This window comes from Triplophysa dalaica, chromosome 5 (assembly GCF_015846415.1).
Source record: "Triplophysa dalaica isolate WHDGS20190420 chromosome 5, ASM1584641v1, whole genome shotgun sequence".
Classification (NCBI taxonomy): domain Eukaryota; kingdom Metazoa; phylum Chordata; class Actinopteri; order Cypriniformes; family Nemacheilidae; genus Triplophysa; species Triplophysa dalaica.
Window position 1 is genome coordinate 25,237,037 of NC_079546.1, and position 72,089 is coordinate 25,309,125.

General features: G+C 37.1%; 3 protein-coding genes and 2 long non-coding RNA genes across 6 annotated transcripts; 2 read left to right on the forward strand and 3 right to left on the reverse strand.

The window, feature by feature from the left end:
* Positions 1 to 13,142: 13,142 nt before the first annotated feature.
* On the reverse strand, positions 13,143 to 15,946 carry LOC130420686 (E3 ubiquitin-protein ligase RBBP6-like). The gene is made up of 10 exons (XM_056748176.1): positions 15,562 to 15,946; positions 15,105 to 15,204; positions 14,991 to 15,021; positions 14,574 to 14,615; positions 14,394 to 14,482; positions 14,224 to 14,320; positions 14,002 to 14,141; positions 13,748 to 13,923; positions 13,570 to 13,673; positions 13,143 to 13,480 (listed from the first exon to the last, which is right to left on the reverse strand). The coding sequence occupies exons 1-10, from the start codon at positions 15,719 to 15,721 to the stop codon at positions 13,232 to 13,234; spliced, it is 1,188 nt and encodes a 395-aa protein (XP_056604154.1). The 5' UTR covers positions 15,722 to 15,946; the 3' UTR covers positions 13,143 to 13,231.
* A 680-nt stretch (positions 15,947 to 16,626) lies between these two features.
* On the forward strand, positions 16,627 to 22,430 carry LOC130420676 (uncharacterized). Of its 2 annotated transcripts, XM_056748160.1 has the most exons (7): positions 16,627 to 16,861; positions 17,381 to 17,808; positions 17,958 to 18,063; positions 20,538 to 20,755; positions 20,987 to 21,118; positions 21,316 to 21,483; positions 21,576 to 22,430. In XM_056748160.1, the coding sequence occupies exons 2-7, from the start codon at positions 17,383 to 17,385 to the stop codon at positions 21,807 to 21,809; spliced, it is 1,284 nt and encodes a 427-aa protein (XP_056604138.1). In that variant the 5' UTR covers positions 16,627 to 16,861; positions 17,381 to 17,382; the 3' UTR covers positions 21,810 to 22,430. The 2 variants fall into 2 exon arrangements, with proteins under 2 accessions (XP_056604138.1, XP_056604140.1); XM_056748162.1 differs by lacking the exon at positions 20,987 to 21,118.
* Positions 22,431 to 23,768: 1,338 nt separating this feature from the next.
* On the reverse strand, positions 23,769 to 25,033 carry LOC130420842 (uncharacterized). The gene is made up of 3 exons (XR_008906717.1): positions 24,523 to 25,033; positions 24,185 to 24,265; positions 23,769 to 23,856 (listed from the first exon to the last, which is right to left on the reverse strand). It is a non-coding gene; the product is annotated as an uncharacterized LOC130420842 (long non-coding RNA).
* An 11,573-nt stretch (positions 25,034 to 36,606) lies between these two features.
* Positions 36,607 to 37,278, reverse strand: LOC130420832 (uncharacterized). The gene is made up of 3 exons (XR_008906705.1): positions 37,198 to 37,278; positions 36,826 to 36,931; positions 36,607 to 36,694 (listed from the first exon to the last, which is right to left on the reverse strand). It is a non-coding gene; the product is annotated as an uncharacterized LOC130420832 (long non-coding RNA).
* Positions 37,279 to 37,349: 71 nt separating this feature from the next.
* LOC130420449 (uncharacterized) lies at positions 37,350 to 38,408 on the forward strand (the record flags this gene model as incomplete). Its single annotated transcript, XM_056747736.1, has 4 exons — positions 37,350 to 37,377; positions 37,512 to 37,817; positions 37,940 to 38,245; positions 38,395 to 38,408. Coding segments are annotated over exons 1-4 (654 nt in total), but the record flags the coding sequence as incomplete, so codon positions are not given.
* Positions 38,409 to 72,089: the final 33,681 nt, after the last annotated feature.

A 72,089-nucleotide genomic window follows, 5' to 3' on the forward strand; every position in this document is an offset into this window, starting at 1 on the left:
CCACATGATGATAACTTTGCAAAACAAAAAGTAATCTACACGCTTCAAAAATTACAAAATTAGTTTGCCGTGCCGCGTGTTCTGTGAAGTAGCAGTGCTGCTGCTACGATCGATGCTGTCAAACTTGACGTTCTTAACATGAATAAAATGCCCCAGAAAAAAATTATATAAAATTTAATAAAACGTGTCTGTAGTAACCATTGGCCATACGGAGTTTACAAAATAGATATTTACATTTTTCATAATAAGAAAACTAAGTTCAAGTTCATTTTATTTGTGTAGCACATTTACAACAGCCATCAGGCTGACCAAAGTGCTTTACAGGAGAAAACATTTATTATACATATACAAAAACAGACCATGCACAAATTAAACACAACCCCATTGGCTATATCATTGTAGTCAACAGCTTAAAACAACCTGAATTAAAAACTTTAAATGGCCAAATCCCAGTAGTCAATACACTAAGGAAAATAGATATGTTTTTAGCCGAGACTTAAAAACAGACAGAGAAGGGGCCGTTCTAATCTCTAGAGGAGGGCATTCCAGAGTCGAGGCCCTGCCACTGCAAAAGCACGTTCACCTCGACGTTTAAGCCTAACTCGCGGGACTACCAACAATGTCCGGTCACAGGATCGTAGGCTTCTGGATGGGATGTTTAGATGAAGAAGTTCAGAGAGGTAGACAGGGGCTATGTTGTGTAGGGATTTGAGAACTGGGTTAATGTGTTCATGTTTACGACACTTTAAAAGGAGTCTGGCCGCAGCATTTTGAACTAACTGAAGACGTGCAATTTGACGCTTAGATATACCGCAGTATATTGAATTGCAGTAATCTAAACGAGACGCAACAAAAGCGTGGACAGCCATTTCTAGAGTTTTAGGTGTGAGAAAATGTTTGATTTTGGACAGCAAGCGGAGCTGATAGAAACTGAATAGGCCAATACAAATAATATGGTGTGTGTGTGCGTGCGTGCGTGCGTGCGTGTGTGTGTGACTTATACAGATGCAGAGTCAGCTTTATTGTCTGCACCTCGTCCTCCTACCCAGTCCTCTCAGTGTCAGGTAAGGTGAACAGGGTCAGCTACCAAGGTAGTAAAAAACTAATCATGTTTTGGATTGTCAAAATTTTTTCTTGTGTTGTATAGTTATATGTTTCATATAATATTGCAATTGAGATAATAAATGTCCTCCCTTTTATGTAAACAAGTACATATTTCTATATTTTTTTCTTGTTTTTGTAGGCTTTGTACTCATCTTTAGACATTTTAACTATGCAATGTGCTAAGTATCTTTTTTTCAAGTATACAGGGCATGTTTATTGGGTTACATTTTATCTGTAAAAAATGTAGGGGGCCCAGAAATTTTGGTTTCCATAGGGCCCAGAATTTCTGGCGGCACCCCTGTATGTATGTACCATTTTTACAGTATTACAACTTCATGTTCATTTTTGTCATTTTCATTAGTTTTTTTCTAATCATATCTGTTGAATAAAAACAGGCTATATATTTGAAAATTATTTAGATTTTCTAAACTGACCAACTGATCTATGGTAGGGCTCTTTTTTATTATTAATCATTAATTTTATTACGAAAAATGTTGGGCCTACAATGCCCATTCATTCTCTTTACTTTTAATGCCCATTTATTATCTGTCTAATGTATTTGTTAATACCACCTGTAAACGGCGCCATGGCCTATTTCACATTTCCGGGTTTCTCAGCAGCTGAAGTTAGTGAATGGACTACAACAATTCATTTATTTTTTGTGTGAAATTTGATGCAAATGTAGTATAACATTATTTTATACATACACGTAAAAAAATAAAATTTATAAAAAATATTTGGAGGATTGACTACGTTGACGGGGGGCACGGTGGCTTAGTGGTTAGCACGTTCGCCTCACACCTCCAGGGTTGGGGGTTCGATTCCCGCTTCCGACTTGTGTGTGTGGAGTTTGCATGTTCTCCCCGTGCCTCAGGGGTTTTCCTCCGGGTACTCCGGTTTCCTCCCCTGGTCCAAAGACATGCATGGTAGGTTGATTGGCATCTCTGGAAAAATTGTCCGTAGGGTCACGAGTGAGTGAGTGAGTGAGTGAGTGAGTGAGTGAGTGAGTGAGTGAGTGAGTGAGTGACTTGGCACTCCATCCAGGGTGTATCCTACCTTGAGGCCCGATGACTCCTGAGATAGGCGCAAGCTCCACGTGACCCGAGGTAGTTCGGATAAGCGGTAGAAAATGGAATGGAATGGACTACGTTGACCGTTTTAACGTACGTCATCACGTCTTGCGTAGAGGCCAGTGTTTGCTATGCGGTCGAAGCATTGGAGAAGGTTGTCGCTTTTTATCAGGTGAGTGTAGACATCTCATGAAATAAAAAAATACATTATTTTGGGTAACTTTGAAAACCTAGAAGATTGTGTTTTGATGAAATATATGACTTGGCGATATATTAGAATCTGGTGAATTGAAATATCCCGCAAGAAGTACCGTGAAGATTTCTGAGGTAATATTAACAATTTAATGTTTAAAAGTTAATGTTAGATCCATTCAGCGTGTAACGTTGAGTTAACGATTTAGAAATGTCAGTGAGTAATGTTAGTTTTGCAATTATTGTTCGGATAAAATAAAAATGCCCTCATTTGAATCTCTTTACCGATGCTATGCGACAAAGCGAAACATACCCATAATTATAATTCATAATTTGATACACACTGATGAAGTGTTCTAAAATGTCCTGGTAGAAGGTCCACTGTGTCAAGCAGGACCTGCCCACACTACTAAAGGTACCAAAAGCTGGTTCAATGACCATTTGTGTTACTGTGCTCAAAGGAAAAATGTTTTTTATTTGTGTACATATACGTTGTAATATCTGAACTTTCTATTATTAAATGTACATCGGCTATTAATACATTTCTAAATATATGAATGAGAGTTAAATCTTTCTATTTTAACCATTTATTTCTCTTTAAACTAGTTCTTTAAAATTGTTCTGGTCTGGTATTGTTCAAAAATCTTAACAATCATTGAATACTGATGTGGTTGTCTTTTTTTTTCAAAATTCTTACAAACAGATTGATGTCAACAATGAATATGGATGGCTCAGGGCTGAAGAAGGCCTTTGGAAAGACACTGCTTTGCCATGTTATAATAGGTACTACATTACTTTTCTTGTATGATTAGAGGATGTAGTATCTATCCAGTGTTACCCATTGTGTGTCAAGCGTTTAGCCTTCACAGATGCACAGTGGCAATTAGGGGTGGGAGGATACAATTCGCGATACAGGGCTTACGATACCGATGATGTCACGGTGTTGCGATACTACGATAATCAACGTTTTGTTTGTCCATTCTACAACGATATATCACAATATCTGCCCAACTATGAAAAAGAAATGTGTAACATATGCTACATTTCAAGTAAATTAAACATGTAATGCTTCAATTAAAATCTTATTTTAGTAAACTGACACATTTAAAACATTTAACAACTCTTAAATATTTAATAATGGCACATTTCTAAATTTAACAGACACTTATTTAAACTTGGGAACGTCTTAGTGTTAACCAACTTAAATAAAAAAAACATTTAAGAGCAGCAACTTGCTTAACTTCTATGAACAGGTGATGGTTGCTGAAACATGTTAGGTATATTTTTATGTCTTGAAAGGAGTTCTAATTGTGGTTTCATCTTCATTTAGGTCCACTAAAGCAGTCCAAACCTTCAGCATCAGAGGGTGAAATAAAAAAATACAGCTAAAAAATCACCGGTCTGCTCCCGATAGATGTGGGGTTATGGGACGACAAAAGGGGAAATCGGCGATTGATGTGTGTTCAGATTCTGAATAAGTAGGCCTTTAGCCAATTGTTTATCCAAATTGTTTCTGTTCATTTGGGATATGATCTGGGAAAACCCATCACATGGTGAAATAAAAAATACTGGTTTTAGTATCATATGAAAGCTACTAAGCCCTTTCCAAAACTGTTTTTATTTAATTTACACATTGTTTTTAACAAATGGAAAGGGCTTGAGAGCTTTCACATGATATCAAACCTGTAATATGTACAATTTTGTCATGTGATGGGTTTTTCAAGATCGCTTCACATTTCTATATTAATTTAAATGTTAATATTTAATTTAAATGTAATTCAAGGAGGTTTTTATATTTATTAGTGGTTTAAGAACATTTTAAAATTCTGGAATTGTAGCTGATTGTATTTTATAAAACATGTCTTACATTAAGTACTGTTGTTTCATTATTTATTGGTCTACAATAGGACATCACTGTGTTAAAAAATGTAAAAGAAAATGCTAATCAAATTAACGTCAAAACTTGACGTCAATTTGATGTCAAGTTTTGACATCGATTTGATTTGCATTTTTGACCAATTCTTTGATGCCGATGTTTGACGTCAATTTGATGTCTATTTAACATCAATTGCCCGCTGGGAAGCCAACAAAAAGTTTGTTCTCAAACTTTCTATCTAGTTATTATTATTTTTATGAGATTAATCGACTAACTCCTGAAAAAAGTTTCAAATGCAATAGCAAATTGGGCTGAGATCTAACGAATGGTCTGTCTTGCATTGCTATATTTTTTTTAACTGGTAGAACTTGGATAAAGATCATTTAGATCAAACTCCAAAAATTTCATGATGACCATAATTCTTAAATTATGTCCACAAGTCTCTTTCAATCTACTTCATCCACTCTCTGTACAGTTAAAGTAACAAATAATCTATAATGTAATATTTACTGCCATGAATATGTCGTAGCTGTATGTCTGAGAACAAACATCACACATAAGGAACATCAATGAATCTGCACAGTTGGGAGCCTGCATGCAGATGTGTATGTAAATTTATAAAACTCAAAATTTAATCTGTAAAAACTTTTATTTTATTCTCACAACATCACATGTATCCAAACGAAATGTGACCTGAAATGTTTTAGAAATTTGAGAGTCAATTTATCACAAATAACTTTCTTTCAAAATCAACAATTTTATAGTGCAAGTTTATGAACATTGCTGAACTTAATACAGCATTCTGTAATGATGATTGAGAACATTCTTTAAGGAAAAAATAGTTCCCCTTCAAAAACATTTGAAGGGGTGGATTCCTTGGCTCCAACTAGATAGCTTCAATTACATCCTTTTGTGTAGTAATTATAAATAAATAAATTAATGATCAGTTATATTCCAATAATAAATAATTCAATCAATATTGTTCTGCCCAATAATTATTGTGATCTGAGTAAATTATATGTTCAGTATGCATGTATGTATGTACAGTGAGGGAAATAATTATTTGATCCCCACACTGATTTTGTAAGTTTGCCTGCTTACAAATAAATGCAGGATCTATTATGTTTATGGTAGGTTTATTTTAACGGATAGAACCTGAAAATCAACCAAAATATCAGTGAAAAAAAATATATAAAGGTTATAAATTGAGTTGCATTTCAGTGAGTGAAATAAATATTTGATCCCCTACCAACAAGCAAGAATTCTGGCCCCAAAGATTGGTTATGTGCCTACATGGCCCACAGATTCGTCCTGTCACTTTAAGACAGTACTCCTAAATCATCTTGTTATGTATATAAAAGATGCCTGCCAACAGAATCTGTATCTCCCATTTCAACCTCTCCATCACTATGGTCAACCATAGAGTGGCTTAAGGAGATGCACATTAAATGTCCTAGCCAGTCTCTAGACCCTAGTCCTATAGAAAATCTGTGAAGGAGGCTAAAACTACAATTTACTGAGCGACAGCCAAGAAACCTTAAAGATTGACAGAGGAGTGGACTCAAATATATCCTGACACATGTGCAAACCTGGTGACCAACTATCAGAAATGTCTGACCTCTGTGCTGGCCAACAAGGGTTTCTCCACCAAGTACAAAGTTATGTTTTGCTTGGGGATCAAATTCTTATTTCACTGACTGAAATGCAAATCAATTTATAACCTTTATATAACATTTCCCCCTGATTTTTTGTTGTTGATATTCTGTCTCTATCTGTCAGTCTATCACCATGAAAATGATGGACCCTTCATTTCTTTGTAAGCAGGCAAACTTAAATCAGCAGGGGATCAAATAATTATTTCCCTCACTGTATGTATGATTAACAATAGTTTTGGCATTATCTTTTGTTGAGATCTCAGTTTAGGCATTTAGTCTTTGTTTCCAGTATAAATTAAGAGCTTTATCTGGTTGTGAGAATGTATATATCACCATGTTTTGGAAATGTTTGAGATAATGCTTGAGGGAGCAGTGTGTGTGTGTGTGTTTGGTGGTGGAATGACTATCTGTAGGTGACCAGATTTATAGATATGCTAACCGTGTTGTGCCTAAACTTCGGCTTCTGTTGTCATACAGTATTGAAGATATGCTGTGAATTGGACATCCATGTGTACTGTAGATAATATCCAAATTATCTTTGGCTTAGTTGTATCAGTAGCTATTGTATGATTGCTCCTGTTTGACATATCGCTTATTATTGCTCCCTGAACTCTCTGAAAGTCTCTTTCGATAAAAGCATTTGCTAAATGACTAAATGTTAATGTAAATATATAGATCTATCATTTTGGTTTTGTAGCAATTTCTGAATAAGCTCATGCAGACCGAATAAGAAACCCCTTGATAAAGCAGAGTTATATACACTGCCTGTTCAAAAACAGTCAACAACTGCATGGATTCAACTAAGCAAATAGGTAAGAGTCTCCCATTGGATTTGAGGTTTAGGTTCAGCAACGTTATGTGCTCAGAGAATGAGGTCAGTTGACTGAATGACTCAAAGTTATGCCATCAATGGGTTCTTTCCTCCCTGATGGCACGGGCATATTTCAACATGACAATGCCAGGATTCATCGGGCTCAAATTGTGAAAGAGCGGTTCAGGAAACATATACATCATTTTCACTCATTGGCCACCACAGAGCCCACACCTTGACCCTATTGAGAATTTTTTGTATGTGCTGAAGAAGACTTTGCGCAGCGGGTAGACTCTCCCATCATCAATACAATATTAGTTTTATCGTTTAGATTTTGCAACAATTTCTGAATAAACTCATGCAGCAGAATGAAAAACCCATAAATAAAGCAGATTCGTTTTTGTTGAGAAAAAACAGCACATCTAAATTTTCAGGTGAAAGTCGAGTCTGTAAAGTACCCTAGGTGTCGACAGAGACACTTACATACAGATGTCACGGTTTGTGAAGCAAACACTCAAGACAAGCAGATACTCCAAACATGTATAATTTAATCCACAGAGACATAGGAAAAAGCACAACACCATAAACACATTCAACACCGGACAAATAACAAAACCAAAGGAATAATTTAAATAAGACAGATAACAAGGGGTAGACAGGTGATGGGAATAGTGTCCAGGGCCCGGTTTTTCAAAAGTAATCCAGTAGGATTTTGGATAACGGATTGGATCAAATCTTGGAAATGAGTTTTTCAAAAGAAAAAACGGATTACATAATCGGATTAGATCACGTATTCCAATCTTGGTTTTGATCCGGATCAAACCTTTAGTTTGGGTTATCAGAACTTTTTTGTAGGATTTGGATCACTTTGATCCAAAAAATCTGGATTAAACTGATCCCATCAGAAGGGTGGATTCAGCGTGGATTTCATGCCCAAAATGTAATGAAAACTTTAAAAATGTATAAAATAATACTATATTTGGATCATGCAGTATCTTACAAGTTATCCAATTTATTCATAAGTTTTTAATTTTATTTGTTCATCCGTCAGGCTACAGTGATTAGGTAGGCTTTAATGTATTCAGCCTTTCAGTATAGTCCTAACAAAGTAGAAAGAGTTTGGCCTCATAAAATAATCCTCCAAACAGCTGTCAAAATTGACCAAAACCAATACATTTTATTCTGTCACTATTTGATATATATATATTCATCACAATCGAAAATATTTTTGTTTTTAGAATATGTATTAGTGATGCATGCAATGATTACAGAATAATCAAAAAAATGCAAAGAATGGCAATCACGGATTTTTGAAATCCAAAAAATTCCAGATGAGAAATAGTGTCTTACTATTTCATCCCTTGTTGCACGTCCTGTTTGCTCGTTCTGCCAGAATGCAGGAGGTTGGTTAGGGTCTCCAAGGGGCTCAGGTGCATCATTGTCAGCACAGAGAGGGACATTGCGCTTAGTAGCGATGTGTGCAGGACAATACAGGCAAGGGTTATGTTGCATGCTTTCTGTGGTTCCGCTCTCAGAACTCCATTTAAACGCTCAATTGCTCAATTGTTTGTGTTGTAGGTCTCAGATGAGCAGACTGCTGGAAGAGGATGGGGTGGGGTTTCTCTTGTTTTGAGATTTTTTTTAAATGTGTGTGTTTTCATTTCAAATAAAAATAAACTTATATTGACCCCAAACTGGCTATTCTACTTGTTGCTCTTTACATATCTATAGTTCTACATTGTGATTTCCTATCCTGTTTGAGCACTGGTTATCCAGCACTGGTTATCCAGATTTGGTAATCCTGAAAAGTTCCTATCCGGAACAGATTGATCCAATCCGATGTTGCTTTAAAAAACTGGCTTCAAAAGTAAACTGGATTACGTGATCACGGATCGCAAAAAAAGGATTACTAAATCCGGATCAATTTTATCCGGATTTAACCTTTTGAAAATCCGGGCCCAGATGATGGCGGTCAGGTGAGACGGGTGAAAAGGATTATGGGGAGTGTTGTCAGGTGATGGAAGCAGGCAGACTTTTAGCCTCAGACAAAGTTATTCTCCTATTTTTTTAATTATTGAGGAACATAAATTGCTCGCTTGTTTTTATAGCCACTTTACTTGTCATCACTATACAGACCCCTTATGCCATTGTTCCTGCCTTTTGTTCACACAAGGCGCTTTCTGATGCAGGGAACTTTATTAATACTTCTACTACAACTACAACAAATAGGTACCCTTCTAGATCAATCCCACTGACAGCAGCACTCTCATGGAATTATACAGCAATTTTCTGGGATCAACGTCTGTGAAAGGGGTGTTAGATGTCGAAGTAATAGCATACAGCACACTGCATGGCTTGCAATGTCTTAAATGTCGTACAGTACAACACAAATTTCTGCCTTAATATCACGACTAGTTGACAATAAGCATTGGTTCGCGTTGCGACAATAAACTAAAAAACGAACAACTAGAGGGGAATTCTTCTGCCGGGCAGAATTAAGGCCGTACAGAATGACACGATTTGACCAATTGGGTGAAAGGAGCGTTACAGCGCCGCCCACAAGTCTAAATGCCATATTGAGTCCAAATTCCGTTTATTAAACGAAAAAAAAAAAAAATCAGGCCGAAAACTGATTTTTGGTTTAGTAATCTAAACGAAAAAAACAAAAAACTAATCATTTTTCAGTTTCCTTTAATTTATTTCAAATAGGATATCAAATGAATAAAACGTACACGGACCCCCTAAACAGAGAATCTTCTCACACTTATTTCACAACATCGCTGGATACTGACGGACATCAGCTGTCCTGCGCATCCAAAAATTGGACTAAGGGATTCGGTTGAACAAAGATTGAAGTTTATTAATTAGAAAATCAGCACTGGGCAGTTTACAGAGAGTCTGCTGCTCCGCCTCAGTGGTTTACAACATTTTTATATGTGTATGTGTGGGTGTGTCTTCAAGCTTGCTTCGGACCGTGGCCAACCCCTGAGCGCCTCCACATTTGCTGCTTTCTTTGTGTCCAATGGAGTGATGCCTCATCTGATATTTTCGTAGACTACGCCCTTCTTCTTTTACTATCTGCAAAATAACACACTTCCCCCACCCAGTTTCCACATAAACTTGTTTCTTAGACCCCACGCTATATGGGTATGTGAGTTGCATGTGCATCATGCTTTCCTGTTCTCCTTTCCTGATGCTGCACACACACACACTCAACCCCCACATCCTGTTGAAAAAAACATTTTGCACTCTAATATTCTCCCTTAATCTTTCAACCCTTTAAGCACACACTTTATTCGTAATTATTCACACTAATACACACATTCTACTATTGATTATATGTTCTATGAATTCTTATTGTTGATGTTTCTTCAGTGATTGTGTTTGTTAACAGCAGGTGTTCATCATTAATGATCAATCATCACTTCCTTAATCACTTCATTATCTCATTATCTTCAACACTGTTTCAGTGTTACTTTAACACCATATAGTGTTGACACATATAGACACTCAGCAGTATTCATTTATCACCGGCCAATTTGCTGTGTAAATGAATATTCTTGTTCTGTAATTCTTTTTCTCTTCTGAATCTACAGAATCTCTTCTGTGGCATCACTCATTTCCCATATGAAAGTTCGCAATTTGCATAAAACCAGGCTGGAAACCAGTCTATTGTTATAATTATTGAAATTATAACCCCGAAAACTGTGCCGCTTCAAAAATGGGGAAAGAATGAACAGTATACCCACTTCTCCAGACACCACTACACCACTGATGGTGTTATTTTACTGTATATGTCATGGATGTAAATTTAAAGCTTACACATATTTTCCTTCTTGTTGGTAGTTTGAATTGAAAAGAACCAGTAAAGTCAGTGAAGTCACAAGACTGCTTTCTGGAGTTCTCTTTGTTTGTATCTGTAAACTCTTTTCTTAAGTAACGCACTGGTGACAACACAATAATCACAGTGACACAGTAATGCTGCGGTCAGACTAGACTTGAGCACGTCTAATTCCTTCAGACGGTGTGAAAATGTGTCAGTTATTCCTCCATCATTCACATTTCAGTACAGAGAGGTCACACTGTGACATTTTGATCTTATATTGGTCTCACACACTCACGTGACACAAATTCACAGGTCAGAGTTCACCAAACTTAAACACTGAAACACAGCGAATTGCAAAATATCTTCTAACAAATTTGCATGCGTATGTATGGAAGTCAATGGAATGAAAGGTCAAGTCTGACCGTGTCTTCAGCCAATAACAAACATGTTTGAGTGAGTCTGAAAAACTCTACTATCTGTGTGTCAGCTCATTGTGTTGTGTAGGACACACTTTCAACACAAATAGTTGAATACTCACAGACTGTAAGATGGTCTCCATCACTGCAGGATCATTGACATTCTGACCAGATTTCAGCTCAAATCTCACAATCTGTTTCTTGGTCTGTGCTGGAAGTATAAAAGCTGTATTAATTTTGCAGTGAACCATTTGCCTCACAATAAGATGCGTTTGTCTGGCCCTGAAGTCATTCAGCAAAATATTTATCACCTTCCCTGGCCACAGCAGACCCCTCAACATCAAGGAGGAGTTTTACAAGATTGCAGGTAACCTCAATTTCAATGTGCAACCATCAGTTTCTCATTTGCTCTGTCACAGTGTGATACTCACTTTGTTTTGTTACAGCTTTCCCTATCATCATTGGTGCAGTGGATTGCACACACATAAGAATCAAATGCCCATCAGGAGAACATGATGGAGATTACGTTATACAGCATCAATGTTCAGTTAAGAGTGATTTGTGGTTATTATGACCTACATAAATTAATTCTGTGGATTTAATGACCTTAATGAATAGGTTACAATTTAACATTTCAGATGAACTGTGATGTTGACTGCCTTGTCAGCAATTTAGAGGCAAAGTGGTCTGGCTCAGTGCATGACTCCAGAGTCTTTCAGGCTTGTCCAATTTACGAGAGACTTTCACAAGGTAAGCCACACATTTTATGTGTACTCTACGCACCTTGGACATCATGAGTGTTTAACTCTGCCGTGTTGTTTGAGTTGCTTGGATCCTGGAAAAAAGAGAGCAAAAGCAACAAAGATTAAAACACTGTGTTGCAGTTACTGTGTGCACTGAAATACTCACTTCTCTTTGTAGTTTCTGGATTTCCCGGTCCAGTTTCTGGAGTGTCTGGCATTAAATCTCAAGATCCAGCTCCATTTCTTGTAGCTTTCTCTTTTTGAGTGTGATTTTATCGTCTGCCATCTCTCTCTGTCTATCCAGGTGCTTTATATACAATGTTCTGACAGTTTGTGAAGTCTGTTAAAGAAATGTGAAATAGCACAGCAGGATTTGTGCAAAATGTAGATTTACTTTTGCAAATACTCACATTGTTACAGGCTGCTTAGGAGATGTTTAATATCTGGGTCCTGTTTCACATATTTTCTATTAGCACCACATCATTGACTTCATATCCTTTGACTTCTTGCGCATTAAGTCGGTCCGCTATTGTCTGCCAGGCTTTCTTGAATTATGGCATTGCATTGCATGCAATTGGCATTGCATTTTTTCTTATGGTTTCTTTCACCTCTTCATAGAAATCTATCAGGAGCTGTCATGCAGCGGCCGTGAAGTATGAAGCTTGACATTTATCCATGTCCTAACAAAATACAGACAGAACATAGTGTAATGGCGCCCTCAGGTGGTGAACAGAGGTCCCAGCACCAGGACGTGACACTGTCTATGCTGGTGTACAAGTCTATAGTGATACTGTAGGTGTGTTTCACTTCCACTTCAAGAGAAAGTAAGAATGAGAAACTATTTACGCAAAAGTAGGAGTTGACAAAATCTTATTATCAGGTACAGTGGGTTATTTAAACAGTCCAGTCGCATTTTATAAAAATAAACTGAAATGAAACACTGCTTCTTCACTCTATGAATTAAATAAAAATCATGTTGAAGTAGTATTTTGAACAACCGCAAAGGTGTTTCACCCTGTAACATCACATTTGCTTGTTGAATAATAATAATGTTTAGTTGACAAAAAAATATAATAATGCATTTCTATATCTTTTTATATATAATAAGGGTGTGCATTACTGTCCAAACAGATTTCTTAAAAATAAGTATAATTTATTTTTATTTTTACATGTTTATATTGTGATATGATACACCAAGTATAATACGAAACATTAATGTTCATATGGCACAGTGATCACCTGTTATATGAACTTCAGATAGAGAGTATTCAGATCTCCATTTACTTTCTGTTTCTGTCTCATAAAATACAGAAGCAGTTTAGAGATTTTACTCATCAATCATCAATATATATAAGTGTGTGTGCGTGTGCGCGTGTGTGTGTGTGTGTGTGCGTGTGCGTATGCGGCTTCAAAAACACTTTTCAAACCTGAATAAAATGTAAAATTAAAAATATTTATTAATTCTATATGTCTATGATATCTACTGTAACTGTATACATAATATATACATAATGATGAATCTCCCTGGATGTTCTTCATCAGAAAGCATTCTTGGATTTCTTGAGCAGAGGTCCGGAGTCATTGTCTTCACTGCCATCATCACGCAAACCCCGTCGCCTCTTACCGGAGGATGAGTTGGTGCGGGAATCGTGGGGTTCAGAAACGACTGAGCTGGACCGATGGCTGAGACTTTGGCTTGTGGAGGAACACGCCGTATAAGAGTTCAGGGGTTTTCGAGTGTGTGAGAAACCAGACCCCTCGGCTCTGTTCTTAAAACAGTTCACTTCCTGTGTGGGCAAGAACCAAAAAACCGGTTTGAAAAGAAGACAGAGCTTGATGCTTGACAAAAGCCTGATGTACAGTTTCACAATCTTACCTGCCGTAAGAACATGTTTACATTCAAATCATCAGGAGACACATGACACTTTGTGCAGCTGGGACAAACATGTTCATCTGAATCCAGCAGACACGTTCGAATACCTGCGACCAAACAATCACATATGTTCTCAAAGGTCAAACAAAACTGAGTGATATTTGCTTGTGTAGAGACTCACACTCATCGCAGAAGCTGTTGCTGCAACAGGGCGTCATCACAGCGTCAGTCATGAGATCTTTGCAGATCTGACACAGCAGAGCATCGGGCACCGGATCTTCATCTGGGGTGGATGTGGAGGACTCACTCCTGGTTAAGAAGGGCGGATCTTCTTTCTTTTGAGTTGCATAAGCCTCACTAAACAGAACAAGCGCACAATTATCAACCGAATGCAAATGTGTGTCAGTGGTGAGGTCTCTACAGTTGTAAACTTACGCGTTGATAATGGGAATGACATGCTTTCCACTGCTGCTCAGCATCACTCCCTTCATGTTATGGTCATCCACCTCCATTAAGAAGCTGACAGGAATTCCTACGCTTCTCCGTATGCGCTTGCTCCCAATAAATGCTGGATCCTGTGACGGCACAAGCAAGGTTGCATTTACATTCACTGCAAAACGTGCACACAAATCCTGTCCACAGTTAGTTATGTGTTACCCGTGTCTTTGGGCAGTTTCTGATGTGATGCCCAGGTATGCCACATTTATAGCACACATAGTTTGGTGGAAGGCCTCCAACCAGCTTGAGTGCTTCACTGGTAAGTGATGAGAGTCATGATGGAGAGCACTTGAAAATTCAGGTCACAATGTGAACGTTATAATACTCACTTGGTAGAATAGTAACAGCGGCTGGACTGGAACATGACAGCTTTAATTTTGTCCTCCTCTGATGCCTTTGCCTCAGACAGATTCTCCGTCTGTTCATTTACAAATAAATGCTTTATACGCCTTTTTCTACACAAACATACAGTTTACATAGTTTTCATATTGTTTAGTGGATTTCAGTACCTTGAAAAGCTGCTCAAGTGACATTAAAGAACCATTCACTTGCTGTTGAAAGAAGACCAAAGAGATTTATTACCATTCAGAACCCCATCACACCCAGAGATACAAACTAAAGACACTTAACACAATGTAAACAGAAACCCACCAAATGACATTCTACAGCAATACTTTAGTAGAGAGTTTTAAACGCACGTATATTAGCTAAACCACAAACATATTTATATTGAAATAAGTTAATGACAGAAAATATAAAACAAGATGACATGAATTACTTAAATAATGAATTTTAACTTATTGAATTTTACAGTAAAAATAAACTCAGGCCTATTGTTCAAGGCTTCTTCATGGTCAACTCTGACCAGCTTAAAGAGATCCTACAGCACAATATAAACATTCAAGTCAACACTTTTGTTTACATACTGCTTTTGAAGATCCAACTTTAGACCAGTTACTGCAAATCAAAACAACAAAGACTTAATGACTGATTGATATTCATTAAAAGATTCATATTCATAACATCATCAAGTGACTTACTTTGCAGGTCTGTTATATGTGGATTTCACCCCAGTTCCAGGGATTCTTCTGACGGTCACCATAGTGTTACTGGGGATGATGTCTGCATCATCAGTGTATTCTGTGGGAAACACACACTTATTTACAGTCTGTCCACACCAACTAAAATAATGCCAGGATACTGTATACCGACCACAGTACATATCAATATATAATATAGTTATACTATTTACAACCTTAGTTTATAATAAACATACAATATAATACAATACAATACATACTAGTGAGTGTACCAAACGGAGGTGACCTGCAGCGTTTTTCTTAATGTTCATTTAATCATATATCAAAATAGTGATAAAAGGATAAAGCCTGTGACATCTACCCTCCGTGACTATTTTTCCATAATCACATTTAATACTTTATACCCGTTAAAGAGAGTAAATAAGTCAAAGTTTACATGTAAAATAGCTGAACTTACCTTCATCAGTTTGCTCGTTGGAGATGCGCAGGTCACATCGCTTCAGTTTCTCTCGTCTCATGATTTGTCGTTTCAAATCTCCGAGAGTGATGTGAAGGCCCTCAAAGATCACAGTGTCGTGTGTAAGTTTACTGACAAACTTATAATGAACACACGGCATGTTGCGTTCTGATGCCCCTGCACACAAACAGATGCAATTAATGTAATAAATTGGCAGAAATGCAATAGAAATGAACAGATAATGGTCAGCAAGTAATTAATCACAACAATAATAGATATTAATAACACAAATATGAATATAAGAAGTTAAAATCAGACGACAAGGAGGATGTAGAAAGGTGCTCTCGTGAACAGCGATCAAATAGCAACACTAAACCAAACTTTGCTTGTTACTATGGAAACCGATCAAGCGCATCAATTAAAAGCGATCTTGATGACGTCAATGTTTAAGATGCACATCAAGCACAACTAAACAAAAAAATAAAGTTTTATTGAAGTGTGTTAACATTAGTGTTTGGTGTCTATGATTACAGAGTCTAATTACTGTAATAAAATGTAACAGAGGGGATTACTCTTCATTTATTAGTCATTTGTAATGTACTTGCATTTGTTAAATTGACTTAATATTTTTATATTAATATTTCCTTTTATTCGGTTATTTTACTGAAATAAATAAGGGTTACTAATGGTCACAGTTTGTTACATGTAATGTTTAATTTATTAAAAAAAGATTTATATTGTCATTGTGGAGTAGGTTAATGATTTTTTTGTATAAAGCAGAGTGTACTTTATGTAGCCCGATGTAATTAGTAATTATTACATTTTGAGGAAACATACCCAACATTGGTAATGAATATAATTAATTTGCACTGTATCTAAAGATCAATTAAAAATGTTTTTTAATCTTTTTTATTTTACCTCAGTTATCAACAGCGGGCACGCGCAGTGTTCAATTAAACTGCGCTCTATAAGCGGCTGCTAAATGAGCGCGCGCGCCAAAATGCTCGTACAGGGGAAAATCACCCGCTTCGAATGTTATCAGTGGATTGAATGGGCGTTGTCAGTGGTTATCAGCTGATTCATATGGGCCAGATGGGGCTGCTGCGTCTACTGGTAGACTCAGAAGGCTGTTATCATACATCCAAATGGTTAACCACCATTTCAAATACAAGAGAAGACTCCAGATCCAGTCCCAGAGGAATCCAGCTCAGCTGATCGAACGTCTACAAGATAACGTGGTGACGTTACGCTTTTTCCCGCTTGATATTTTCCTCCCGCATCATATTTCACTTACTTTCAGGTAAGACCATTTAAATGATAAACTGGGGATTTAAACTGTAACTTATTTGCCAATAAGTAAATAAATGCAGAAAATGTCTTTTAATTGGCGTGACATGAGTGTTGACATGACATAACGATTTAGATTTCATAGTAGCCTGCGTTATAGTTACATGCTTTATGTTAGCATTAACGTTTACTGTCTGAAGTTTAGTTTAACGCAAAATTACTCTGTAACTGTTCTATGCTGTAAGACAGTTTATTGCATTTTATAACGTTAAGTTATCTACTCGTTAACGCTTCACTGAAGCTAACGTTATATTATACTCGTATTGCGTGAAGTATTCAAACCCAAGACGTACTTTTATAGCAAATAAAGTTATATGTGTTTAAATGTGTATGTCTATCTAATAGAGTCACCAAATACATATACCTCATCTGCATCCCATGTTCATTGATGTGTTTATGTCTTTTAGGCTGTGATGAGAAGTATGGGTTGCTGCTTGCCTTAACTAATAATTGCCAAAAATTCTGATTTTAGATATGGGAAAAGCAGTTAAGGGCGTACGCTTCAGGAGCGTTAAGATTAAGGTGCTGAGGAGGTCTATCACTGGCCCTGCAAAGGTTTCTTACCTATATCAAGGTCTCCCCGAGCCCAACTGCAAACTGACCCCCCCTTCAGACCCTCACAAGTCTATTGCACCTCAACAGGCTGAACCTGATGATGTGGTACCGAGCTGCAGCTCATGTTCTGAGACTGCGTACAGTAAGGCAAAGAAGAGAGAGCTTCATGCCTGGGATGCAGTTAAGGATGACATGCTTAAGGTGTCATTTGAAGGTTCAGCACCAATCACTGCCCAGTGTGTTGTCTGCCAAGAACATGGAGATTATAGGTGTGTCAAATGCAGCACCACTGCAGTGTTTTGTGAGGCTTGTCTGAATTCACTGCACCTTCCTGATAAGTGGAACGTAAGAATAATAGCATGCAGTCATACACACAGACAATAAACTCACAGTTATTCATTAATTTCTTCAAATTGTTTTTGAACTATGTAGCTGTTCGTGTCTCAAGTTTATTGTTTTAAAAACTTTGTTAGAGCTATAATTCTTTCTTACAGAATGCTTACTATGAGCCATCCACCCTGAGGTTATTCCTATATTTACCTGAAGGCCATGGCACCCATGCATTCTACACAAAGGACATGAAGGTCATTGTCAGCACAGGTTTGTCATTTTACAAATTTATTTAATTTTCTTAAAAGGTAAAGGAATCAAATCCGTTTAAATGTGAAGTAAGGATTTCATCAAAATTTGTCAAAATATCTAATAATTATAGTAACAATATTTATAAAATGGTCAGTTCTGGTCCTTGATTCTGATTGGCTGAGCCAAATTCTAAAACGTTATAAAGTACCCCGATTTATACAAGCTGACTGAATTACATAGCCTTAATAACACTTCGTTTACTTTATTTGATTAAAAGCAGGGGGTAACAGTGTGTTTTATAACAGCAAAGGGGGTTTTAATGACTTTGTTTAGCATCGTGCCACAACACCCTTAGCTGTTATAAAACTCACTTTAATGCACTGCTTCACAGGCTTATTGCGTTATTAAGTTATTAGTGACACACTCAAGGGATTTAGATTAGATTAGATTAGATTCAACTTTATTGTCATTACACATATACAAGTACAGTGTAACGAAATGTAGTTTAGGTCTGACCAGAAGTGCAATTAGCAAGTGCAGATATACAGTGTGAATAAATACAGAATACGATATTAGGAAAATAATTTACGATGGGCATGTACTATAAAAATATGACAATCGGTATGTTCTATGAACAATATATACAGAAGGCTATATACTGTGAACATTAATGTACAGGAGGTTATGAACAGATAACAATATAGACTATACAATAGTGCAAGTGACTTGAGTGTGCATTAGTTACAGACATTAGCTATTAAAGTTACAGTGCAGTAGATGAGTTGATGCGGTTATTAAAGGTACGGTGCAGTACATGAGTAGATGCAGATATACAGTTACAGTGCAGTAGATGAGTTAGTGCAGATATTGAAGCTATAGTGCAATAGATGAGTAGATGCAGTTAGTTATGTGATAGATGCAATGCAATAGATGAGTTAGAGTGCAGTAGGTGAGTTAGTGCAGTTATTGAAGTTACAGTGCAGTAGGTGAGTTAATGCAGTTATTAAGGTTACAGTGAAGTAGATGAGTTAATGCAGTTATTAAAGTTACAGTGCAGTAGATGAGTTAATGCAGTTATGAGAGTAGTCCATTAGTGCAAATGAGCATTCAGTGTAATATTCCTGGTGTGCAAGTGAGCAGAATAGAGTGCAAATGATGCTGAGTGTGTGTAAACAGTCCGGTTGAGCAGATACATGAAGTACTGGTGTGTACAGTTCAGTCATGCATGGCAGCCCTATAGTGCAATGTAAACATTGTAATAGCAGCATTAAGTTAAAGTTATGAGAGGTAGTGAAATCAGTGGGGAGCAGAGTTCAGTAATGAAACAGCTCTGGGAAAAAAGCTTTTTCCTAGTCTGCTGGTTCTTGCCCGGAGGCACCTGAAGCGCCTACCGGAAGGCAGGAGAGTAAACAGTCTATGAGCGGGATGAGAGGAGTCCTTGAGAATGCTGCGAGCTCGACGCAGACAGCGTTTCTTCTGGATGTCCTCAATGGAAGAGAGTGTAGTCCCTGTGATGCGCTGGGCTGTTTTCACCACCCGCTGCAGTGCCTTGCGCTCAGCAACAGAACAGTTCCCGTACCAGACTGTGACGCAGTTGGTCAGGATGCTCTCTATCGTGCAGCGATAGAAGTTCACCAGGATAGTTGAAGACAGTTGGTTCTTCTTCAGTGTCCTCAGAAAGAAGAGACGCTGGTGAGCCTTCTTGACCAGGCATGAGGTGTTGGTGGTCCAGGACAGGTCCTCCGAAATGTGGGTCCCCAGGAACTTAAAACTGGAAACACGTTCAACAGCTGTCCCGTTAAAGTGGATGGGGTCGTGTGTGCCTCCTTTCGCCTTCCTGAAGTCCACGATGATCTCCTTTGTCTTGGAGGTGTTAAGGAGCAGGTTGTTGTTTGAGCACCATGTGGCCAGGTGCAGTACCTCCTCCCTGTAAGCAGTCTCATCGTTGTTGCTGATGAGACCAATCACTGTTGTATCGTCTGCAAACTTGATTAAGGAGTTAGTTCCATTCACAGGCCTGCAGTCGAGTGTGAAAAGGGAGTAGAGAAAGGGGCTCAGTACGCAGCCCTGTGGTACACCAGTGTTGAGGGTGGTTGTGGTGGAGCAGATGTTGCCTAACCTAACAAGCTGAGGCCTGTTCTTCAGGAAATCCATAATCCAGTTGCAGGTTGAATTGTTAATGCCTAGGTTTCCAAGTTTGATGATTAGCTTGGAAGGGATGACGGTATTGAATGCAGAGCTGAAGTCTACAAACAGCATGCGTGCATAAGTGTCCTTATTGTCCAGATGTGTGAGCACGGAGTGCAGCGCCATGGACACTGCATCATCTGTGCTCCTATTGCTACGGTAGGCAAATTGGTATGGGTCCAGTGTGGATGGTAGAGAGTCTTTTAGGTGTGACAGGACCAGCCGCTCAAAGCACTTAGTCTATACTGATAAGGTCTCTATAGTAGTACTTGGTTATGTTTTTTTTTTACTTTTTTATTTTGCAGGACGGCTCTGCACCGTCACAGTCAATATGTGTACGTGTGAAACAGAAACGTGCACTCTGCTAAGGTATGGGCTCTGGCTAGCAACAGCCGACAAGCATCAGACAGCCTTCTCCATCCCTCTGCTAGAGCTTTTTGTTTGTCTGTCACTGGAGTGTCAGGTTTCTGTTGAGGGTTTTTGCAACACCCTGCGCTGGAAAAATAACCTTACACTTGCAGAGGTAAGCCAGTTTGTAGAGGTCAGTTTGAAGTCCTGTCTATAATGTGAACATTTCTGTTACTTTCATAGAATATTGATGAGTCCAAATAGACAAACCATCTTGGATTTACAGTTGCTTGCAAACATATTCTTGCTATTTTGCTATAAAATAACAACTTCTCAGTGAACCACAGTCTACAGATGTGAGTGTGGGATACAGTAATGTTTTCACTGACTCCTGCTTATACGGTAGGTTAACGCAATCTACAGAGCCCTGGTGGGAGAATCCATATCTCATTTTAGGCATCACCACTTCCGAAAAATAAGTTTGGTAGATGTTTGCCCACAATTAGGTGATGGGACCACATGTCCAGCATGTCCAAAGGTTGGTTCTAGTTCCAGCGTGGTACTTGTTTGATTAACCATAAATGCATTCTCCATTACCTTATGGCATTGAATTGATAAAAATTGAAAAATTTCTTAATTTTTGGTATAAAGAATTATAATAGAATAGTAATAGTATAAGTGTATCAACCTGTTGCATATACAAAACCAGGATTACTGTAAATGTTTGTCTTCCAGGCGGATGGAGATGTGATAGTGACATTGGATGCCAACTTTGGCCTTGTGAGAAAGCAAAGCTCAGGGACAAGTGCGGTTGAGCCATTACATGGAACCCGCATGTTTGTTAGTGAAAAGGATGTAGAGGAATACCTGCTTTCACATCTTGACAGCTCAAAGCCTCACGAGGTAAGACATAGTTGTAGAATACGCCGTGAAATATTAGATTTAAAAAAGACCATTATTCCTCCAATAAATCTCGGTTTTCCTTTAATCTTTAGGACTGCAGTAACTTCAAGGCTGGCAACGTGCTGAGGTCACCGCAACAAGCTAAGAAACTTGATGTTACAGGAGTGTTTGGAGCCTCCTGTCGTCATGAAATGCCCCTAATGTTTGTCAACATGAGCCAAGGAGAACGGCAAGTCTATGCCACAGTAGTGATAATTCTCCTGTTTTATTCTACTTATTCAAAAACATTTTTGAAAAGCTTGACCCTAGCATTAGCCATATTTTAATTTTATATGTCACCAAATATGAACCTCACAGAATGTAAATGGGGGATTCCAAAATATTACAAAATTTGAACTTTACCACCATTGTATAATCTTCACTTATCTAAGAAAAAGGGTTTGGTTAATTTTGAGTGCCCCTATTGAGTATGTAGGTATTGAATTTGATGCTGGAGATTATGTATATATAATAATGTAATACGCTCGATAAGTGTAGGGAAGAAAGGAGTCAGGGTCGGCGTGGCTGGGAAAACGATAAGTATTTTATTCAAATAATAGTTCCGGGTTTCACACATCCGGTGTTCAAAATAAAATTCCCGCTCGATCCTTCCGGATCTAAGAATCTCTCGTCTCTCTGTTTCCTCTGGATACAGCGTCTCTGTAGCTCTGGCACTCGTTTTCCCAGCCGGTCTCTCTCTCTACCTCCAGATCTGCCTTTCGCTTTTAAAGCGTCTCCTCGCCAATTACTAGAATGAGAAGCAGGTGTTTTCACTAAAACGTTGATCTGCCTACTCACCGTCTTTCTCCCGACACTCCCCCTCTTCACAGACCGTGCTGAACCACGCCCACCTCGCCACAAATAACATACAATAAATTTACATTGAGCTGATATATCAGCACTGTTAATTATTTCCCTGTTAAATAACAGGAAATTACTGGCAGCAGGGTTACCATTATTTTCCTGCTATTTGAACAGTTAATTCCTGTTAATGTTTTTTTACAGTGCACTCCCCGTAATGTTTTCTACAGGAATTTACTGTGAATCACAGAAAAAACAGGAAACAACTGGCAGCAGTGTTACCATTATTTTCCTGTTAAATCACCATTTATTTTGTTTCCATTAAATATTGTTAATTAGGGTTAGCATAGTAACGTGTACTGATTGTTATAGACATATTCTAGCTAGAGTTAATACAAAAGGCATAATCCTTCAGGTAACACTTAAGTGAAAGAAAACTAATAGTTCCGTGTTGAAATTAACTTTTTTTTATTGTAATACAAACACTGAAAGATAAATACTTACAAATGTAGGCACACATGGATCAGACCAATCACAAACATATACTGTATATCATGTTCATTGCCGACATCTGTGGTCACTGGACGGAAAATAACAACTGCGTCTGTCTTAAACTAGCAAAGACACTTGCGTTTGGCTTTGCGCTGCGTTGGTGCAAGATAGGGCCCAAAACCTCAACATTTAATGTTCCTTGAACTGCTAAAATTCATTTAAAAAGACTCAAAGGATATACACTGTGACTCCTGGTCACATAAAAATGTTACACATAGGCTCAGATTAATCACAAACAAATCTCGTTTTCTCATGTTCATGGTTTAAAAAGTAACAAATACATTTTTAAACCCAAATACATTTTTCATTATAACAAAATACTGAACTTCATATGCAGTGTTACCTAAACCACTAAAATTCAACATGTATGAATACATTCAAACCAATAGTTAACACTTAATGGAACTCTTCATCATTAAAGAGCAATAAACAATAAAAACACTGTCACTGCTTAGACCACAAACCATTTACTCAAAGCACACAATGAGGATCCTTTGCAAAGTCTTGGGTCTGTATATGACAGAGAAAGAGAGAGAGAGAGAGAGAGAGAGAGGGAGAGATATGATTTCCATAATTTCAAATTTCAATCCAAAATTACATCACATGGCTTGACCTAACAAAAGCTAATTTTAGAAACAGAGCTAAAACGGACAGAATAACATAAAATAATAGAAAGTGTGATGAGCACAATTCATTGAAAGAACAAAAAAAAGAATGGCAAAAGAGCACAGAAGAGAAGTTCAGCATTCTCACTTTGAAAGGCAGATGAGAATGAACATTAGAATGAATTTCCCCAGCCCCCTTAGTCATTGCTGTTTGAACATATGTGTAATGTATACATCCTACTCAACATTTTCAAATGAAATCCCACTGAAAGTCCATTTACTTGCGCAAGAGGCTGGTGACATGTGAATTGACAGTTCTTCTTTTTTCCCCTTTGCAGCCTTTGTCCCTTTTTCTGGGTTTATACCCACAAAGCGTCTGAAAAATTATACACTGGTTAAAAATCTAGTAATTCACACAGACTAGCAGCACAACAAATGTACATGAACTACCCTCAACATGCACTATCTTCTTGCCTCTGCAAATATTTTAAATTGCACTAAAACTTTCTAAATCAAAGTTAATTGCTAAATCCCGTCACCACACCTGTGGAAACCATGCTTGAGCCCCAGCCCTGTCACAAAGGTGGACTGGCTGTTGTCCACAAAATTGACAAGAAACCATTATGCAAGCCAATTAGATTTATTAATAGATTAGCAGTAAATTGCTAGATTAAAGCAAGTAAGAAAACGATTCAAATTTTCACCTGTTTCTGAGACATACATCCTGGGATATTATCTTGAACAGCAGTGTGATAATGGATGGTAACGTTACCCTGCATCTGCATCTGTAATGAAAAAAAATATATAAAAAAATGTAAACATTTATCTACAACTCAATGATAATCTGGATTTACCTCATTGATAGGCTAAAACCTGCACATAAAAATCACACCAGCATGTCTGGTAGCCCAAACAGCTATAATTATAACAGCTCATCTTACTTCATGTGGTGTAAGTCCGTGGCGTTTAACGTTAGTATACATCAACATCACTGATAGATGTTAAAACTGTGCATGACTTTGAAGAAACTCTGTAATCTCACCAGATTATTGATATTTTGGTCGATGAAATCACCGCGATCTTCCGACATGGATCTCCGTGTTCGATGCAGGTTCAAATGCCGCCTTCAACGTTACGCTCCTTCCCAGATAGCAAATTGACTCCGGATCCAGAACAGATAAGGATGGCGGATCCGGACCAGATCCGGGGCAGACCCGTTCAGGACCCGTTTACAAAGCAGCTGATCCGCCACGGATCTAGTCATTCTCTCTAGATACCTTCAGATCCCTCATTTAAAAGTTTTCTGGCCAAAACTAGCTAAAGAAATATTTCAAATCTTATTGACCAACATTGGATAGAATGGATTGCTCTTTCATTTTTAATATGCCTTCCTTTTTTAATAATAATAACACATGAGGAAATCATTCAAAACGCATAGTAAACTCACCCGTTTAAGCCAGTAACAATTAAAATTTAAAAATAGGTCATTACAGACTGTATTTATGTATACAATTGTATTACAGAAAATGAAATGCAACCATAAATTGTACAAATATTTTTATTTATTTAAGGAAAATAACACTTTTTTTAATGTAGCTCAAGAATCATTTAATTAAATATTTTTTTTGTGTAAACTGGGTTTTTAAAAGATTGATCAATATAAACTTAAAAAAATACTTTTTAAAGTAGTAAACTTGTCTTTATCTTAACTGGTAAACGAACACTGAACACACAAGTTAAAGTTAAACAGTAGAACACAACTGTTGGGTCCTGACACTGGGTCTGCTCCCCTGTCTGCTGCTAGGTTGAACCACCGTATCACATGTATTGTGGTCTCATCATCAGTGGCGGCACGGGAGACATGGCTCTTTCTCACAGCACCTGTAATACACAAGCAGAATTATTATTAGACCAGTTCATGAAATCACAAAGGAGCTACCATTTTTTTTTTAAAGAAAACACCACCGTTTTACATATGTCTTACCTCAAGCTAGACAAGTTGATATGTATCTGTCCCATCTCAGTGAGTGCACTTAATCGCTATGAAGTGTTTGGTGGCTTCTTAAATCATCCCTGTTTGGATCCTAATGAATGAATGGAACGAATGGTTCTAAGCTAAACGCTAACATAGTGGCACCCTGCAGCGATTAAGTGCACCCACTGAGACGGGACAGATATGTATCAACTCTTTTAGGTTGAGGTAAGAGCATAATGGCATATGTAAAAACGGTGGTGTTTTCCTGTAAGGATACACACAACCAATGTTTTTAAAACAAAAGTGTGATATCTGACACTTCTCTTTGTCTATGACGAGTCATTCAGGTACTGGGCTACTCAACAGCGGTTGACTGTCAAAAATAGTCTGAATGTAAACCCTAGGTGTATTTGATTGATTCAGGATTAGACAAAAACAAACTTCGCAAGAAGGATACATGATGTATCGTTAGATACATTTTTAACCCAAAATGTTTTGTGCTTATATTTTTAAACCAGGCAAATTTCATTACATTTACTTACACAGGAGGAACTTCCTAGACTCCATCTGATTTTAAGATTTTTTCCTACGTATAGGACAGGCTTAATTTACGTGTAAATATGTACGTCTTATGTGTGAGATCAGGCTGACTTACCAGAATATTGGCAGAATTTATAAGTTTACAGAAATTATTTGCATCTTTCATATTTTTGACCCATCGCTCATTTATTTTTTGCTTTGCAACTTTTATGGCATTGCAAGAAGAACATTTTTTGAATGTTGACCCAGGCATCCTGGAATAAACAAAAAACACACATGAAGATACATGTAAAAAGTCATTCAATGGAATGTTATATTGTAGTGGTGGCGTGGTGTTGCATTTTGGAACATGTCATATATTTGTTATAAACAGGTCAAAGTTAGTCCAAACAGTTTCAAGCTGTCATAAACTGATCTAAACTGCTTAAATAAGGAAATTAGTTGATCTAAATTAACCCGAGCCTAGACCAATGGAAGATTAACTCTTCGATTCAAACCAGTGTCAATAATCCCTGTTGAAAAAAAAAATAGCATATGCTGGGTTAGGTATGTTTTGATGCTTGTATGACCAGTCTTACCCGCTATGGACCAGCAGGTGACCATCCAAGGATCATCTTAAACCAGCACATGCGGCTAAAACCAGCATCAATCAAAACATACCACACTAGTATATGCTTGTTTCTCAGCAGGGATGTTCCAAGGTGCAGCGGTTTCAGCAGTTAGTGTGTTTTTAAGGGTAATATGTACAGGTTGATTAAATATCACCCATTTTTATAAAACAGTACATGTACTTAGTATACAATTATCCTTTCTGACTTAATCTGAGCTCCTAAAACATTTTATTAATAAAGAAAAAAGATCGGTTAGATAATGTTTAATACTGCATCATTATAGCCTACGGAATTGATGTTTGGAAAACATTAGCACATCTTGGCCGCAAAACACGTTAATACATAATTAAACTTTATAGATTTTAAAAGATCTTCTTAGTTAAATGAGAAACGACATATCAAGTGAGAACAATTACTGATCAACTAGTATAAAAATACTAAATGTACACTTTACTTGGAAGACAACATCAAGTTTTAACTAATATAAATAAGAAAAACACGGATCCTTACCTGTACCGCTACTTTTCTCAGCACGCAATGCGCGGGAGATTACGCAAAACGTCAAACACCGGAAGTGGTCCAAGCAAAGCGAAAAAACTATTTGTACCTGATAACGCAGCATGTTCAAAAATACAACCCAAACATATTATATAATATATTAAGTTTCATGCTTTGTTTCAAATATTCTTTCCATATTTTGTTTTTTATTTTATACCCGCACTCTGAAATACTTAATTGGTCAGTCTCGACATTTTGTTTCAATATTCACCCTTAGCTAAAATTAACCACTATTTTAATTCAAGTAAAAGTATTTTAGTGTTTGTGGCAATTATTTACACTAAAAAAGTCACCCTAAGCCTATGTGTATTCTCGCGTAAAATCCTATGCCCGTTCTGTACAATAGACTAACAACAAATAATAATATAAACAATATGATATAATAAACAATAAACGTACATATAGGCTAATATTACAGGTATTACATTTATTATTATGTTTTATATATAACTACGACACACACTTGTGTTTATTCAGTTTATTTTTACACCGAATACCCCTTAATACAACTCTTACAGTTTATTGGCTTGTGTCTTAAATTAACATCTTCCACCCAGTAAATGCAAAATTGTTCGTAAATTTACAGGGATTTGCAGCAATCCAACTCATGTTGCACTTTTGTCCAAAAACATTGTGAACTGGCATATACTGCATATAATTCCTTTTTTTCAAGATTTTAACGTTCACACAAAAGAACATTTACAAGTTGACTAATAAAACTTGCAGACAGCGATCCCAGAGATGGTCTAATTGGGGAAACCCTTATGGATAACATAGATCACTTAAAACATATGTAAACATGTTGAAAATCAATGGGCAGACATTCGATTCCTTACATGAATATATCTTCCCTCACAGAAGCAGTTTATTCAGTCTAGTAAAGCTTCTCTTTCATTAAAATCTATTTAAAAACAACAGCTGGTCTCCTTTCCTGCGATTGCTAAAGCAGCAGTTTTAGCATTAGCAATATTTGGCTAAAAGTTTCAGACTTTCCATCTAGTGGCTTTGGCAGTCCTGTAGTGAAGTTTTTCTTTCATTAAAATCAATTTAAAAACAACAGCTGGTCTCCTTTCCTGTAGCATTAGCCTTTTTGGCTAAAATTGCAGCCTTTCCATCCAACGTTAGCAGCTTTGGCACTCTAAATAACCTTTCAGGATAGCGGATTTCCCCCAGCATGCAATGGGACGTGACGTCGCTTCGCGTTCTTTATGCGTAATCATTTATACGTTATTAATGTGAAAATACGTAAGATCCTAACGTTGCTGAAGCCTTTATACGTGTATATTATACGTAGATGCGTCTATTTAAACGTAACGTTCATATGTATGCTAAAGACAACATTTACGTAAAAATAGATACGCATTTCTGTGAGATCACGTTGTACTATCAGGGTGACTTCTTATTGTTGATGTTTCTTCTTTGTGTTTGTTAACAGCAGGTGTTCATCATTAATGATCAATCATCGCTTGTAATGTGAACTCAATTGATTATTTAACTGCATGAATAAATTAACATTTCACACCAGAAAGACTCAAAAGGTTTTTCAAAACGTTTAATCAGGATAAAATTGATCCGGATTTAGTAATCCTTTTTTTGCGATCCATGATCACGTTATCCAGCTTACTTTTGAAGCCAGTTTTTTAAAGCAACATCGGATTGGATCAATCTGATCCGGATAGGAACTTTTCAGGATCACCAAATCTGGATAACCAGTGCTGGATAACCAGTGCTCAAACAGGATAGGAAATCACAACGTAGAACTATAGATATGTAAAGAGCAACAAGTAGAATAGCCAGTTTGGGGTCAATATAAGTTTATTTTTATTTGAAATGAAAACACACACATTTAAAAAAAAACTAAAAACAAGAGAAACCCCACCCCATCCTCTTCCAGCAGTCTGCTCATCTGAGACCTACAACACAAACAATTGAGCAATTGAGCGTTAAAATGGAGTTCTGAGAGCGGAACCACAGAAAGCATGCAACATAACCCTTGCCTGTATTGTCCTGCACACATCGCTACTAAGCGCAATGTCCCTCTCTGTGCTGACAATGATGCACCTGAGCCCCTTGGAGACCCTAACCAACCTCCTGCATTCTGCCAGAACGAGCGACAGGACGTGCAACAAGTGACGCAATAGTAAGACACTATTTCTGATTTGGATTTGTTTTGGATTTCAAAAATCCGTGATTGCCATTCTTTGCATTTTTTTGTTATTCTGTAATCATTGCATGCATCACTAATACATATTCTAAAAACAAAAATATTTTCGATTGTGATGAATATATATATATCAAATAGTGACAGAATAAAATGTATTGTTTTTGGTCAATTTTGACAGCTGTTTGGAGGATTATTTTATGAGGCCAAACTCTTTCTACTTTGCTGTAGGCCTATACTGAAAGGCTGAATACATTAAAGCCTACCTAATCACTGTAGCCTGATGGATGAACAAATGATATTAAAAACTTATGAATAAATTGGATAACTTGTAAGATACTGCATGATCCAAATATAGTATTATTTGATAATTTTTGTAAGTTTTCATTACATTTTGGTCATGAAATCCACGCTGAATCCACCCTTCTGATGGGATCAATTTAATCCAGATTTTTTGGATCAAAGTGATCCAAATCCTTCAAAAAAGTTCTGAAAAACCCAAACTAAAGGTTTGATCCGGATCAAAACCAAGATTGGATTTCGTGATCTAATCCGATTATGTAATCCGTTTTTTCTTTTGAAAAACCCATTTTCAAGATTTGATCCAATCTGTTATCCAAAATCCTTGTGGATTACTTTTGAAAAACCGGGCCCTGCATGTTTAACGTAATCTCGTGTATGTGAACGTGTTAAAAAATGCCTACTACTTATTATTTTCCAGTGTTATAACTTCATAATTAAAGCATAATTGAAGAATTTTGCATAATTATGAATAAATTGCATATTTAACCGTTGTAATTATCATGTTACCTGAATAACAAAACTGTCTTCTTTTGATCATTTGGGCAGTTACATCGTAGTACACCACTTTTTATGGTAGGACTACACCAGTGGACATCTTGATATAATTTGTGACAGAATAAGTGTGTTTATTAATGTGTGTGACTGCTGCATCATGGGTAATCTGCAGATCTGTGGTTTGAAAGAGGTGTGAAGATGCTCATGTTCTGCTTTTGTGTGTGTGTGTGGAGACAGAAGAAGAACGGAGGTGTGATCAGCTTTAATGAAGGCTGGGCGTCTGATCTGCTCGGGCAGGAAAGTCTTGTGTTGAATGAATTTGGAGAAAACCTTCATCATGTTAGTCCTGTTAAAGTCTCTGATAACAAAAGTCATAACTGAGCTCTGTGTCCAATTATTTTAAGACAACAGAAGTATTTTACAAATATCACCATTAAACTACAGAATGTGTTCTAGTCTATAATAGTGTCATGACTCAGTCGATGAGAAAAGAGGAAATGAGAAACACAGGAAGAGCATCAAATTTTCTCACAGAGAACTATAAGTAGATGATGAGAAGAGACTCAGTAAGAGAAACACAACATGACTGAGAAGAGTGATATATGTCTGCTGGGACTGATCCTTCTCTCTTCACTATTCACAGGTAAACTATACAACACATTTATTTCATCAGATTTCATTTCATTACTCTCACTGACATTCTGACAAACATGTTCAGTTTCATCTCATGTCACATTTATTATAGAGTTCATGTGTCTTCACTTATGGAACAAAAATGTATGAATATTCTCTCAAACCAATTATTTTACATCATACATTTCCATATATTGGAAGCTGGTGCTAATGTTTTTTGATATACAGCTGTAGTAGAGTAGGCGGGGCGAGACCGTGGTTCGAGTCCGGTGAGTAATTGTGAATTAGTGCCAGCTGTGCGCACACCGGGCTCGAATCACGTAGGAGATAGGGAGCATATAAAGAGAACGAGCGACCGGACCGTCGAAGAGAGAGGACCGGGCCCGGACTTGTGTTATGTTTGTATTAGTATTTATATTTATATTTTGTTCGCCGGCGGTCGTCCGTGAGGGGCCGCCGGCTGTTATATTACTTTATTAAATGTTTAAAATGTCTTCCGGTTCCCGCCTCCTTCCTTCCTTTTAATGAACTTTTCTACAACAGAAATATGTGCATTGACAATATATGGACATATATTGAGCATAAAATATATTTAGAAACGAAGACAAAAATAAAACTGAAAAAGGTTCACATGTAGATGTGATTCTTTAGTATACACATATAGGCCGGGTTTCACAGACATGGTTTAGCTTGAGCCAGGACTAAGCCTTAGTTGAATTAAGATATTTAAGTCGCTTTTAAGAAATGCCTGAGTAGAATACATTACTGGTGTGCATCTTGAGACAAAACAATGGCACTGATATATTTTAAGATATTTCTGGGCAAGTTATATTGAGTTAAGACAGGTCACACATTCATTTTAGTCTGACTAGCCTTAAGCCTTGACTGTGAAACCGGGCCATAGTGTTTAATGTTGTATTACTATGAAATGTAGAAGGGTCTCTAGTGTGTAATTGTGTGGGGTTACCGTGGTGATGAAGAGTAGAGTCTGTGGTTAGGACAACAATTGACTGAACATCATGAAGATCATATATTACTTTATTGTGCGTTATTCAGTAAAGCAATTTTCAATAAGTGCTTCAGTTTGAACAGGAGTTCTTAGGCTATTGTGAAGTGGCTATGGTTTAAAATATGAAACATGTATGTTGTAATTCTCAACAAAATACATTTTATGGCATTTTATAATACACATTCAGTCCCATATCTTATCACGTGTACATCATTATATTATAAAGTATTTTACTGGTTATAAAATTACATATATTGGAACATATAACTAAATATATTATGGTCAATATATTTTTCAATATATGAAAAGTGGCAATTCCTTATGTATTATTTAATATATCTTAATATATTTACACAATTTATTATTATCTATATTTTCAAATATACCATTATTATATATTTTACATTCATATATTAGGAAATATATTTTCTTTCCGTAAGGGTTATTCTCACATTTAAAAGTCTGATGTCAAATCACACGAGATCTTTTACTTGACCACTTCAGCTTTATACCTCACAGAGGCTATTTTTGTCTGCCATGAATGGAATTTACTGGCAAGCACACAGCGCCAGTGGTGTTTTTAAACGTGTCAAATGTTTATTTTTATTTCACAGACACGATTAGCAACACTATACCAGCGTGTTTCCAACATAGGCTACTTGTGTGTGTGTATTTACTGTAAAGTCTACGGTGTAAATACTCTTTAATTTTCCTGCTGTCCTGAGGGCTGTTGTGGTGTCTCGTACCGTCCCCACAAGACAGAAGCGACAGCCGCGCAGCTTGAAACGGAGCTCTGAATACACCGTATATATCATTTACATACAGAAACAAGATTGTATAGTGTTCTTTATAGCTGATGTCAGTAACACACTCTTTAGGGTGCAGACCAAAGAAACGACGCGCTGTCACTTTCAGCCGAACCAACACAAGTAACACAGGAAAGTTGTGGTGTCAAACGTACACCCGCTGGTGTAAATATGAGTCTTTACCTACGGGTGTACAAATTTACACTGAAACATAGTCTTTCTGGTGTGAAATGTTAATTTATTCATGAGGTTAATGAATCAATTGAGTTGACTTTACAGTGATGATTGATCTTTAGTGATGACACCTGCTGTTCATGAAGTGTTTAGATACACAGCTGATGTAAAGCAAACACAACAGATCTATGTGTGCAACTAATGTGGTCTCTTAATATCACAAAATATCAAGATGCTTTAAACAACTTTAAACAGTGTTTCTATAATCACTTATTAAAAGAAGTTTGAGTGTAAAAGATGTTCATGTAGAGTTAGAGGTGTAGCTGCAGTTTGAAATGTTTTAGATGTGACGTCATCATTAGTGTGATGATGATTCTCTTTAGTGGGGTACTTGAGGTACCTGTTTCTTTTGCTGTTGATAATGAGTTAAACAGATACACTACATGTGGTTTAAATTATTTGTTGCTTGAAGATTTGCTTGATGTCATCAGAAAATGATAAAAGTGTAATGAAATGTTTTAGTCAAGCTAGAGATGCTGATGTTTGTCAACAGTGGTGTGTAAGATAAACAGATACTGCCTTTGTCAACAATTATAAATAAGATGTTTTAAAATGTTCCACACTGACATCAAAACTCGGCATACAAATATCAATAACGGTTACAATCAATAAAATGTTAATGCTGCAGTGCATGCTGGGTAATAGAAAAGGATCAATGTGCATTTGATAATTTTCACCACCACTGTTGAGTTTTGTAGGATGACTGTTGAAGTCTTAGCATTTGTGAGAAATGTTTTACGATCCTCTGAACAAATCTTTAAAGTTGCATTTTATCACTCTAGCTGCATTTCATTATAACAAATAACTTTTTTTTTTTCATTTGACTCTTACACTAAACCTTAGTTGAGACCAATGCTTCTACTCAATAGAAAGACAAGACTGTGCACCTGCTTGCTTGAACATGATGTAAGTTTAGAACAGTTCTTTTCACAAGTAGGGAAAACTGTTAAGTTGGACTTTAGTACAAGTACCCAACCAAATAAAACACTGATCACCATAATGGTGAATTTAAATGACTTGTTCAATAAAACAACATCAGAAAAACTAAATACAACTAAAGCTCCACTAATGATATTTAAAGAAGTCAAAAGTTTCATTTAGTTACATGTAAATATGTATTATATTAGCATATGTGATTGTGTATTTATATGACATGAATCTGTGTGGCTACAGTCTTTATTTCCTGTTCTTGTTCATTTCTTCAGTGGACTCTGATCTTTAGTGATGACAGCTGCTGTTCATGATCAATCACCACTTGGAAAGTCAACTCAATTGATTCATTAACTGCATGAATAAATAAACATTTCACACCAGAAAGTGCATGATCATAGTAACTGCGGCCTACTTATGTGTTTATTTTATGTCTTTGTGACATGAATAAACAAATTATGAGTTTAAATCACTGTTAGTCGCTCTGTGGTGCGTGTGTGTGTGTCCATGTGTGTGTGATTGAAACCCACCACAGCTCAAGAACAAAAACTTTCTCTACTTATACTTTCACATATAAGATCATTAATCGTCTTAATGGTGGTTTACTTCCCACCACTGCCTTGATTTCAACATGACTGCGGCGGATACTTTCCAGTGTATCAAATCTATAACATGCTTCCTGTTATACGTGTTGTGTGAAATATCACCTCACCGGGGCTCTTTTTAAATTGCAGACTAGAGCTGGACGATTCTGGATAAATTGAGGATCCCGATTCTTTTGTTTCAAATAGAGATTGCGATTCTTTTACGATTCTGAATGATGACTAAAAGTAAAACATCATTTACAAAAAGAGGTTCTGACAAAAAAAAATGTTTATTTAGGTGCATCAATATTAAAGTAAGTAAGTAAACTCAAGTGTTTTTTCATTTTTTTTATTTAAATGCAAAAGTTTAACTTTCTAAAACGTATAAATGCATTGAAGTAACTTGTATATGAAATATTTCTCAGTAAAACAAACTCATAAGGTGACACTTTTTTTTATTTTATACATTTGCCTGATATCTTGCCTGATAGTAGTGTCTTTACAGAAAGACACTACTGATAAACATAAAAACGCATTCTTCTCACCTGTAAACTGTTTAAAATAACCTGAAAACATGAAATGATGGGCAACTTGACGAAAGCTCTGATAGCGCAGCTCCTCTATTAGCATAAATACAGTGATAAGCGGCACACTCTCTGATGACATGTTTTACCATATTGACGGATATAAACGCTCACTCGGATTTGTCCGCGCTACAAACTACAATCGTTAGTTTCGTTTCAAACATGTCCAGTTAAGATGTGAAGCATAATCAGAACAATGTATCACAATCCTGACAGACACTCATAAGAACAGTTTTGTTAGGCTATATTTACTTCATATGTTGGTCTGTTAGTTGGTGTGAGATTAGAGATTAGGAGTTTGTAAACGCGTTTTATGCGTGTGAGTTGGAGACTCTGCTTTAATCGCAGTGACGTCACTAGTGTGATCATTTGACACAGAAATAATGAAAGTGTGTGTTTTAAAAAGACTGTTTGTGACGTCGATACCTTATAATAATAATTTTAACTCCTGCGGCAGCAACAACAAATATTGAAGCGATATGATTTTAGTCCGAAGTGTAAATTTATAGACACACGAGAATCGTTGACTTTCATTAATGAGATCGTCTGTTCGAATCGAGATCTTTTAACGATTAATCGTGCTGCTCTATTGCAGACTTATTAAAATAATGGGCTGCCCAGCTAGCAGACGTTTGTTATAAGAACGTTCCTTAGGGGTTTTCCATGTTTTTGAAAACGTTTTAAAAACATTCAAAATGTCTAGTTTTTGTTATGTTTTAAGAATGTTCCCAGCTAACAAAAGTCACCATCATGATGATCAGTGTTTCTTTGAGTTGGTCTCTTGTCCCTTCATCTCTCGTACATGAGAGCATTTGATGATTTTTAACTCTGTGCAGGTCATGTACTGTAGTTATAGCAAATCAATGGGAAAGCTTATCAAATATAGCATTTACTTCCTGCAGTTCGTTCTACAGTATAGACATCAATTGTAAATGGTACTCTTGATCCTGAAAGTATATTTTACTCTTAGGGAAGTAACTGTGTTTCAAAGTCTATTAGATTTGTGTAAAAAGGGTTTTAAAAACCACAGCAACGTCTAGACAAAGACAGACTTAAAGAATCAGGATATGAATCTCATCAATGGTGACAATCAACAAACCAATTCTGATAAAAGATCTAGTGAAATGCATGCTGGGTTTCATGAACAAGTTTTGTACTAAGAATTTACCCAGCATGCATTGCACCATGAAGTTTTGTTTGGTTGGTTGTCACCATTGTTGAGATTCATACCCTGACTCTTGATGTCTGTGTTTGTCAAAGTCATTATGTAGAATAAGTTTATATTTGTTTACACATCCGGCAGACACTTGTAGACAACAAATTGCAAACAAAACACAATCTAACATTTTCTTCTATAATCAACAGCATATCAATCATTCAGATTAGATCCATTAATCTAACCACCAAATAACAGCGATTTTAATGCCCATTTACGATCTTTAGATCAGATTCTGATTGGATTGCTATGACAACAGTACATTACATGTACAGTTATATCTTCCCAATACATCTCACACATGAGGGTAAAGGGACAAGAGACCAACTCAAGGAAACACTGATCACCATGATGGTGACTTTTGTTAGCTGGGAACATTCTTAAAACATAACAAAAACTAGACATTTTGAATGTTATTAAAACGTTTTCAAAAACATGAAAAACATCTAAGGAACGTTCTTATAACAAACTTCTGCTAGCTGGGTGGAAACTATAGAGATCCATTCAGATATCCAGATGTAGAACACTTGATGTTGACATGTGTCCTGATTGTCTGAAGATCCGATCTGCTGGTTCTGATCACAGAGATCACATGTTAATGCCAAATATAAATGCACCCAATAAGAGAAGAACTAGATCACCTTCTGTTCTGTCAAATCTTCTGATTTATGTGATGTAAAAATAATAAAAGTCTATCTGTACTGACCTCACAGAATGACTTAACCTGCTATCCAGCGAGTTAAACACCTCCACACAAAGAGTCTCGTACACCAAGTTTGCAATTGAGAACTTTATCATGCTTTGGTGTGAAACTGAAATACATAAACACCAGTAAGTGCAAAGTACTTGAGTACCACAAATGCATTACAAACCCAATTCAACACGTAACTAGACTATAGAGTCATTAATTATGTATGTAGAGGAGTTAGCATACAAGGTAAGTATTATAAGTATAAGTATGAACTTCAAGGTAACAGTTGCATAGGAAATCAATAACAACTTAGCTGTCAATTAACATTATCCATATCACACTTTACACTAAATAACACCACATTCATATATTTTACTTCTTACTTACAAGGAATGCTTTCAAAGGGCTAATAAGGAGAAACCGACACCAGAATTTCCGTGCTGCTTCATCTAGCGTATCTACTTCCTGAATGTCCGCTCCGTATCAAATGGTTTCAAAATAAAAGTCTCCGGCTACACAACTAAAATCTAAGACTGGCGATGCCAGAACACTATCTGTCATTAAAGGGTTCAAATCACCGAAACAGAAACACCCCTAACCCCATCTTTTGCTTTCTTCAGCGCCCCACTAATGTCCGTCCTGTGCATTGTGATGTATTAATATGAATGATGTCATCTGCTGTTTCAGGTGTGAGTGAGCAGAAGTGACTGATGTGTTCATCAGTTCTGGTGAAAGTGTGTCTCTGTCCTGTAATGATGCTCTTCATCAATGCTCCTCAACTACATGGAACTACAGTAATTATACAACATCATCTACAGTAGAAGTGTTTGCTGGAGGAATAAATAAGAATAACACAGAGAGATCTGAGAGACTGAGTCTGACATCTGACTGCTCTCTCAACATCTATAAAACAACACAACATGATGGTGGACGTTACACCTGCAGACAATATGTGAATGGAAGTCATCATGGACCTGATTCACGTGTTAATCTACATGTTCTTCATGGTCAGTGTTTCTCTTCATTTATATGAACACATGTTTAACTTCAGATCACAGTTCTCTTTATCTCTTGTGTTTTCACTGAAACTCATGAGTACTGAGAGTGTGTTGTGTGATTTGTGTTTCAGTGTCTTCATCATCATCATCATCACAGACTGAGATAAGAGCAAACACATCTGTCACTCTCTCCTGTCAGCTGTTTACATATGACTGTGATCATGAGTTCAGTTATTATGGATTCCAGCTGGTGTGGATGAATCAGACTGATGTTGATCTACAGACAGACTCCAGATATCAGATTAGATCAGATAAACTCTGTCTCATCTCTCTGACTACAACACTCGTGAATGAAGACGACAACACAGAGTTGAGATGTGTGCTCAAACACAAGAATGACATCAAGACCTCAGTCACATATACTGTCAGATTTACAGGTAAGACATCACTCTGACAGGAGTGTCCTGAACTCAAAGTGACTTCAGTCATTAAACTCTGTACTGATGATGAAGAAATGACATAAACATGAAATATGATTGTGATGTTCTACAGTATGATGTCTCTGAACATTCATCATCTTCTACAGATTCAAACAAGATTCTAGTGACCACCACAAACCCTGAGAGATTCTCAACTCTTAAAACACCAGAAACTACACAACAACAAGGTATATTCCCACTAGAAATGCTTTGTCCCTGCTGGTGCTGAATACATTCCCAGAACAATCTGATATGGTCACGATGTGGAGTTGTTTAAAGGTTCTGGGGACCTTATTTGTGGACCTTCACAGAACGTATAGGCGACGTTTACTAAATGACATTTTCATAACATTTGCAGGACCTTCAGAGGACCAAACCAAAATGTTTCCTCCCAAAATGACAACTAGTTATGTTATTTACTTTTCCTTTTGGCAGAGAAAGATCTGTTTGCTTTATCATGGTCTGTATTAAGAGACTTCTTTAGCTAATCTTGAAGTTTATGATTTTATAAATAATGACAATTACCTTTAAAAAAGAATGATACAATAAACAAACAATTTTTACAGACACATTTAGACATTAGACAGATTTAGAAACTCATCATACAAACATCAACAATGGTGACCAACGTCAAACTAATTTAAAGCTTTCTTTTATTGATCGTCACCATTGTTGAGTTTTGTGTGATGACTGTTGATGTCTAAGTGTGACAGTAATTATTTTGTAACAGTGTTTTCCACTTTTTATAAAAGGACATTTTCATAATGCATGACCGCATGAATCTCAGTATTACTTAAAGAATCTTCACTTTACTGTTGCACATATCATATCATAAAAAGCCAATTTTGTCAACGTAATCTTTTTTTATTTTATCCTTTAAAAACACACACGTATTCTTATAGAAACACATCACATGTTTTGAACGAGGAAATTGAATTGACACAATGAAAGTCCAGAGTCAAGAGTACAACTGAAGTAAACACAGTCATTGTGGTTTGTTGAAATTTAACATTAATATTATTAACTATAATTAAAAAAAAGAATCTATTTTTAACATTGATTCTATTGTTTGTACCTGTTAGCCTGCTGCCTGTGGTCAGAGAACGTCCTGAATGTTCTGTGAAGGTCCACCAAATAACATCTCCACATAATGTAAAATATGACACATTGATACTACAGGATAGTATTGGCTACTACTTGCAGGATTTTCACAGTAAAATCAAAAGCATTACTGTGCTGCAATTTCACAGTTATTGACAGGGATGAGTAGTATTTAAAATTAATGTATTTAAAATATGTATTTGAACTACAAAATACTACTAAGTATTTTAACACTTAACATGCATTAAAAGGTTCACCCCCCAAACAAAATTCTTTCATCATCTACTCACCATCAGGTTGTTTCAAAGCTCTATAAATGTATTTGTTCTGTTAAACGCAGAGCAAGATATTTGTAAGAATGTAATCACTTTTCAGTTCTGTGACATCATCCACTACCATAGTAGGAAAAATGTTCTGTTGAACACCGAAAGAGATCGTTTGACGAATTTAGGAACACAAACAGTTCTGGGGCTCATTTTACAACCATTACATTTTTCCTACTATGGCAGTCAGTGATGTCACAGAATTGAAAATTGCTAACATTCTTACATATATCTTTCTCGGTGTTTTATGTATTATAGGGGTGAAATCACTTGATTATGATCAATTATACTTATCTGGATCAAAATTCATGATATGGGGAAATCAATTAGCATTATGAGCAGGTAGCAAGAATCGGCATGTTTAGGGACTCTGGATTATGAGTATGAACTACAAACAACGTTACATGTGAAATAAAACAGGGCTTTATTACCTAGACTAGACACATACTAATCTAACATACACACACATACAGTTTAGCATTGGACGAAGGTAAAGTTGAAGCAGAGAGATGAACAGAGCATGGATTTATGGCAGTGTATGATATTCAGAAGATCAATAGCTTGAACAAAACATCAGTTTCTTCTTGTAAAGCACTTTTGTTAAAAGGATTAATTAATAAGACTAAGTATGATACTTGCATGTATTGTCCATCAAAAGAAAGAAAGTGTCCTGATGGAGTTTGTTAAGGCTCCAATCGATATTGGTTGGGAGTGAGAACCATTTTTATGCAGAGCATCTGTATCTGGAAAGACAAGGCCGCAGCCTGGCACAAACTTCGAAGAGTTTTATAAAACTAATATGAAAAGAGTTACCAAAACACAACAAACATCAGGAAATAACAAATGTAGCTCATAGACACCAAACATGATCTAAATATCATCTTGGTTAAATGAGTTACTACAAATCTAATAATTCTAGTTGTAATACACACATTCATGGATACTTTGGATTTATGTTTAAAACAGACATAACAACGAGAACTAATAAATAAATGGAAATTTTATCAATGAATATATGAACATTTCTATAGAGATTTGTTTAGGATTGTATGTCTCTCCCCAAAGTGAGTAAAGCGAGTTCTGCTCCCTACATTCCATTCGGTCGTAAAATACTGTTATATATATATAATACATTATGTTGATGATTTTGTGTGGGTTGCTATGGTCACCAGAGATCTGGTCCTGCCTAGGATTGGGGGTAGACACCCTGGTGACTAGTTTGCTGGTTGGGTGAGGGGTGTTGTTGTTATATTTAAGAAATTTAACAAGTTATTGCATGTCTGACTGGTCCAAGGGACTACACAAGTTTGGGTCAACTAGAAAATATCAATTCAAGTAACTCTTTGATGGAAAGCAATTGAGTCAGCATAACATTTCTGTGGAATTAGTAAGTAAAGAATGATTAGTTGAGTCAACAATTTGTTTATAGTGTAATCTGTTCAAGTACTGATTTCTCCTGCTACACAGTGGGTAAGCAGGCGTATTTTGACCCTCTCGACCTGATTTTGCCAAGTGGATGATGTCCTCAGGGCAACATATTTTGTTGACCTAAGGACAACCTAGACCCACACCAAACCCTAACCATAATTTACCCCTAAAATCAGAGGGAAATGATACGTGAAAAACCATGGTCTCATCCTGATTGGAAGATTTATCTTAAAATAAACTGTAAAATTTCTGAAATCTGATTGGTTGATTTAAATGTTGTCCTAAGGATATCAACCACTTGACAGAAACAGGAGAGCTATTCGGACGCAACGTTAGCACAACACGTCTTAATCTCACAAGTAATTGTCCCTCACCCGGGTATTACTCACCTACTGTTTTGTGAATACTGCCGATCCGGACATACTATTCGATTGCCTACTGCTTTTTACCGTCTATATAGTAAGGAAGTATGCCATTTCGGATTCAGCCTAAGAGACATACATGCACTTACACAAACTCACAGAGAGGCATGGAAACCCTGTAGAGATTGGCAGATTAAGTTACCAAAATGGCAACTTGCCGAATAAAGGCATAACAATCTACACCATTTGATTAGATTCTCATTAGCATCATCATAACAAATGTACTTTATAAACACACACACAAAATAGTAAGCCAAGAGTCAAGAGCCCAACTAAAGAAAACACTGATCAGTATAATGAAGACTTTTCACCAAATCAATATTCTTTTAATTAAAATTAACTAACAACATTTTGTTTACAGGTTATGACTGAGCTGTTTTTTTTTCAGGGGCTGATCACAAACTCAAGTCATTGTTCACTTTTAGTGATGTGCATTTGTCATTTTCTGATTTGTCCTTCTCAGTGACCAGCTCTCATACAGTGACTATTGGTGTGATCGCTTCGTTACTTCTTCTACTTACTGTTGCTGTTCTTTGTGTGATTTATAGAAAAAGAAAAGGTGAGTTTATAAATCCCATTTACAGCACAAATTTAATGTTATTTAGAATATGCTGATTTCAAGAGGCCATCGAAATACAGTTTCTGACATTTTAATAATCAGAAAAAAATTCTTCTGCTCCTGTTTGTTACTGGTTTAAGCTCTCCCTAGAGGGAAAGTTCACCTAAAAATGAAAACTCTGTCATGAATTACTCACTCTCTTGTTGTTAAAAAAAATCACAAAAAACCATCGTAGGAAGTCAAAAGTGCCCCAGAACTGTTTGCTATCCTACATTTTCAAAATATCTTCTCTTTTGTTTAAAATATAAAGTCTTTTTTTCACACTATAGTAGTCAATAGGGTCCAATTACTGTTTGGTTATAATCATTCTTTCAAGTAAATGATGACATAATTTTCATTTTTGGCTGAAGTATCCCTTTAAATCAGATGCTGTTTATCTCTAATCTCAGCAGCTCTACAGCTGTGAATGACCAAAGTCCATTTAGGGAAGTATTGGTGCTTGGTGGGTCCATTTAGGGAAGTATTGGTGCTTGGTGGCCATGTATCTAACGCCTCCGGGCAGCTATTTTAGTCTCAGCGAGACCACAGTCCTATTAAGTCCTGGAATATTCCCATACATTATAGCCTATGCAGTAATAGTATTAAAGAATTTACCTTTTAAAACATACTGTCTTCATGCATTAATACATATATTAATAGAATTATGCGTGTTATAATTCAAATATCAAATATCCCCTCCCAACTCTTGCACAGTATCTACATTTCATTTAATCTGGTGCCATCTAAAGGACTTTTTATGCATAACAGGCACATTCAAAGTAACTCATGAGTACACAAAAATATTGTGTGTGCACGTCCCTTCTACATCTCCGTAGTTTATTGTAAAGAGCACATTTGTGACCCTGGACAACAAAACCAGTCCTATGGGTCAATTTTTCGAAATTGACATTTTTACATCATCTGAAAGCTGATAAATAAGGTTTCTTTTGATGTATGTGTTTTTAAGGATAGGAAAATATGTGGCGGAGAAACAGACGTTTATAACTCTGGAATCTGAGGCTGCTAAAAAATCTAAACATTGAGAAAAAAGCCTTTAAAGTTGTCCATCAGGGGTGCTGTAGCAGGCCATCCACTCACACAAGTAACGTTTTTAAGTATTTAGGGTAGGAAATTTACAAAATATCTTCATGGAATACGATCTTAACTTAATATCCTAATGATTTTCGGCATAAAAGAGAAATTGATCATTTTCACCCATACAATATATTTTTGGCTTTTACTAAAAAAGTTACCAGGCTACTTAAGACTGGTTTTGTGATCCAGGGTCACATTTGTTATATTGAGTAATGTCAAAGGAGTCTTGCATAATAATATAAACATGAACATCACAACAAGTGATAATTAAGACCCAAACACATCAAGACTCAGTGTATGAACCTCAACAATGGTAAGAATAAACTGAGACCCTCATGCTGCAATGTATGCTGGGAGTCATGAATGAGTTTTGAACTATGATGTTACCCATAATGCATTGCAGCATGTCACAGTATGAGAATGGTGTGACATCACTATGATCATCGCGTTACCTCACCTGTTAACTGTGTTGACTGACTGGCCATGTATGCCTGAAAAACATTCTGTTTCTGCTGACCTATTTAATGATTAAAATGCAACGAGAAATGTTTATTTTTTTTAGATCGGAGATTGTCTGGAGCCTCTGTGGTGAGTAAAGTAACGGCTTGATCTGTGAGATATCATCATTAGTCATGTTGGATAAAAATAATCTGATACATTGTGATGTTGTACATTTCCTTTCCTTTAGGTCGCATCTAAGAATGACAATAATGGAACATATGACACCATCAACATCGTTCCTTCTACTCCTAAGCACAAATGTTAGTAAACATTCATCTGCAATAAACTCAAAGATTCATGAGATTTGTGAATATTTACAGTCACTGTGTTAATTGTTCTTTGGTTTATATCGGCATCATTTTAATTAGTTTTATACTATCTTAACAGTCCTCTAAACATGACTTTAAAATCAATCTTTGAAGACTTTGTTCTCTGGAGTAATAAAACACAGTGATTTCAAAAGTCACAACTACATCTGTTAAATCTCACTATAGTCTGTCTAACAAACAGTGAGTGGAGAGTTTTTCAGCCTTTATATCTGTGTTGATGTTTAGGAGCAGAAAGATGATGTGGTTTATTCTGAGGTGACCGTTGTCAGTAAAAAACAACTGAAGAACAACATTGTGAGTAGAAACTACAAACATTTACATCTGCCCTCCATTCTAAACTCTCCAACTACATACATGATTTAATGCGCTGCAATATCTTCATGATATACAGTCTCATAAATATGTATTTGTATAATCTTGCTTTAATAAATCTGTGTGTTTAAACATGTGTGATGGTTTCTGTAATGTTCATTCAGGTTCAGTCTGCTGGTGATGTGACTTATGCCGTCATCAGAGGAGGAAAAACTGAACCTGAAGACGCCTGCAGAGAGCTTTAATCCTGCCTGAACAAAACCACTCGCAAATAAAACACATCATTTTACAAATAAACCCGACTCCACAACAACATAAACACAAAATATGTTTCAGTCTGTCAGTGACTTATATTTCCTTTGACAAACAAACTCAAGTGCTGATGTGATTTATGTGATACATATTGGTCGGCTTTAAAATGTTTGTCTGTTTGTTTACTATTTGAAGTTATTGTTCATATGTTATTGAATCCTAACATGTCTGAGGAATTTTCATAGGTCTTATTAATACTGTGCATGATCAAATTGGGGAAGTGTAATGGAAAATGATTTCTTAGTTTGACTTTTTCTATTTAATGAAGAACCCAAAAATACATGTTTTGTCCTGAGAATGTTCTCCAAACGTCTCTGCTGGTGTTGAATATACTTCCATAATGTTAGTTGGGCTCTTGACTCTGGGCTTTCCTTGTTAATTCAATTTCCTCTTTCAATGTGTTTCTACATTAACACTTATGTTTTCTCAAAGTATAAATGTTGAACATTGAAATGTTTGTTTTCAGTATTCGCTATTTGTGATATATCCAATATAAAGTTAAGATGATTTAATTAATACTGAGATTCGTGCTTTCATGCTTAATCCAAATTTCCTGTATTTTAACTCATTCGCCGCCAGACTCTTTAAAAAAAAGTTGCCAGCCTACGCCAGCGTTTTTTTACATTTTCACCCAAATTTAATGGCTCACAGTTAATTTTCTGTAAAGAATATATAGACAAACAATATGTCAAATGAAAGAACAGAGTCTCAGCTTTCAAACAAAAGAAACCTTATTCTTCTATCTTCATTTGTTTGTTTTTTATCGTGGGTAGGTTTCTTCAAAAATGCATCACTTTGATTAAACTGCTGAGATAATTAAAGTTTTTTGTCAAAGATTCCGTATAAAACATATACGTTCTAGGTTCTGGGATTCTGTACTTTTTCCCAAAGGTGTGTAATAGCGCCACCTGCTGTACAACAGTACAAACACTGATTGCCGTAGTAACTCGTCAATGGCAGTGAAAGAGTTAAAAGGTACTTAGGCATAAACAGTCATCACACAAAACTCGACAATTGTGAGAATCAACAAAAGAAAGATAAATGGGAAATTTACTACAGTCAGTTCCATAATTTGTCTTCTCTTATGAATCTCTGTTTACTGTCTGCTAGTGTTTGTTTTCTTTGCTGAGAGCGCTCTCATGAGGTGTTGCTTTTTGACCTGTATTGTGTATGTTAGTGCGTGTGGTTTTATGATCAGACTGGGACGCAGTGTCTGTCATGGGGTCCATTATTCCATTGAAGATCACATAAAGGCAACACGCTGATCATAATGCACATGTGAAATAATGATTTGTATTTGTACTGAGTGTTATTTTGGTGATAACTGTCTTGCTGTTCGGCTTGTTGCGTTTGAAGTCTAGAGGAGCTTTGTAAATGTGTCATGTGGTAAGTGTGATGGTTTGATGATTTATTGTCAGAAAAGCACAGTAAGGTAAATACTGGGGTCTTGGTGCGCGTGCACAGAGGGTGAATGTTCAAATATCACGGTTCGCTGCTGGATTTAACAAAGATTCTCTGCTTTTATTTTCCATATAATATCATGATTGTTTTAATAACGCCGGGCTGGTAGTCTAAAACAGGTATCAGTACTCCCGCGTTTCTTCATAATTCTGCATCGCTTTCGATTTCAACATGTTGTCTGAGTGTATTGAGCTGATCCTCGCACGTCACTGTGAGCAAGCCTGACGTGGCACTTCACGGGCCACTGAGGGGCCAACCCTGAATAATTTGCTGACTGCCAAACTTTGGACCCTGCACGGGTAGCTCTCACTTAACCTTCACTGTTGATTTTGTAATATGTTGATCACTTTTGCACTCACTATTATTTATTATACTATTAAACATTTTGAAATTACATCAAACAACCATTATTGTGATCAGTGTTTGATTTAGTTGGGCTCTTGATTCATAATGTTAAGCTTTCTTTAGCTGTCCATGTGTGTTGAAACATACAGGTGAAAGAAAAAGTATGTGAACCCTTTGGGCTTACTTGGATTTCTTCATAAATTGGTCATAAAATGTGTTCTGATCTTCATCTAAGTCACAACAATAGAGAAACACAGTCTGCTTAAACTAATACCGCACAAACATTATACGTTTTCATGTTTTTATTGAACACAACATGTAAACTTTCATAGTGTAGGATCCAAACAATCACAATTACACAGAACAGGAAATTAACATGTTTATAGAAAATGTTATGCTGATAGAATTGCAGATATGAGACTTTACAGTATTATGTTAATATTAACTGGACCGTGTTTGGTTATCTTGCAACATTTGTATGTGACTTGTACATTCAATTGTAATGAAATTGGACTTCAAACTTCCTCTGAAAATTGCAATTTTTACCTTCTCTACAAATTCATGGATTACTTAGAAAACATTCCTCCATGGCCTTTTTACATTTTTGAAAGGGAATGACCCTTCGCAATTTCTATCATATTTTAATCATCACATCATATTTTAATTGAATTCCTAATATGTGACCATGGACCACAAAACCATAAGGGTCAAATTTGATGAAATTGAGATTAATTCATCATCCGAAAGTTGAATAAATAACCTTTCTGTTAATGTTTGGTTTGATCAGACCATATTTGTCCAATATACAATTCTTTGAAAATCTGGAAACTGAGGGTTTTAAACAAATATTTTTGAGAAATCGCCTTTAAAGTTGACCAATTGTTGTCTTCAGCATATCATAATACTCACAATAATACAGTTTCGATATATTTCTGTAATACACACCCTGAACATCAAGTTCATGACTATTTGATTTGGGATAAAAAAGACATATGTCAGGTTTTGTAAGTGTTTTATATCTTATGTCACCTCATGCTTTGCATAGTGAGTGAAGGAACATAGATACCATATGTAAATGTGCCTCACCTTCTATGCAAATGTAAATCTCCACAGCAAAACTGCCATTGAGACTGACAGTCAGTGATCACAATGCACTTTCAACATATGCAAATATAACATATGGAAAATAACTAAATGTTTGGTTAATACAAATCTGCAGACGTATGCACAACTTGAGTTCAAGACTACACTGTCAAACTAGACGTCAAGCTTTTATTAAATCAAAGTCAACATTTCCCATGACATTAAGCTTATGAATATTAGGAACTGATTTCAATCACAGACATTCCCTTGCAGTAGTTTTGCTATTAGCTTTATTTATGCTATCATCTGTTCATCTTTGCTGAGCTTCATATGGAGAATGTCTCATGAGTGTGGTGTCAGTGTTTCTCTCATTGGTAGTGTGATCCTCATGTGTATACATTTAAAACAGCAAACTTGAGCTGAGACGTAAAGCTCTGACAAGATGTATTTACACTTGTCCAGTTTCATCTGGAATGCGTCCTAAACCACCTCCTGAAGTGGTTTAATTATTATCAGGATTACAACTAGTAATTGTTTAAAAATGTGGAATTAAAAGGTTTTTTTGAGCTGTGCAACCAATATCTATATTAAATTTCATTTGCATTCCTGCTTGTCAGCTTGTTTTATGTACATTGCATATAAAAATATGACATTTACAATGTATTGTGTTAACTGACATTAACAATCAAAGTCAATAATCAACAATGATGATTTTAATCTTACAGCAAGTCCCTGTTTTTGTATTTATTTTATCTGATTTTCTGCTTTAAACCACCTCGAGACAATTCTGATGCTGCCTTTCCTATGTGTAAATGAATATTATTTACATATGTGGCCTTACAGTAATCCAAAAGCAAGGGGAATACATTACCTTGATATTGTGATTCATGGATTACATTACTGAATACATTTTTGATTAAGTATTTTGCAACTGTACCGTAATACATTTTTTAAAAAAGAACCCTCCCAACCATGTGTGCTACACCAAAGGCAGGAGTACAAGATTCAAAATTTGTTCCAGTAGTTTGTGTACACTCAAAAATAAATGTGTTTTGCTTGATTAAATTTATTCCATTCCATTCCATTTTCTACCGCTTATCCGAACTACCTCGGGTCACGGGGAGCCTGCGCCTATCTCAGGAGTCATCGGGCATCAAGGCAGGATACACCCTGGATGGAGTGCCAACCCATCGCAGGGCACACACACTCACTCATTCATTCACTCACGCACTAACAGCCTACGGACAATTTTTTCCAGAGATGCCAATCAACCTACCATGCATGTCTTTGGACCAGGGGAGGAAACCGGAGTACCCGGAGGAAACCCCCGAGGCACGGGGAGAACATGCAAACTCCACACACACAAGTCGGAAGCGGGAATCGAACCCCCAACCCTGGAGGTGTGAGGCGAACATGCTAACCACTAAGCCACCGTGCCCCCCGTGATTAAATTTATGTTGGGTAAAAATATTTCTATCATAAACTTATGATCACAATAATGGTGGTTTGATGAAATTTCAATATTGAGTCAATGAAAAATCTATTTTTTTTTACTTTGACTCAATGGTTGTTTGCTATCATGGATACAGATGCCAAAGTGGTTTTGATTAAATGAACATTGATTCATTTCCAAAGATTTCACAAAACATTTCTGAAATTCACAATCAATCATTCATCACTGAACACTGATGTTACACATGTTTTCTCTCTCTGTATTACAACATATATAATAATGTATCCTAGTAAATAACACAACTGACTATTTATTCAGCTTAATCTGTGGCCTTTTGCGTGAAGACAGTTTTTTTTTTTTTAGTTTTCAGGCTCAAGAAGGTGGGATGGTTTTGTGCGGGTTTCATCACCATGGCAACTAACACAGCTACTCTGCTCCGGAGCAGGTTTTATTCTGGATTATGGTTTGTATCCACTGGCACAGAGCGAGGGGAGTTTAACACATCTTAAAACCAGTGGCGGTCCTTCCTACAGGAGCTACTGGGTAGCGGGGGTCTGTTTACTCGTCGTCTTAGTCTGCTGAGAACGCCTGGTCTCCTTCCCCTTCTCCGTTTCCGTGGCTGGGCTGTCAGACAAAGGGCTCCACTTGCGTGTTTGTAAACAGCGGTTCGGCATTGATGAATTTAAAGTCCGGTTTTCGATATGCCGATATCTAAAAGTGTTTGTCTGTCGTAGACAACAATACATTTTCAGTACAAACAAAAGAAGAGAAGTCGTCAAAATAAACCAAAAACTGCAAAGTTGGTTCTGAGCTTGAGCCGCAGCAGAAATATCAAGCGTTTTTTTTTTTTTATAGAAACATGAACATCCATTGTTCAAACACCCCCAAAACATAATTAAAGCCTCAAAAACAGCAAAAGAACGCCCACTTTAAAGTTGTACAATTGTAGTCCTTGGCATATTACTCACAAAAATACAGTTTTTATATATTTACAGTACAATCACTTATCAACAAAAAGGTTGCAAAATATCTTAATGGAACATGATCCACAGATTGCAAGCAAACATTGAATCAATGTTTGAAAGTTGGTCCCATGAAACTGGAACAGAGACTTCAGTTAGGTCTGTGTGGCTTTCCTTGAGACTACTGAACATACTGACATTGTATGTGAGGATCAAGCTTAAATGCTAACTTTGACATTGGTTTTATGTGATCTTATAGGACAGAAAGTCTTTGAAGTTTTATTTTATTTCAAGGCCACCAACCCCCACGTCCCATTTCCCTCTCTGCTTAAAACCACATGAAGTACATGATTTAAATATCCAGAAACACATGTATGTACACAGACACACACCTGGGCCAATCCTTAAATCTCACTGCAAACAAAATCCAAATGGAAATCAGTCTCAGTATCTACAAACCAAAACAGGTTTTGCATTTAGTCGAATGCACACATTTGTGTAGGACACTAAAGCTGAAATGTTGGGACTGAAAAGGCAAAGACAGTCTGATGTTCACTCCTGACTGTTATAGATGATTAAAACCAGTCACTTCACTTTGAGTCACATTTATCATGTGTCATTTCAGATTCACTTCACACTTGTGAAGTCATCAGCAATGGAAAAACCCATTCATGTGCTGCTGTTCTCAGGTCAGTGTGACACTTTTGATCTAAATGTTAAATCTTTGAATAAATGTTTGTTCAATTACAAAACTAATTGAACTTAATAAGGTTTTACTCAAATTAAAAGAAACATAATAAAATAATAAACTTTAAAACAAAAGGTTGATTGATGCCCTTTGTGCATTTTCTAACAGTTTGTCATTTAAGTCACAATTTGATGTAAGAATCCATAAACCATTTTCGCAAAAAAACTAATACAAAGTCAAATGCAGAAGTGTGTGTGTGTCCTAAACAGCATTTAAAATGACATACGCTAGTTTTTCAGACTCATTTCAGTTTTTCACATGGAAATAAATCAATTAAATGAGGCGGTTTGAAATAAATTGAGTTCAATGATCTGAATGCAGCAAGACTTATATCAGTTTATATATTGTAATTATGTTATTATATTAATTCAAGCTTTTACACCTGCTATTCATGTTGAAAAAATATTGAAATTTCATTGAATCACCTTTATTGTGATCAGAGTTTGCTTTACTTGAGCTCTTGACTCTTGTGGTTTAATGTTGAGTTTATTTCTGCTATTGTATCAGTGTGTTAAGATGAATGTGTTGTGGTTTAAACACAATGAGATCAGATGATGACGTCTAAGTGATGATGCACATTGTCTGAATGTCTATTAATGTGTAACATTTGTCCTGTGATGTCTGTGATACTACAACATGAGGCTAAAGCAGTTTAATGTCTGTGATATTTTCATAAGAATCAACACACATATTCACAAACTGTTATGCAACAACTAAATTGATTAGACACACAAAGGCTTCAGGAATTATCATATCACATTGTGTGCGGCTGTGTTTCTATCACTACACACATGATGAAACATGAGCCTCTCGAGTGGACCTTGATGATGAGATGTGATTTTGGCTTTTGTCTTAGTTTTCATCAAATAATGACAAAACACTTTTAACTTGACAATTTATTGTGTTGATTTGAGCAGTCAGGCAGATGTGGAGCTGGTTTACACCCGTGTTCTCATGATGTGAGCACCACTGACATCTGAGTCTTCCCATCACCTCTCTTGACTCAGTGGTTTACACTGTTAGCTCTTACCTGCTGTTTCTACAGTAGTATGTTGTCAACACTGTTAACAGATAGTTACTGTAGATCATACATCAGCAAAAGATCTTATTGAGGTTAAATATGTGAGTCACCATAAGTGTGATCAGTGTTTATTTTAGTTGGACTGTTGGCTCTCAAAGGACATTTTACACAAAAGTGACCATACTGTTGGACAATTGTCATGTAGTGATATAAAACAGTAATAAAAGTATAGTACTTCCAAAAGTGCTCCCACTATATTTAGTCAAAATATTAATCTAGAGATTGAGTCGAACACACAGAGAGATCAACAATCCACTTATGAATCTTAACAATGGTGACAATCAACTGAACTGCATCATGCTGCAATGCATTCTGGGTGTATAGTACAAAAGTCAACCATGATTGTTTCTCACCATTGATGAGATTTGTATGTCGTTTGTGTAAGTGTGTCTCAATTGAAAAGTCATCAATTATAACACCTGTTATCACATTAACAAACATATCTTATCAAATAATAAATGTTATCACGGCCGTAGCCAGCTATGAGGTCACTGAGGTCCGGACCTCGGTCATTTTTTTATATTCAAAAATAAAATGTCAAGCTCTCTGAATGATTATTTTGCCATTTAAACCACCCCATATCATATGAGTGTTTGCAATTCATCATGTTGCTGCGAGAAGCTAGCGCAGTGAACGGGGCTTGAGAGCGCGTTGAGTGAGAGCGCGGGTATGCCTCCATTTGTTGCCAGATGCACCTATTATACGTGTTTTTTTACTCGTTTTTCCAATTTATTGTGACACTTTGGGAGTCTTGGGACGTTTATAAAGTGTAAAGTTGAACGTTAGTGTTAGTGATATATTAATCTTATTCACAAAACACAAGCTTTGAACTTATTTCGGATATCTTTTTCTTTCTTTTTGAAATTGCTTGTTTTTCATAGCAATATCTGGCAACATTGTACATTAATAAAAAAAAAGCTTACAGACAAACTTTAACTTAATTGCTGACAGGAAGATACCACCATTGGTAAGACAAACGCAGTGATCATCGTTAATATCTGAAAGAAATGATTAACACCAACAATAACAATAGCATAATACAAATATGTTTGTTACAGAATGAAATAGGCTATGCCATTGCCAAATAACGTTACTGACCAGCAGGATGACGTCTCATGCTCTTTAGTTAACCTTAAGTCATCAAAAAACATAAATTAAAGCAGTGTTTTCAACTGGTGGGTCGCAAAAACGTTTTGAGTGGGTTGCGGAGTGTGCATTCAAAGAAACAACAAACGTAATTCTGTTTTTTTCTGACGCTAGACTTTTATTTTGACAGACGTGCGTGAAAGCGGTTGACTATCAAAAACGCTTTTTCCTCATTCAGTATTTACGGTCAAATGAGATGTTGTCAAGTTTTATATCGGTGTCATTATTCTAACGTTTTTATAACTTGTTATAAAATAAAAATTCCCTCACCTAAAAAAAAACGAACTTTCCAGTCCTGTCAGTCATAGGCTACTGTGCTCGTTGCGCGAAATTTACCATGGTAACAGACCTTAACCCTCAAAATGCTACTTTATTTTCACTGTGTTTTTGTAATGTATTTCTAAATGACTGTGGTCTCGTCACACATACCAACTATTAACAAAAACTATTTTGGAACTGCTACCTTACCTAAGGTTACTTATACGGTACCTCATATTCATACAGTGTATCTATCTATCTATCTACTTATATATATATATATATATATATAAATGACTGAACTTAAATATACGAGCTTGATAAAAATGACCACTCTAGAAGAAATTTTCAGATGGCACACATATATATATATATATTAGTCAATTTCCACAAAAAAAGGGTCGCAGGTTAATGTCCATGGTAAAATGTGGGTTCAATGGCCTAACCAGTTGACAATCACTGCATTACAGCACAGACAATGTTTTTATTACTTATCCATATAGAAATGTTTATTATGGAAATCTATTACAGTAATCAGTATTGTTACATAAACCATTGTGATGCAATAAAGAAGGTCTAATTTAACAATGTTTATCCTCCAAAACAGACAGAACAGAGAGAGTGTAGAATGGCAAAAAGGTTCCGGCAAAATACGTTAGATGTATTTCTTAAAAAAAAGCCTAAATTGAAAGATCAGGAAGATGGATATGAGAACAAAGAGGAGAGCAACAGAGAGGAGGATAGAGATCAGGAGACAGAGGAGAGCAACAGAGAGGATGATAGAGATCAGGAGACAGAGGAGAGCAACAGAGAGGAGGATAGAGATCAAAACAAGATGGAGGAGAGCAACAGTGAGAAGGATAGATATCAGGAGACAGAGGAGAGCAACAGAGAGGATGATAGAGATCAGGAGACAGAGGAGAGCAACAGAGAGGAGGATAGAGATCAAAACAAGATGGAGGAGAGCAACAGTGAGAAGGATAGAGATCAGGAGACAGAGGAGAGCAACAGAGAGGATGATAGAGATCAAAACAAGATGGAGGAGAGCAACAGAGAGGAGGATAGAGATCAAAACAAGATGGAGGAGAGCATCAGTGAGAAGGATAGAGATCAGGAGACAGAGGAGAGCAACAGAGAGGATGATAGAGATCAAAACAAGATGGAGGAGAGCAACAGAGAGGAGGATAGAGATCAAAACAAGATGGAGGAGAGCAACAGTGAGAATGATAGAGATCAGGAGACAGAGGAGAGCAACAGAGAGGAAGATAGAGATCAGGAGACAGAGGAGGAGGACAGAGAGCAGAGGAACTTAGATGAGGATGACATCAGTGATGAGCAGGGCAGCGAGAACACTGATGAAGGGACTCTTCATCCCTTTGACCCTGTGAGAATGAAGAAAAAAATAAATAAGGGCGAGAGCCTCTCAGATGGAGACAAAACCTGTTTGCTCCAAAATAGATGGATACCACCAGAGCAGCATAGCTATCCCTATCGGAAATTTGGCGCAAAACAACTAAAATACAATGTCCAGTGGGAGAAAAAATATGAATGGCTTCGTTACTCACCATTTGAGGATTCAGCATATTGTGCTCATTGCCTCAGCTTTAATAAGTTAAAGGGCTCAAACTTTAGTTTTCTTACAAAGGGCTTCACTGACTGGAAGAATGCTGTGGGTGAAAAGAGAGGTATCATCCCAAGACACAGTTTAACAGAAGGACACCGAAAATCCACAGAAAAGGCAGAAAACTTCCTTTCTGTTGTCCAAAAAAAAAGAAAGGACATTAGTTCAATAATCAGCCAGAAATATGAGGAAAAAGTCATTGCGAATCGTAACAGTCTTCTATCTATTATTGACATAATTGTGTGTCTTGGCCAGCGAAATGTAGCATTCCGAGGGAGCTGGGAGGGGGACAGTGAGAATGGAAACTTTAACCACTTCGTTAACTGGAAAGCACAATTTGATGTGGCCTTAAAGCAACACATGCAGACTGCACCCAAAAATGCAATATACCTTTCACCCGCAATTCAGAATGAGCTTATTGAATGTTGTGCATAGGAAATCAGAGGGACCCTAATCAATAGAATACAGGCAGCCCAGTACTTCACTGTATTAGCTGATGAGTCCATGGATATAAGTGGGACTGAACAGATGTCTTTATGTGTCCGTTACGTCAATGAGGAGGAAGAAAACCTAGAGATAAAGGAGGATTTTCTCGGGTTCTGTCCCTTGACCAAACAAGATGCGGCAACAATAACCTCAGCCATTCTTAATCAGCTGACAAAGTGGGGTCTTCAAACAACTTTCCTAAGGGGTCAGGGTTATGATGGGGCCTCTACAATGAGTGGCAAAGTGAGTGGGGTACAAAAGAGAGTCAAGGAACTGTACCCCAGGGCAATGTACACCCATTGTAGGAGCCATGCACTTAATTTGGTTGTGGTGCATGGTTGTTCTGATCTTCCTTTGGTGAGGAACACAATGTCCATCGTAGAAAAGATTGCAGTGTTCTTCTCAGCCACAGGGGCCAGAAAAGATGCCCTGCGGGCAGAGAGTAGAAGAGAAGGGCAACCAAAAACAGCAGGGATCCCACTGATGTCAGACACTAGATGGGGTAGCAGAGCAAACACACTGAGTGCTTTTGTGGAGCAGTTCACTGCTATACATTCTGTTTTGGAGACCATGGAGGCAGAAGTAACTACCACCTCTGGAAAGGCCAGTACTCTCCGGCATAGTATTGGAACATTTGAGACCATCATTACTGCTGTAATAGCCAACAAAGTGCTGGGTTATATGCTACCTCTAACCAAAAAGCTGCAGTCTACCAACATGGACATCATCACAGCATACGAGGAGGCAAGAAATGTACGGCAAGTCATAGCCAAACAAAGAAATGAGCAAGGATTCAGTCCATGTTTTCAAAAAGCCACAGCATTGGCCAACTCAGTTGATGTGGTCCCAACAAAGCGTAGAATAACAGTAAAACAGAATTACATAGCAAACATATCTACAGAGTCAGTGGAAGACCACTACCGGGTGAATCTTTTCTATCCCTTCATCGATCACATAACTAGTGAGCTGGATGAGAGATTCTCTGAAAGTAATGAGCCTGCATTACTAGCAGCTTACCTGGTACCAAAATCTTTGAAGAAACTCACAGAAGAAAGAGAGCAAAGAATGGTAAAGTGGTACCATGAGGACCTACCTTATCTAAACACAGTAGAGCAGGAAATAGAATGCTGGAGGCACAAGTTTCACTCTGAAGATGGGGTGCTGCCTGCATCAGCATTGGAAACTCTGAAAACAACACAGATGTCCTTCTTCCCCAACATCCAGTGTATGCTGAAAATTTTTCTTACACTTCCAGTGACAACATGTGAATGTGAACGGTCATTCTCTGCAATGCGAAGGCTCAAAACATGGCTCAGATCTTCTATGTCTAGTGAAAGGCTCACAGGACTGGCGTTTATGCATGTTCATCAAAAAGTTAAGCTGGACAAGGAGAGAGTCCTTAGACGGTGGGATGCCTCTGGCCACAGGAGGATACAGCTAGCTTTCAATGGAAAGGTAATGCATGTTGTAAAGAGTATAGTCATCCAACAGTCATTTGCATTGATTATAAACTCTCTGTCTGAAGTCTGAATCTGTCTTTTTTATTTTGTCATTTCAGTGAGCCAAGGAATGAAGAGTAGTACACGCACACGCACGCGCACACACACACACACACACACACACACGTCTGTGAAATGTAAAACATTATTTTGAATAAAAAAACTTTCGCAATCATCAACATGTCTGTCTATTTTGAAGTTTAGGAGTGCATTTGTGGGTGTTATTATAGCACAATTCTTAACACCTTACTTTGGACCTCACAATTTTCAAACCCTGGTTACGGCCTTGAATGTTATAGTATTGTTATAAAATAATCAACTTGTTTTTGATGTATTTTCAGTAACTAAGTAAACAAAAAGTAGTATTTTTTGAAAAGTCTCTTTCAGATTTATTGCGTAAGTGTACATAACAAAATAGTAATGGAATGAACGCGAAATGTAATGAGCTGCAAGTCAAGAGTCCAACTAAAGCAAACACTGATCATCATAATGATGACTTAAAACATAATAAAACCACTATAATGAACTAGATTTTTATTTCTGTTAATAAGATCTTACACAGATGACAGAAAAAAAGTGAAAGTGGTGTCTGTAATAAGTGAAGATGTGAATGATGTTTGTGTTTAATTCTCCTCTGATGAGATCTTGTCAGACCTTAATGTTCATCTGTTATTTACACTTAATGTTCATCTGTTATTTACACTTAATGTTCATCTGTTATTTACACTTAATGTTCATCTAAGACTTTGTGACTTCAGTGAGTTTATAGATTATTTTAATGATGTATCTTCAAACAGTCATTGCAGTAGTTTACTGTAAAACACCTACAGTTACTATCTGGTAACAGTGTTGACAATATATTACTGTTGAAATGGCAGTTCAGGGCTCACAGTGTACTTGACCACACTGTTATTTCCTCTTTATTTCTCTCCTGATTATGATACAATTTGTTTGGGGATAACATAGTGCTTGCTTTTTAAGGATGTTTTAAGAAAGTGTGTTAAAAGGCGAAGGAGGTAGATTGGGCGTGTCCATCCACGAGCTCTAATGAGACAGCTCAGGTAACTAATCTCAATATTGTGGTTGACAATAACAGTTCAGCTAACCCTGATTCTCCGGTTTCTAAAACCTTTGTAGAGGAAGTAAAAATACTGGGTTCGTGGAAAAAGGTCCATGTAAATAAACTGCCATTTGACGCATAGTGTTGCGATGAATCGTAGTGTGAAAAAGCCTGACACGTAGCAGTTATCTGAATGGGAAGTGAGTGATTTCACCTTACCCTGTGGTAAGAACCTTTTTTATCTGCTGCCCCCGGATAGGGGGTGTGAGGACAACACTAGGGGCGCCCTCGCGCCATGGCACCCCTCGAAGACCCCGTAGCCACCCGTCCACGAACATCATATGCGTACCTCACAGGTTTATCCCATGTACTTCGGCTTACCCGCTTGTCCTCCAGAAAGCAAGGTTCCTAAGGTCAGAGGACATCGAGCCTTTGCAGTGACCACTGTCGAGGACCCCCAAATCAGGCCCTGCATTTTCGAGTCCGTGGCTTCTTCTTAAAGGGTTTAAAAGTGGATGAGAACATAGCTTAAACAGGCCTCGTTTCTAAGTCTCTGCCAATGAAATCATTGGGCTTTTTAATTTACATTAAAAAGGTTATAAAATACTTCTGGATGACCAAGACTTTTGCCCTTTCGGTATGGCTCTCGGGGGACCGGGACACAAGTGCACGTGACGTTTTGGGATCGTCGGACCCTCCTGGGCCTTGTGGGAAAGTTCCTCGAGCAATTTATATGTATAGGCCACGTGTATTCAGTTGGTGGACAACCCACTTATTTGTAAAAATGTGCCTTTATATTCAATAAAATGCATCAACTACCACATTATTCAGTCAGTGCACTTCATTAGACACATATATGTTAGCAACAACTTGTAGAATGCTCAGTTTGTCCTCAAAGGTCTAATTAGGGTGCCTGCTCACGAACCCCCTATCAAAAACGTATTGGATAGGTGACGGGTGGAAGGCCTTCCGTAGGGAAACGAAAGGCCGCAGGATCTTGAAGTTCTAGATTCGTGTTCTCAAGAAGCCCCCGAGGTATCCCCCAAAGGTCCAAAGCTCTACACCTTTCCTGAAAAATTAACCCTCCCCCACTCCTGAAATTAACAAGGCTGTTGAGGGGTATATAGTAAAGGCTGTGTGGTTCATTTTGTGATTGGGTGTATAATACATTTCCATTTACTCCAACGGGCCGGGATCTGCGTCGTGCATAGAGCAGACCGTGATGCATGCATGATCTGCATGCGTCACTGAATGTGACGCATGTACAAGCTGTATGCATCACTGAATGTGATGCATGCACAAGCTGCATGTGTCACTGAATGCGACACGCATAGTGCAGACCATACCGCATGTGTACGATGCATGCGCCAATGCATGCATCATGCATATAGCGGACCGTGACACATGCATTGATGCATACGTCCTGCATAGAGCATGCATAAGGCATGCGTCGCTGCATAGGGCGGACAATAACGCATGCGAGTGCAGCATGCATCACTGAATGTGTCACGGCATGCGTCATGCATATAAGAGACCATGACGCATGCACACGCTTAAATAACCACACATGCATGCATCACGTATATAGACATGAGCAACCGTCCATCATGCACTAATCGTGCAGAGAAGCCTGGCGACCTTGTGTCTTTGTTTAGGGGTCAAAAGGTCAAAATAGGGAGAGTCGTCCACGAAGCAGTTAATGAAAATGCATTGGCATAGATGGTAGGTGGAAGCCCTCCCGTTGGGAAACGATAGGTCGAAGGGTCTAGACATTTTGGATTATTATCGTCTAGAAGCCCCCCATTTATCCCCCAAATGTCCAAAGTTCTTAGACCTTGCTGAAAAATCTACCTCCCCAACACTAAACCTTCATAATGCTGTTGAGAATTATATGAGAAAACCCACCCAGCAAAAAGTCGTCGAAAAAACGTCGAAAAGACGTCAGTGCCAGACGTCCAAACAACGTCGAAATGTGGTTGAAAAGTGAAAGGTGAAACGACGTCTTTTTCCGGTCTTTGAGAAGACGTCCTTTTCGGGTTGTTGAAAGACGTCTACCAAAAGTTTTGTCTTTTTCCAGACTTGAATTAAACTTAATTTTAAGCATAAAATCATTTATATGCATTCAATATTATATTATATATCTCAAAATAAGACAACTGACTAAAAGTACTATGAAACATTTATTGTCAGTTACATAACATACAAATAATCGAAACATTTGAATAACAAAATGTAATAAGAACACTTTAGTTTGCACGGTGCCCGCTACCGCCAGATCGCTCAGGGGCATGCGTCGTCTCCCATGGCTTTGACTATGATGTGGTCGGTGGCCTTGCTGTTTCACATTTTGACTGCATCTGCAATGACAAAGAAAAACACATTTGTTCTCAGTTTGTTACTCAAAATTAATAATTAATTTGTTGTATAGATGGTTCAGTTAGCATATAGCTTAAATGAAATGCCTCGATTCACAGTTTAGGAATATAGATCTACGTCGCCTTCCGTAAAATAACATTGGACCCGAAAAAGGTATTTTACATTATACGACAGTGGCCTTTAACATTATACGGTTCAGATGTAAACAGCACATAAAAGACAGTAAACCATGTGTGAGCAGTTAATGCAGTAAGCCAAAGTTAAGCAGTTAGCAGTTAAGTCAAAAGCTTTTACCTCAGAAAAACGGCTGTAGTGTGGTCACCTCAGAAGTGAGTCGGGTGCACTGCGCGTGACGGTCACAGACCACAGTTTATATTTCAGGTCTCGCGGGGTTGGCACGAGCAAGCACCCAAGAAGTACTATTTTAATATATTTTTTATACATGACATTTTTAATGTTTATCTATGGAAACATAACTTGCGTTATACTACCTAATAACAAAAAAATAGATAGATTAGAAAAAATTTGCAGAGCGGCTCCTCTTTGCTAAAAAGTACACTTTCAAAATAAACTTAAATTGGTCTTTTCCGCACACTAAATTTATAGTTGTATTCTAAAAATTCTGCTTTAGTATTTAAGCCTCCTCAGAGACAAACTCTTAAGTGGAAATCGTTGCTATAGTAACAGTTCCGCTCTATCTAGTAGTCATAGTTGATGTAGCGGAGCTTTCCTGCTCCGGGAGAAGTTATGGTTCCCACTTCCTGTTTATTGATTTATGTGCTTTTAACATACCATTCATGTAGGCATATTTAAAATGTATTTAATTACCACCCGTAACTAAATGCTAACTAAATAAAATTGTATCACATTTCATATTCGTGGTGTCTTAAAACAGGGCCGACCCAGCCTGTGTTTGTGCCCTAGACAAGATTTTAGATTGGCTGAGTACACTTATGTTTTTAAGATTATCTCAAGTAGTAATACATGTAATACAAATTGTGTAATTACTAAAAAGTATAAAATTAGTGTACAAAAGGAGAGCACTATAAGCACATAATGTAAGTGTACTTTTTATCATCTGACTAGGCTAGATATAAATTTAATTAATACATTTTAAATTATGTATTTTTTTAACATTCAGTACATAATGTTTCGTTTTTATCACATACATTTCTTGATATTGTGGTATCGTAAATACTCAATGAGTCCTTCGCCCGGCTGAATAATTGTCTTATGTTCATTTTATAGATATGACCTTAAATAAAAATGTATTTCCTTAAGTAAACGAAAACATTTATAATTATTAAATATGAGTTTAAAAATCTTACCTTTTTTTCAATGAGATGTGCAGTGAAGAACCTTCTCATCCAATGATCTTTTTCTTCAATGGCATCAAAATTTACTTGTCGCACAATGAAGTCATTGGTTTTGAAATTTGAAATGAATATTGTTTAAGATCAAGGTTTCATTTTCTCAAATCCACCGCAATCGTGGCCATGTCACAAACCTTATTCAGAATGTCTCCCTTTGTGTTCAGCAGAACAAAGACATTAACACAGGTTTGGGACAATTAGTAAATTATGACAGAATCATAATTTTTGGATTAACTATTCTGAATTTGCCTCAAAGAAGCTAATTTTGTAGTTTCATCTAAACATAGAACCCAGTTTATTGTAAAGTTCCATTAATGTGCAGCAACTGAAGATTCAGGAGTTGCTTTTGGATGAGAAAAGATCATTTTTGTGCTTTGGTCAACGACTTTGTCAATATTGATTGACAATGATGATCAGGCATAACATTAATGCTTGTTTTTTGCGCTGTAAAAGCTGTAATTTTGTATAACAGAAATCGGTAAAAACTAATGCACTCTGTAAATTGCGGAGAACGGTTGCGTGATAAATAAGGGAAACTCTCACGAATGCAACATTATGAGCAATTATTAACAACAAATCGACCAACCTTAAGAAGCGTCTGAAAGGTATGTGCATCATGAAGAAGCGGGGAAAACACTTTATAAAATTGAATTAGCAGTCACAACGTTATTTTTATGGATATTTTATATTGAATATTGCGGCTTCCATTATAAGCATATCGGCTCCTTATAAATATTTGTGTGCTTTAGCCACATTATTGAACTAGTTAAATTACATCTTAAGAAATAGTCGCAACACACGTTTTTATCAAGAAACTATTGCAATGTAATTTTCTTTTCATGTCAATATTAGTAATATACGTCGATCAATGACCACATTTCGACGTCGATTTTTGGGCTAAAAGACGGCCAGGACGGGCCGACTTGATTTAGGCCAAAAAAAGACGTCCAAATGACGTCTAGTGCTGGGTGGGAAGGCTTTGTGCATAATCTTGTGATTGGGTGCAAAAAACATTCCCTAATCTTCTAAGGCGATGTGCTCTTGGTATGATGTCGGGGACCGCGCGACGGGCCAGAAATTTCCTCGTATAGCTTATTTGAATGGCTAGTCCATAACGGTTTCGTGGACGTGACCCCAACAGGGTCAACCGATCCAAAACCGGGTCACATGCAACCGTCCATCATCCACCGATCATGCGGAAAAGCCGGGCGACTTTGTGACTTTGTTTAGGTGTCAGAAGGTCAAAATAGGGAGGGTGTATGCGTCACTGAATGCGTGCATGCGTCACTGGATGCGTGCATGCGTCACTGGATGCGTGCATGCGTCACTGAATGTTATGACAGCAAACCATGACGCATGCACCCGCTGTGCTTCCGTGGTACGGAAAAAATCTGGGGTCTTCCCCTAACAGCGTCCACGAAACCATTTCCACGAGCCTGTTGGTCCAATGACGATGTGGACTGCTATCAAAAGTTTTGGACTTCTGGGAGAAAGAGACACACGGTGGCAGTGATGGGATTAATGTTGTGAAGTCTGAGTTGCTTTGTGATGGCATTGATATGGAGGAAGAACAGTGGGATTTTAAAATTCCCAACTAAAAGGAAAAACACTAAAGACTTGCAATATGATAAAGCAAAAAAAGTAGATGTGCAAGATGTTGAGGATGACGATGATGAGTGTATGGAAAGCGGAAGCGAGTCGTCTGATTCCAGCGTTAGTATATCTCACAGTGACTTTTCCTCTGGCAGTTACGAAGTCGAGGATATAAAACTCTTTCTCAGGGTTACTAAAAACAAAAAGGGAGTGCGTGTGAACCAAAATTTTCCTGACACGAAACAGTTTGCTGCCAAAACTAGCCTTTTCATTTCAAAAGGTTTGTTTTTAAACAAAGAGATATATCGACTAACAAAGATTGTGACAACTCACGTTGTTTGTGTTTCTGTCTTCCAAACAAGGGTGAAGTAACACTTCATTGCAACGATGAATGCTAACGGTTTATGAGAAATAAGAAAAAGAGCAGAAGTGTTTGAGGCAGTTAAACAAAAAAAGTTGATATTGCCATGTTGCAAGAGACCCACAGTGATTCAAGAAACGCTGCCGATTGGGCAGAAGAGTGTGATGGAGTCCCAGTTTTGAGCCAGAACACCACACTGAGTGGAGGTGTTGCCATTCTTTTTGCTTAAAGTTTTACTCCACAAAATTATCAGGTGGAGGAAGTTGTTAAAGGTAGGGTTTTATAAGTAGAGCCACTTTTGAAAATATACTTTTGTTTTGATTTGCGTGTATGCTCCAACTTCAGCTGTGGAAACACAGTTACGAGGAAGAAATTTTATTTTTGGGTGCCAATTTTAACTGCAAGGTGTCAGATTTGGATAGTGTGAGAATACGGGTTTTGCCTGTGTCACACATATTATGTGAAATGTATTTTGATGATTATCGTTTACCCATATCTAATCTTTCTAAACACTACATCATGCTCGGGATGAGTAACAATCACGAGTTATGTCTAATCTTACTTACTGTCATCAATGTTAAGTGCTGTCCAAGCTAACAGAATGTTTCGGAATGTTCTAGCTCATGATAAACAAGGAACTAACCACATGTTGTCTTTTGCTCAATAATAAAATATGAACAGAGGTCTGGTACTTTTCCATGACACATCTAACGTCCTGTTTTATCCATATAAATATTGGTCCTAAATTCAATAATCTTTGGACTCTGATTGAACTGCACTTCTGTGTCGATGTCATTCTTTGTCTCCAGATCTGAAACTCTGTGTGTTCCATCAACTAGAATCTTCAACCTCCTACCGAGACAAAAAGTTATATTCTTACAGATAGGAACCATATTGAACCCCATTTGCCCTCACGGAATCGTTTAATCCAGCTTGTTAAGACTCATGAACTATGTGACATCTGGAGACAGTTTAATGGAACACAAAGGCAATATACCTGGACCCATGTTCGTGAAAGTGCTATCTCCCTGGCTAGGCTAGATAGGTTTTATATCTATAAATATCATTGCAACATTGTAAGAAGGGTTTTAATCACCCCGTTGGGTTTTACTGATAACAGTATGGTACAGCGTTTTGTGTTTTTAAACTCCTGTAAACCAAAAAGTGCATACTGGCAGCTAAAAACAAATCTGTTAAGCGACAAGTATTTTAATGATTTGTTTAAGGGATCTTGGGGTGAGTCTAATACTACAAAAGAATCTTTTAACTCCTTACGTCAATGGTGGGACTTTGGGAAAGTCGAAATGAAGCAGTTTTGTATACAGTATGCTCAAAACGTCACTAGAGAGGCTACTTTAGTTATGAGCAGCTTGAAGGCCGATATTCTAAAACTTCAAAATTAGCTGAGTCGACTGGTGCCAATAGTTATTTTCAAACTTTGGTCCATAAGACGACACAGTTGTCAAAGCTTGTCTGAAGGCCAGCTGCCTCTGAGCTGCCGCAGAGCAGTTTTAACTCTTTTGCCTGAGAAAGGCGACCTTACCGACATCAAGTTTTGGCGACCAGTATCACTGCTTTGTAGTGACTACAAACTGCTCTCAAAAACATTAGCTAATCTGTAAGCAGGGGTGACTAGCACCGTGATTCACCCTGATCAGACTTACTGTGTTCCTGGCAGATCGATATTTGACAATGTTTCTCTTGTCCGTGATGTTTTTGAGGTCTCCAAGATGCTATAGATTGTGGTTTAATTTCCCTAGACCAGGAAAAAACCTTTGATCGTGTGGAACATTGTTACCTTTGGAGAGTTTTAGAATTCATTTCAATTCAATGCAAGTTTATTTATATAGCGCTTTTCACAATGTGCATTGTTCCAAAGCAGCTTTCCAGGAGCAAACAGGAAAAACAGAAAAGGTAAAACACAGCACAGTGCATGGTGTTTATAGAACGAGCAAGATCATTGTAATAAATAATACCTAATTAATAAATAAATAAATGCAGTCTCTCCCGATGAGCAAGCCAACACTGCCCTGCTGTGGCAAAGTAACCCAAACTCCAATGATTGATTAATGGAGAAAAAAACTCGGGAGAAACCAGGCTCAGCAGGGAGGGCCAGATCCCCTCTGACGTGTCATAGCTGCACTCAGTGACTCCAACCAAAAGCTACTGAGAAAATCTCCACGAGGAAGAGGGAGAGCCCACCATCTGTAACCCAGAAAGTCCCACTTGCCGAAAACCGTACAGGTTCAACCCGGTCCCACTCCACGATCGACACCAGAAAACAGAGGAACAACCAGGGAAAATAGCAATGGCAGCTTATGCTGACGATGTGATAATTATGATTAGTAGACAAAGCGACATACAGGTTTTGTCAAAACTACTTTCAACCTTGAAGGGCTTTTCTTCTGCTAGTATAAATTGGGGGAAAAGTGAAGCCTTATTGTTGGGTACATGGTTGGGAGGAAAACCGAGACTTCCTGAGGGCTTAGTGTGGGGAACATCAGGTTTTAAATATTTAAGAGTTTTTATTGTATTTGAAAAAAACTGTATAAGTACTGTGTGATAATGCTAGACAGGAAGATTGACACCCCATGGAGTGAGTTTTTTCAAACTAGATGTAGAGAGAAAACCTGAATGGAGAGCATTGTATAAACCACCAGTGATTAAAAGAACAGGTGACTTGCAGTGGAGGATCCTTCACGGTGCAATTGCTGTCAATTCTTTCATTTTAATTTTGAACCCAGAGATTGGTGTTGAATGCCCTTTTTGCAATGAAAGAGAAAACAATCTCATGCTTTTGTTAACTGTGCCAGGCTGGAACTTTTGTTTTCGTTAATAAGTAATATTTTTGCAAGTTGTGGTGAAATGATTTCTTTGGAAGTGTTCATTCTGGGTTTTAAATATGTAAGAAAAATATGTTTTTTTATGTCAATTGTTGAACTTTTATTTAGGCCTTAAAAGTTTTGTTAAAAAACTCTCCCTCCCTCTCTCATTCTCTCCCTCCTTCTCTCTCTCTCTCTCTCTCTCTCTCTCTCTATCTATCTACAGTACTTTGTCTGTTAATTCAGAGTGTCTCATGTGAATATGTTCTGATACTGGAGAATATGACTTGGAATGAGGCACTGGTTTACTGCAGACAGCATCACTTTGATCTGGTCACCGTTCAAAACAATGACGACTGGACGAATGTACAGAGAGCCGTTCAACCAGACTTGACTTCAGACGTCTGGATTGGACTCTACAATAACATTTCAAGCTGGCGGTGGTCATATCAAAATGAAGACATTTCATTCTCCGGATGGTATGGAGCTGAACCAAACAACATTAATGGAAAAGAGGAATGTGTCATGATATCATCTATTGGATGGAATGATGTAGCCTGCTTTAATAAATATCCCATTTTATGCTTCAAAGGTATGAAATAAGACCAACACATGTCAATCACATGAATATTTTAAGTAGTTAATGTATCGTTATTGCATTTAATTCAACTACGTAATATGATTGAAGCCTCTCATTGATTTAAATGATTTGAACTTACAATAATTATTAAACAATGAAGTGATATGTTGTACAGAGACTGCAGAACAACAAGTGCTTAAACCAAGTTATAAGGAACAAAACCTGTTGAGTGAAAATGTTGTTGGGTGAATAAAAAAGCAGTCACTGCATGTGTTCCTGTCAAATATTCACAGAAATAAAAATTAAATTGTTTTTTGATGTTGTGAGAGATGGTTGATGGGCCGACTTTGAAAGATCATTCCAGCAGTGAGGAGAAACTTGATGCAGCTGCGAGAAAGAGATAAAGAGTGGTGTCACATGAGCTGTTTTGGACTTCTGGAAGATACACAGAAATACTGTGTTTTGATTTAATAGAAGTGGTTTAATAACCCATGCAGAGGTCTGTTTCATAAAAGTCACTTAGAAAAGTGTTGTTGAAATGAAAGAGAGAGACTTTTAAAAGGCAACTCATGCGCTTGTTTAGTGTTGCAAGTTGACATGACAATTTCTGTTTTCTAAAGCACTTGATGGAGACCCTCGAGCCCTTGATGTCATTTTTAAACCATGAGCACTGTGAATATATAGGAATATCGCATGGCTCTCAGACAATCAGATTCGAGAACCAGCTAGAACTGAGGCATCTTCAAGCTCAAACCGGTGCGCAACGTTTTGAACGACACGTTTCCTGGAAATGGTTTGCAACGTGTGTGAGAGCCGTTTTCTCTTTGGGTTTGTCAAGAATGTCCGTCCACCCAGCAGGCTGTATATAACCCACACAGTAGTAAAGAAACAGCTCGCTAAATGGGTCCAAGTAAAGTCGTATATTAATTTGTTCACGCATCAAGTGAATATATAAGAAGACATGTATTTTGCAGTATTGAACACATATTTATACTGATTTCATCAGACTTCAAATTTCTGCTTAAAAAAACACAAAAATTGTCTTCACAGCTGCCATAGTTCAACTCTTGCTTCATAAGAAAAAGGTGTTTAATCGCACCACTGTTTCTGTTGTAAAGAAAATGTTTTGACCCTTTTTGTCTGGTCTGAACGCAGCCCTATTGTATGACATACAATAATAGTGGCGTAAGTGATTTATTTAAATGATTTATTGGATGCCAACTGGGACAATAATAACCTCCATATTACCCCTAACCTTACGATTTATTCTTAAACACCTTTCATCAAACACTTACTTCATTTTAGTGAAAATAAACAGCTGTAGTGTAAGATACAGTCATGGCCAAAATTGTTGGCACCCCTGCAATTTTTCCAGAAAATCTAAGTTTTCTCACAAAAAAGTATTGCATCAACAGATGTTTTGGTATACACATATTGATTCCCTTTGTGTATATTGGAACAAAATAAAAAAAGGAGGGAAAAAAGAAAATTTGACATAATGTCACACAAAACTCCAAAAATGGGCTGGACAAAATTATTGGCACCCTTTCAAAATTGTGGATAAATAAGATTGTTTCAAGCATTTGATGCTCCTTTAAACTCACCTGGGGCTAGTAACAGGTGTGGGCAATATAAAAAATCATACCTGAAAGCAGATAAAAAGGAGAGAAGTTGACTTAGTCATGGCATTGTGTGTCATACTAAGCCTGGACAACAGAAAGAGGAGAAGAGAACTGTCTGAGGACTTGAGAACCAAAATTGTGGGAAATTATCAACAATCTCAAGGTTACAAGTCCATCTCCAGAGATCTAGATGTTCATTTGTCCACAGTGCGTAACATTATCAAGAAGTTCGCCACCCATGGCACTCTAGCTATTATCCCTGGACGTCGACGGAAGAGAAAAATTAGGAAAGGTTGCAACGCAGGATAGTCCAGATGGTGGATAAGCAGCCCCAAACAAGTTCCAAAGAAAATCAATCTGTCCTGCAGGCTCAGGGTGCATCAGTGTCAGCGCGATCTATCCGTCGACATTTAAATGAAATGAAACACTATTGGAGGAGACCCAGAAAGACTCCACTCCTGACACAGCGACATAAAAAAGCAAGACTACAGTTTGCCAAAATGTACTTGAGAAAGCCAAAATCCTTCTTGTGGACAGATGAGATCAAGATAGAGCTTTTTGGTAAAGCCCATCATTCAACTGTTTACCGAAAATGGAATGAGGCCTACAAAGAAAAGAACACAGTACCTACAGTCAAATATGGTGGTGGATCAAAGATGTTTTGGGGTTGTTTTGCTGCCTCTGGCACTGGGTGCCATGACTGTGTGCAAGGCATCATGAAATCTGAGGATTACCAAAGGATTTTGGGTTGCAATGTAGGTCCCAGTGTCAGAAAGCTCGGTTTGCATCCGAGATCGTGGGTCTTCCAGGACAATGAAACCAAACATACTTCAAAAAGCACCCAGAAATGGATGGCAACAAAGCACTGGAGAGTTCTGAAGTGGCCAGTAATGAGTCTAGATCTAAATCCCATTGAACACCTGTGGAGAGAAAAAATTGCTGTTAGGTAAAGGCGCCCTTCCAATATGAGAGACCTGGAGCAGTTTGCAAAGGAAGAATGGTCCAATTTTCTGGGTGAGAGGTGTAAGAAGTTTATTGTTGGTTATAGGAAGCAATTGATTTCAGTCATTTGTTCCAAAGGGTTTGCAACCAAATATTAAGTTAAGGGTGCCAATAATTTTGTCCTGCCCATTTTTGGAGTTTTACGAGACATTATGTCAAATTTGCTTTTTTTCCCTACTTCTTTTGTTTTGTTCCAATACACACAATGGGAATAAACATGTGTATAGCAAAACATGTGTTAATGCAATACTTTTCTGTTAGAAATACTTGATTTTCTGGAAAAATTTCAAGGGTGCCAACAATTTTGGCCATGACTGTATGTGATGTGAAAATGATAAAGTGTCAAAACAACTCGTCACACGTCTTTCTCAATACACCCCTGTTGACACATTTAATTTTTTGTCCTTATGATGCCCATGATTTATTTTATTTGATTATTTGTTTATTAATAGTAATGATATATTTCGTCATGAAAGATAATTAGTTGTAATATCATCATATCCTCATGACGCAATGTTAACGGAGCTCTTGTGAATCTGGTTTCTGGTTAGTTCCCAGTGTTAGTTGCTATAGTAACTGAGTTTGAACTATTTCAAGTTTGCTCTATGAAACCGAATCCACCGGCAATAAGTCTGACAAACTGAATTCAGCCTGTCTTATTTTCTTATATCTTGTTTTATGGAACAGCCCTCAGAAAGACGAGCATTGCATTAGTCCAGTCTAGAGATTACAAAGGCCTGGACCAGAAGTTGAGCATCATGCTCTGTGAGATAAGAACCGGTCTACCAAACACAGTTCTTAAAGCCAATTATCACATAATCAAAAAGATCAAATCAATTGTCCAGCTTGTTTAGTGATGTTGAGTGTTGATCTGTTGATATGAATAGTTTGTTGATCGTCACCAGTGTTGAGATTTATAAACTGATTATTAATGTCTGTGTGTCTAAACTATGAGATGCAAATGAATAGTAAAATAGTAAATTAAACTCACATCAAAATGTTATTTCTTTGAAGTTGTTCTCTAATGCTGTTTATCAATCTCATCTTTCTACAGAGAATGAAACAGAAGCTGACAGGTTTGTTTTTGTTAATATCCCAATGAGCTGGCATGAAGCTCAGAGTTACTGCAGACAACATTACACAGATCTGGCCGTCATTCACAATCACACTGAGGATCAAGTGCTGACGCTGAAGATGTCAATGCTAGGCATTAGTTATTCATGGATTGGTCTGTTCAGAGACTCATGGAAGTGGTCAGATGAAATAAATGTTGTGGATGTGTCCTCCATTAACTGGATGACTGGACAACCTGACTTGATGAACTTGAACCAACCTTGTGGTGTTATACGTCCTGATGGTCTTATAGATGATCAACTGTGTTCAAATACTTTTCCATTCATCTGCAAGACACGTAAGTTTTTATGTGTGATCAAAAACTACTCACAACACAAAGATCATTAATACAAAGAATGAGAGAAGAGACGTTAGACAAACATAGCTGTTGTTAGTCAATTTAATAGTTTGACCACAAATGTACTGTTGTATTTCCATTTTGTATTAAACATCAAAGGCAGTGAGAAAAACTGATGCAAACCAGTCACATTGATGATCGTCTGATGTTAAACAGTCAGGGTTTAATAAAGCAATAAGTCATGTGAAGCAGTGGGTTACAGTGTATTATATAACAGCTAAGGGCGTTGTTGTACAACATGAAGCGAATTCATTAAAACCACATTAGCTGTTTTAAAATGCACTGCTTCACACAGGTTTATTGCTTTTATACAATGGTTAATACATATGTGTGGCAAAGTTTCATAAAATAAAGTAAATAAAATGATATTTAGGCTATGTAGTGCATTCAGCCTTTATAAATCGGGGTATTTTATAACCGGTTAGAACTGGGCTCAGCCAATCAGAATCAAAGACCAGAACTGAGCATTTTATAAATAATAATAAAGTGTTGAGACTTGCCTGTTGTAACTATCTCAGTGTAATAAGAAAGTCTCCTCAAACAACAAGTCAGCACAAGAGAAGAAAATCCTTTTTAATGTCAGATGTGCAGATATTGTTAGTGTTCTACTGTGTCGATCTGATTTGTTCTTCTGAAATTTATTTTTGGTTAAAACGTTGAAGGATGAAGGAGTAAAGAAGGAGAAATGAAATAAAAAAAATCATAATAAAGATTCATATATAAACTCGGATTTTCTTAATCTGTTTTTTTTTTGGCCTGGTGGAAGTTCCAGCAGAAACACTCGGGAGACAATATGATGAATTAATAATTATTATTTATTCATTTTTCCTTTATGTATCATAAAGAACAGTTGCTATGAAAACAAGTTGACAAATGATTCCATTTGTGTTGAACACATGCAGCTGTTGTGTTAGAAAGATTGACTGTAGATTTGTGTAACTGTTGTGATGTTGTGTTTTCTTCACACTTTATATGAGT

Bases quoted from the DNA above. Each gene is read 5' to 3' on its own strand.
- LOC130420676 (XM_056748160.1), top strand. From the start codon at position 17,383: ATGGGAAAAGCAGTTAAGGGCGTACGCTTCAGGAGCGTTAAGATTAAG. The intron at 20,756-20,986 runs GTAAGCCAGTTT...CTTATACGGTAG, and splicing joins ATAACCTTACACTTGCAGAG to GTTAACGCAATCTACAGAGC. The intron at 21,484-21,575 runs GTAAGACATAGT...TTTAATCTTTAG, and splicing joins ACAGCTCAAAGCCTCACGAG to GACTGCAGTAACTTCAAGGC.
- LOC130420686 (XM_056748176.1), bottom strand. From the start codon at position 15,721: ATGCCGTGTGTTCATTATAAGTTTGTCAGTAAACTTACACACGACACT. The intron at 14,483-14,573 runs GTACTGAAATCC...GTAAATGAACAG, and splicing joins CACTTGAGCAGCTTTTCAAG to ACGGAGAATCTGTCTGAGGC. The intron at 14,321-14,393 runs GTGAGTATTATA...ATCACTTACCAG, and splicing joins CGCTGTTACTATTCTACCAA to TGAAGCACTCAAGCTGGTTG.